The sequence below is a fragment of the Sphaerodactylus townsendi genome, linkage group LG02, assembly GCF_021028975.2.
Source record: "Sphaerodactylus townsendi isolate TG3544 linkage group LG02, MPM_Stown_v2.3, whole genome shotgun sequence".
Lineage (NCBI taxonomy): Eukaryota > Metazoa > Chordata > Lepidosauria > Squamata > Sphaerodactylidae > Sphaerodactylus > Sphaerodactylus townsendi.
The window spans coordinates 23,757,631-23,828,912 of NC_059426.1; positions in this window are offsets into that span (position 1 = coordinate 23,757,631).

Consider the following 71,282-nt stretch of genomic DNA (forward strand, 5'->3'; position numbering starts at 1 on the left):
CACTCGCAAAAATTTAGCTACTGATTAAGTAATACTATTATCTTAGATAGTAGCCACTGAATTAAACTTTGATAAGATCTGTATGATAAAAGTTGCCCTAAACATTTCTGTCCCAATATTTCTGTCCCAATTTCAGCAGAACAACAAGATACGTTTTAGAGCCTCTATATGTTTTTCCTCCCATTCACAACTTCTGTCTGAGTAAGGAACGCCCCCAAAAAGCCCTTTGGTGCCCCTAGATGGGAACACATTCAGCCTGGCTAACATGAATGCTCTTCTGTACTGATGTACCATTAAAGACAAATTGTGGAATGGAATTAGAGGGGAGAAGCCAAAAGAAGCAATTGAGCAAACTAAGCCCTGTCCTGCATACTTCTGAGGTCAAGACATGTTATCGTTGCTTTGATTTCATTCATCTCGTACATCTTGTTGGGTTTAAAACCCAACAGCTACAATCTATTTACAATAGCTTTTTTCTAAGAGGACACAAATCCCACCTCCTGTGCCCCACCCCCAAATTCAGATCACAACCAAAGATCCTGAAAGGTGGGGAGGACCATGGCTATATGGTAGACCACCTGTTGGACATGCAGAAGGTCCCAGGTTCAGTCCTCAACATCTCCAGTTAAGTCTCAGGTCCTACCTGATGAGAAAGAACTCTGCCTGAGACTCTGGACAGCTGAGCTGACGGCACCGACTTATAACGGACCAAGAGTCTGATTCCGTCTCAGGCAACTTTATGTGTCCAAGCAAGTATTCTGCAGAGGAACATGAAGAAAGATGCAGCTGGGTTCCTATAATCTGTGCATTAGGGCATGAATCCTAACCCACACATGCGCAGAAAAATGCATCCCTGACCTTCTATTTGTTTAGATTTAGATTCTAAAACCTTGTAGACGGGGAATCGATCATTATAAGGAAGAACAAAGGTCAATCAGAGCAGAAATGATGGTGCTGAGGAGAAGCCTTTATTCCTTAAGTCCAATATAGATAGATAGTAGACAGAATATAAAAGTGTAATTATTATTAATTCATAGAAGTCAACACAAATATATCCTATTGTTTAAAGAGTTGTATATGGTACACACACACACACACAATGTATGGGGGGTGTCATTTTGGCTTCCTTCCCCCCAAAATGTGGATTCAACTCTGCTCAGTTTTGTTATCCTGCTTGATTTCATGTGTTATACAGTTTTTTTTAATTGAATTCTGGAATCCAGTTTTATTGCATTGTTTGATGTGCATATTATATTGTTCCTATTGCCTTGGGTTGACTAGAGAGCAAACTGGACATTTCTATCAATTCCTCCTCCCCCTTGCCATTTCTCGTGGCTCCCCATCCCCTGGGAACAGCATGGAAGTCCATATGATGGGGAAATTGGATCCAACCCATTGTTTTAGATTGTGCAAGCCATCTCTCTCAAGGGCTCATTCCGCACATGCAGAGTAATGCACTTTCAAACTGCTTTCAGTGCTCTTTGAAGCTGTGCGGAATAGCAAAATCCACTTGCAAAGAGTTGTGAAAGTGGTTTGAAAACGCATTACTTTGCATGTGCAGAAGGGGCCAAGGAGACAGACTATAAATGAAGTAAATAAGAGAGAAAGAAGTCTAGTGTTCCTGCAAACGAAAAATGCACAGCCACATACCAGCATCAGATGAACTGTAGCAAGCCCAAAAAACTAGGCCGTAGACAGGACCATTATTTCCACAGATGGAAGCTGCTCTTGGTAACCCAATTGTCTCCTCATAGAAGAGCCCGTCTCCCTGCTCAACAACACCACTTGCCTGCTGCTGGGATGGAGTGCTTCCCTGAATGCATTACTGCTCTATCTCCCCTTGCCAGAGCTCCACACACAGCCGTTTGTTTGAATGATGCATTGCGTGTTACCACTCCAGCAAAAGCTGTCGCTCATTATGTACAAATTCGCTTTCCAAGGTTGTGTGAGCACATATCATTCATTCACATGCGGTAACTGGGTCAAAACTTTACCTCTAATTAAACAAATAAAAATTAGTATTTACTTGCCTTCCCCCAAGCTTTTACACCTTTGGCAATTTGCCCGCAGCCCCTTTAGCGACAATGTAGATATCAACCACCGGGAATAAAACAGCGTTACAGGATTGCAGTCTTCAGCAGAACTGTATTAAACAGTTAAGAATGAGGAGCAAGGTTTATAGCCTGTGGAAGACGACTCACATAACTCAGATGATCTTGGCACTGCACAGGAGGCAAAAGCAAGAAGTGGTGTTTTTTTCTTATATCAAGCACGTTGATGCAGACATAGTGGTTCCATATATTAGCTATGTTTGAAACATGATCGCCATTCTGTACCATTTCATTTACTTTTCCAGATATTCCATGGGAAAGTGTAATTGTTTTAAAGTCGTTATATATGGTTGTGTTCTACCATGTTAATCAAGGTACTTTAAGGGCTCAGATCAGGTGGGTGGGGGACCCAATTTGGGCCAGAAAGATGACACAGGGGGGTATCTGAAACAACCCTAAGGGGTTCCTATTTAAACCCATTAGGGAAACATGTTTGTGCCTGTATGCTTCCCAAATGGAAAGAAGTGGTTCACTGGGACCATTTCTAATCCCCTAACCCCCTCCCCCCCCCCCGCAAATGCAGATAGATCAGTGGTGGCGAACCTTTGGCACTCCAGATGTTATGGACTACAATTCCCACCAGCTCCCACCAGCTCCAATTGGCCATGCTGGCAGGGGCTGATGGGAATTGTAGTCCATAACATCTGGAGTGCCAAAGGTTCGCCACCACGGAGATAGATCATTTATGGATAAAAAGGAGGAAAGGAGAATGATGTAAGCTACTTTGGTGCCCACTGTGGAGAAAGGTGGAGCATGAACAAAGTAATTAAATATAAATATAGCTGAAGATGGGAGGCAGATATAAGGTGGTTGGTGATGGCTGAGAAGGAGAGAATGAGGCAGGGAAAAGGAGATGACAAATGAGAATTGTCAGGAGGAGGGAGAGAGGATATACTGTAGGGAGGGAGGGAGTGCCCCCCTGTAGGTCCTTGTGGATACCCTGCCATGCAAGTAGGCTTAGCTTAGAACCGTACAACTGGACCATAGTTTTCCAGGTTGAGGCTGACGGGGGGAACTGAAGGTGAGGGCATGATAAAGGTAGGTTGGCGGTTGGTTGAGAAAGAAGGAAGGAAGCAAGAAGAGGGGAGAAGCTATGAGGTATTTCAGGAAACAGAAAGAGAAAGTAGTGCAGGAGGGGAAAGTAAGATGTACACACACCCCACAAGTCCTTGCAGGTACCCTGTTTATTTAATATTAATAGTTCTAACTACGCAGTGGCGTAGGAGGTTAAGAGCTCATGTATCTAATCTGGAGGAACCGGGTTTGATTCCCAGCTCTGCCGCCTGAGCTGTGGAGGCTTATCTGGGGAATTCAGATTAGCCTGGACACTCCCACACACGCCAGCTGGGTGACCTTGGGCTAGTCACAGCTCTTCTGAGCTCTCTCAGCCCCACCCACCTCACAGGGTGTTTGTTGTGAGGGGGGAAGGGCAAGGAGATTGTAAGCCCCTTTGAGTCTCCTGCAGGAGAGAAAGGGGGGATATAAATCCAAACTCCTCTTCTTCTTCTTCTTCTTCTTCTTCTTCTTCTTCTTCTTCTTCTTCTTCTTCTTCTTCTTCTTCTTCTTCTTCTTCTTCTTCTGTAATTATGTGTGTGTGTGTTTGGTAGAGCAGGTGGAGCAGGGCAAAAGAAGTACCCACAAAAGCAGATCTGGCTGTCCGAAATGGTGGAGGAAGATGAAACACCCCCTCTCCTCCCCCTCCTCCTCCTCCTCGCATGCTGTGCCCCTGGGCCAAGCTGAGTCCTGATGCATTTGGGAACATCAGTTTTCTGAGATAATGTCAGTTCCCCAGTTGGGTCAGGAAACCCTGACCTGATTTGTAGAAGATATATCATCTGGTTTGGCCCATAACAGGGCATGAATGCTAACTTCACGTGTGCCCTGTGTACAAACTACTCTCAAGGGCTGTGTATAAGCAAGTTCTCCAGCTAATTCTGTGACATTATTTCTGTCAGCCTGTAATCTAATAAAAAGCCTTGGCATGAACATTGGTTTTCCTAGCAGTCTACAACTGGGCCTGCCCTCTCAGGGAGTCTGTCTCCGCGATAGCGAGCAAATACCCTGCCTTTAAACAAACAACACTTCCATACTGGGAGACTGCAAGGTGAATGCAACATGATAGAAATCCCTGCTAGCCGCCAGTCTTTGGATGTTGCTCGAATTTGCTTATGTCTCGGAGTTCAGTGCTGTTTTTTTCATCCGCTTTACTTAAGAGATAATGAAAGAGAGAGCAAAGACTCAAAGCCTGATCCTCAGCGAGCTACAGTCAGCGCCACACCATTGATGTCAGCGAAGCTGCCGTCAGTTTACACCCAGCTGAGAATTCTTAGCCTTCGGTGTCTTTTATACTTGAAATAGGCTCCCTTTTAATAAAAATCTAATTTAACGACAACAGAGAACGTACCAGAGCATGGCATGGGGGAAGAAAAGAAAGCACAAAAACAAACAGGTTTCTTTCAGTTGGGATTTGAGGTCACTCAGATATTTACATAAGCAAGTCGGGCATCTGACAGAGGAATATTGTGTATTTTGTGAGAATGAGAAGTCTAGGCTGAGGAATTGGCTAGCTCTGGGGATATATGAAACACATGCAGATTTACAGCGCACCGGCCGGAACAGCGAACTAAGGTGAGAAGATGTAGACTCAAATCCCAGCTTTGTCATGAAGTCACCTTGAGAATGTGGACCAGTTAGTACAACTCCATTTTGTCTGCCTCACAGAGGAGAAAAACAGGGGGTCCCTAGAGTAAGACAGGGATAAAAATCTGATGATCAAATTCATTATTTGATTAATTAAATTCTACTAAGGCTGAAGCAAATAAGCCTCAGCTAGGAAATAACACCTCGATCAAGTCCATCCAAGCATAACTGTTTAGGACAGAGCTGGCTGGGTGTGAAGTTCACCGTAAATTGCAATAAACAGAAACTGATTTATATATTATCACAGAGTGGAGTTGGCAACTCTTGGATAGGAAATACGTGGAGACTTTCGATGTGGAGCCTGAGGAGGGCAGGGTTTGAGGAGGGGAAAGTGTTGGATAAATGTAATGTATATTAGCAGTGTAGAACAGAAGAGACTGATTCACAGTTGCTTTTTATATAGACGAGTTTACTGACTATAAGGGAGAAACAAAACATGGAGAAACAAAACAAGAAATGCTATACTTCCCTATTTTACTACACTTGGTTACATTGTGCAGCAGTGGCATAGGAGGTTAAGAGCTCATGTATCTAATCTGGAGGAACCGGGTTTGATTCCCAGCTCTGCCGCCTGAGCTGTGGAGGCTTATCTGGGGAATTCAGATTAGCCTGTACTCTCCCACACACGCCAGCTGGGTGACCTTGGGCTAGTCACAGCTTCTCGGAGCTCTCTCAGCCCCACCTACCTCACAGGGTGTTTGTTGTGAGGGGGGAAGGGCAAGGAGATTGTAAGTCCCTTTGAGTCTCCTGCAGGAGAGAAAGGGGGGATATAAATCCAAACTCCTCCTCCTCCTCCTCTTCTTCTTCTTCTTCTTCTTCTTCTTCTTCTTCTTCTTCTTCTTCTACCTCGTGTGGTCACATCGTGGCTTCTAGTGGCTTCACTGCTCAAAGAAGACAGACTTAACTTTATAATTTCTGGCTATGTGACCACTTGCATGCAAGCAATGTCGGACCGACTGACCAATATTAATTAATAGACTGGCCATAAAACTGTGACCTCAATAACTGGTTTACATACACACAGTTAACCCTTTCATGACTGAGTTTGTGACAGACACCTGCAAAATACCAACAGAAAGACCTTGGCAAGGTATAACGCCACACAGTCCGCCCTCCAAAGCAGACATTTTCTTCAGGGAAACTGATCTTGGTTGTCTGGAGAGCAACTGTAATAGCAGAAGATCTCCAGGTGCTACCTGGAGGTTGGCAACACTGTAGGGAATTGATCTGATGAAATCACATGATTTAATTTTGAGCCATTAAAAGGCCAATGGTTTTAAGAGGGTTCAGAGGTTGCATAGAAGAAAACAGCTGCATAGATAAAACCTCATCTGAATAACCAACCCACACAGGCAGGCAGGCTAATAAATACTGGGTCGTGAGGGGTAAGGCTGTACATGTTTTTTGTGCCACCAGCTGATTCAAAGAACATTCTGGATTGTGAGGCCGTTTGGATGCACACATGTGTTGTGCTCTCTCCAGAACCACTCAGAATTGCCGTCTACCCTCTCTGGCTCTTGAGGTAAAGGTGGCTCAGCAAAGAAATAAATATGGTGCTGTAAAACAGAAAAGGAAATCTTTAAGTTCAGGCATACTGGAGGATGGATGTGGAATGGTGTCATATAGCCAATCTTGTCAGTTCTCAGAAGCTAAGTTGGATCAGTACATGGAAAGGGGACCTCTAATGAAGACTTTGCAGAGGAAGGCAATGGCAAATCACCTCTGCTTAGTCGTTGCCTTGGAAACCCCACTAGGGCCTGCTATTAAGTCAGCTGCAACTTGATGGCACTTTACACAACCTATTGGAGGGTCAGGTGGGATTCTGGAATAGATAGGATGTGAAGGCTGAAATGGAAGACAGAGATTTTTATTGGACTAAAGGGCTTTTTAAAGAACAGGAAATGATGGAGAGGCACAGTTGCCAGTAACCCAAGTGTGAACCAATATATTAACACAGTTGCACAGTGTGTTCCTGTGCATATCTATGATATTGTGAAACCTCATTTCCTTGGGATGCAGAAACTTTATGGATTATTGCTCAGTATGCCAGTTATCAGTAATGTTAATGTCATATATGTTCGGTCATACAAAGAGCTTTCATGTTCGGGCTCTTTGTTACTCTCTTGCTCTGAATTTTGATGCCGTTTGTCTCTTTGATTGTAAAAGGTTGCTGATCATTCTTAGAACACGGCTTGGCAACCAACGCCATGGTTGCGCAAAACCTGTATCAGAAAAAGTCTCAGCCAGAAAGATAAGCAAGATCTAAATTTAATTTAAAGCAATGTAACCAAATTACCTCGATGTTTGTGGGTTTTGTTTTGTTTTTAAAATCAATACTTATTCAAAAAATGCACTGCATTCAATAATGCTTTTCAGTCTCCTGAACAACTTATACAATGACATGAATGCCCACTTGAGACTGTGATTTGTTTTATTTATTACTTATTAGAACATTTGTATGCTGCTCTCCAGTAGGTTTGTCAGCCATCTGCCAGGAACCTCTCGGAGATGTCGGGAGAAGGCCACATGAACACATGTCTTATAGCTGCCTTATACTGAAACAGACTATCAGTCTATCAATGTTAGGATTGTCTAATGTCTAAGACCGACAGAAACTCTCCAGTGTGTCAAGGACTATTAACACACTTGTGGTTGCCCACGCATTGAGTGCACGTTCCCGTTAGGTTGGATTCTCATTATGCACAGTTTCTCCCCTTTGGAACTCACCACACTCTCAGATCAGAGAATCCCTGTGGTTCCAAAAACCTGCAAAAGTATTACTTTCCCGCCTCTTCGCAGGGAAAGCAAAGCAGATCACTGTTTGTTCGGTTTTCTTTGGGTTTTCTCATGACTCCCTGCCTTTACCCGCCCACACAACAGCAGTTTCTCCTGCTCTTTGGGCCACCATTTCAGAACAAACAGAAATACTTTGTTTTGTTTTGTTTTGTTTTAATGCCTAAGGTCTATTGCTCGAGCAACAGACCCTGAAACTGACATGAGATTGACCAGGTCTAGCAAAATAACACTAGACCAGTGGTTCTCAACCTGTGGGTCACGACTCCTTTGGGGGTCGAACGACCCTTTCACAGGGGTCGCCTAAGACTCTCTGCATCAGTGTTCTCCATCTGTAAAATGGATAAATGTTAGGGTTGGGGGTCACCACAACACGAGGAACTGTATTAAAGGGTCACAGCATTAGGAAGGTTGAGAACCACTGCACTAGACCAAAGACAGCAGTTTTTTAAAAGCAGCAGAAAAACCAAGGAAATGGCAAGCAGGCAAAATGGCGGATATGCTCAGTTAGGGAGAGTTCACAGCAGGGTGATCTCTGTGCAAAAAAAAGGGGGGAACCCCATTATGAAACTTACAGCTGAGGAGTAAGTAGCGCATGCAAAAATGGCCAGGGAGGTCTTTCAGATCAGTGTTTCAAAAAAAATTTACTGAAAATATTTGTGTGTTGTGCTTGCGGCGCATTGCACTAATCTGCATTGTGGTAAGGGTTGCTAACCTGAATGTGGGGCCTGGAGATCTCTTAAGAACATAAGGAAAGCCCTGCTGGATCCAGGCAATGGCATCATACAGCCATCAACCAATTACTCTGGAAGACAAACAATGGGGCATAGAAGCGGAGTTTTTTCCCAGATGTTTCATCCTGAGGTTGAGAGGTTTACTGTCTTTGACTGTGGAGTTTTCCTTCAGTCAGTCAGTCAGTCAGTCAGTCAGTCAGTCAGTCAGTCAGTCAGTCAGTACAACCTTTATTGGCATAACAAAATATACATAAATAAAACTCACAAAATAATTTTTTACATTTTTTTTTACATTTCCCTATAAGATGTAGGTAAATAGCTGCCAAATATCTTGCTACTATGTCGATTGCATTGGAGTTCTTATCAGCCAAGAGGGCCTTAGTTTGAATATCTTCGTTATACTTGTTAAGGCCCAATTTTTGTAAATACTCTCTTAGTGGAGCATGTTGGTAAGCAAAATGGTTGCAGTTTAGTCAGAGGTGCGTAAGAGAGTCTGGAGTGTCACAACCAAAGTAACATAACCATTGCTGGAAGGGACTCTTTTGATATCTCCCCATGGTAACGTAGTCACCATGGCTAGTAGCCACTTATAGATCTGTCCTCCAAGAATCTGTCTAATGGCCAACGCTACATCCTCTGGCAGTGAATTCCACATTTTAATCGTTCATTTACTAAAGAAATACATCAGTTATCATCTCCTGGAATTACAACTGATCTCCACACGAGATATCTTTTGATATCTCCCCATGGTAACGTAGTCACCATGGCTAGTAGCCACTTATAGATCTGTCCTCCAAGAATCTGTCTAATGGCCAACGCTACATCCTGTGGCAGTGAATTCCACATTTTAATCGTTCATTGACTAAAGAAATATCATCTCCTGGAATTACAACTGATCTCCACACGACAGAAATTAGTTCCCATGGAGAATTATTGCTTTGTTGGGGGGATTTTATGGCATCATTCACCACCAAGGTCCTTCCCCTACCCAGACCCTGCCAATTACAGGCTCCACTCCCACATTTCCAAGAATTTCTCCACCCATAGCTGGCAGCCTTAAATGCACACAGATGAAGCTGTCTGGTACTGAATCGGACCATTGTTTCATCAAGGTCCATGTTGTCCACTCTGGCTGGCAACAGATCTCCAGAGTTTCAGAGGTCTTTCATTTCCCCTATTGTTTGATTCTTTTAATTGGAGATGCCAGGAACCTTCTGCGTGCAGAACAGAACAGAGGGTCTTCCACTGAGCCACAGGCTCTCCCTGCAGTAGACTGATAGCCTTATGTCCTCTTTTGGGACCTCCCTACACAGTGGCGTAGGAGGTTAAGAGCTCATGTATCTAATCTGGAGGAACCGGGTTTGATTCCCAGCTCTGCCGCCTGAGCTGTGGAGGCTTATCTGGGGAATTGAGATTAGCCTGTACACTCCCACACACGCCAGCTGGGTGACCTTAGGCTAGTCACAGCTTCTCAGAGCTCTCTCAGCCCCACCTACCTCACAGGGTGTTTGTGGTGAGGGGGGAAGGGCAGGGAGATTGTCAGCCCCTTTGAGTCTCCTGCAAGAGAGAAAGGGGTGATATAAATCCAAACTCCTCCTCCTCCTCCTTCTTGAATTGGAATTCCACTCTAGGATGATGCTAATGAATGACATGTTATATGAATTTTCATGCTGCAGAACCTGACGTTGTGCTAGCCGTATCATTCTGTCGTGCCCGCAAAGCCACAATGCACAGTGCTTTGGTGGGCCAGATGGCTGGAATGCTACCCGTTCCTCCGAAACATTCAGCTCTCCAGTTGACTCAGTCATTTCTATATGGCAGGCCACGCAGCTTAATAGGAGTGCCCCCTGTTCTAAAATTGCAATTATTTTCAATAGTGACTTTTGCACTCGCTCGCCATTCATGAAAAACTGATTGAGCCACTTAGACAACCCACATTTATTTATCTCACTTTCCACAGTACGTTCTAGTCTCAACCACTTCACCTCTGAAAATCCATCTGGTCATTCCTCTGTTCATTCTGAAAGTCTGTTTCGCTCCAGCCGTATGCTTTAATCTCACAACATTGTGACCTTCCATAACAGCAGAAAGCCTCTGTCATTCTTTCGTATTTTTTTAAAAAAATTCTGCTCTGTGGCTCTTCAGAGATATATGGTTGGCAAAGAGGACGCTCTCTGAGTGCGGCAACAGAATGGTCTGAAAGGGGGAAAGGGGGCATCTGAACAGTTTGTCCAATCAATGGCAATCTGAAAAATGGTTGTGGTGCGTTGATACGAGATCATAGAAACATGTGTCCCTTTCCACTTTAAGGTTGGAAAGACTGCCACTGAGCCATTTGCTACCTTGGGAATGAAAGCTGGTTTGCACAAGGACACTTCAAAAGAACTGCAACACAAAGAGCTAGGGGCATAAATTGTCCTTATTCAAATCAGAGACAACGGTTTGGAGTCAGCCGGGAGCATTTTGCTAAGACTGCCACTTAACCATCCATCACTAACAGCGGTTATTTTTTTTTGTCCTTGCCAGCAATTCATAAAATACCATATGAATGTGGAAGAGAACTTAACCAGTGCAGCTTTGTCTCAGAAAGCTCTGACCTACACTGCTGTGGCCACCTTCATTTTAGTCACATGAAGCAAGAACAGAGATGTTTGGAGTGGATTTCAGGCCACTTCAGAAGACATTTATTCACGGATCTGTAGCGCTGTCATTCCAGTTTTCTGCCCTGAAAGTCCTCAGAGCATCTCACCACTTGAATTGGTGCAACCAGTGGTGGGATCCAAAAATTTTAGTAACAGGTTCCCATGGTGGTGGGATTCAAACTGTGGCATAGCCAATGGGGCTGGGCAGGGCATGATGGGGGCGTGGCTGGGGATTCCTGAGCGGTGCTGTGGCAAGGATGCAGCTGCTGCGCCGGTCCTTGGGCGGGAAACGAATGCATGCAGGCGCAGGCTGCCACGCACGCCGGTGCACTCCTGCTAGACTGCTTCAAGTTCTGCGCACTACTGCTGAGAGGAGGGGCGTAACTAAGGCAAAAATCATGTGGCAAAATCACCAATTAGTAACCCCCTCTCGGCACACACAAATAATTAGTAACCTACTCTCGGGAACCTGTGAGAACCTGCTGGAGGATCCCACCTCTGGGTGCAACCCAAAATGACTTACGCGTATAATTGCTAATTGCACGTGCCGGAGACACAATGCTTTTCAACAAACCACGCTCACATGTTTATTGGCTGAGTAAGGAAGGTATGAGCAACCACAAGATGGACCCTGGATTCAGGCTGCCTTATTTTCATTCTTTTTATGCCAGTTAATGACAATACAATGGCTATTAAATGATAATACAAATAATTCTGAAGGGTGCTGTGCTAGATAGCTTAATTGCATATGCCATAAAGCAGGGGTGGCCAACTTATGGCACTCCAGATGTTCATGGACTACAGTTCCCATCAACCCCTGCCAGCGTGGTCATTGGCCATGCTGGCAGGGGCTGATGGGAACTGTAGTCCATGAACATCTGGAGCGCCATAAGTTGGCCACCCCTGCCATAAAGCAATCTGACTGACAGGGGGCTCAAAAAGAATTCTGTAGTTGACCCAATGGAGGGGCATTTGTGAATGGCAGTTGAGAAGGAAGAAGGGGAGGGGAGAAGGAGATGAGTGTAGGATCGAGTAGGATCCTGTGATAGGGAAATGAAACTGGTAGTCCTTTCCTGAAAGAAACAGTTCCAAGGAAAAGGGGGTGATCCCTTTTGAGTGTTAAAGAAGGAAAATCAGAACCTGCATGTATGTTCTATGAACTGTAGAAATTTTACATCAAATAAAATGTTTTTCTGCTGGTTTATCTAAGGAGTGACAGCCAAGTGATTTCTCTCAACAGTTACAAACCCCTGTAGGTCAAACAAAAACAACTATATGTTTGCGACAAACTATCCATTGTAAATAGTTATATTATGTTTCTCTCATTTCTGTTCCCTTTTCACCTGTCAAGTTTAAAAACTGAAATACCCCCTGGACAGTTTGACTTGACCATTTCCCTGTTAGAGTGAAATAAAACAGTTTATGTGTTGTGAATTAATATCAGCCTCTCATGTTTCATCTTCAGACATGCACCAATGAAGGGTTTTTCAATTCCTCACCTTTGTAGGGTAAGTCAAAATACATCTATATACATGTTAACATGTGGGGACAGACAGAGAGAGGAGGAGGAAGAAGAAAAAGTCAGAGAAAATTGGTTCATCTACTATAATCTTGTCTGTTCTTACTGGCAGTAATTGTCCAGGAATGCTGGCAGAGAGTGAGTTGCAGGCCTAAACCTGAAGCCATTCAGCCCTGAATTATGGGCCTTCCCCAGAATATACATGAAACTGTGTCTCCACTATGTTGTCTTCACAGTTTGTCCAACTCAGTATTGTCTACTCTGAGTGGCAGGAGCAGCTCCTCCAGAGTCTTAAGCAGAGAAGGGTCTTTCCTAACATCTGGTAGCTGAGATCCTCTAGTCCAGGGGTAGGGAACCTGCGGCTCTCCAGATGTTCAGGAACTACAATTCCCATCAGCCCCTACCAGCATGGCCAATTGGCCAATTGGCCATGCTGACAGAGGCTGATGGGAATTGTAGTTCCTGAACATCTGGAGAGCCGCAGGTTCCCTACCCCTGCTCTAGTCCCATGGTGGCAAACCTTTGGCACTCCAGATGTTATGGACTACAATTCCCATTAGCCAATTGGCCATGCTGGCAGGGGCTGATGGGAATTGTAGTCCATAGCATCTGGAGTGCCAAAGGTTCACCACCACTGCTAGTCTCTGGAGATACCAGGGACTTCCTGCATGTGTTTTACCTTTAAATCACAACCACTCCATAATGGTAAAGTAGAGGATTACTGTCATTATGGGGCTGTTGTGGGGGAATTTGCTTTCGCTTTTGCAGGTGCTGTTTTATCTAGCTGTAGCCTTGGAGTTCTGCGGTTGAGACGAGACTCCAGGCTGGACAATGTGAACTGCTTGCCTCTCTTGTGGGGATGGGGACCTTGCACTTGTATTATCAAGAGTTTGGTGCGGTTCTTGCCAGAACTCTCTTGCTATGTTCCTAACACGTCTTCAATAAAAGCCTTGAACCATTCAAGTTAATTATTGTCTGAACAGAGGGCCTTTCCCCACTTACCTTAAGCCCCACACTACTTAAGGAGAGTAGCGCGGGGTCCCCCTGCACTTCCCACGAGAGGGGTGGCAACAGCGCAGCCGCCCTGACGCTGCCGCTGTCGCGCCCCCTCAGCACGCGGCATCCCTGGCACTCTTGCAAAAGGGCGCCTTTTGATGACCCCGCGCAGAGCATGGGGTCGTGGGGACGCTGGGGCGCGCGCCAGGGATGCCGCGAGCGGCATAGGGGGGATAGGGGAGAGTGGGGAAAGGCCCAGAGAATCTGACAATTACTAGATGGTGAAATAGAGGAATGCTTCCCCAATGGTAAATTAGAGGACTACTTTGGAATAATCCTAAATCTGGAGCTGATAATCCGAAGTAAAAATTTTTTAAAAGGTTCTGAGATAAGCTTTTGAAAAGCTAAATGCAACAACACCTTGACTGTTTTTATATCAAGGCCCCTCACACACAAGTGACAACAAATGGTATTATAATACCCTTATGCATTTACACAATAACACAGCTTAATTTCCTTCAGTTTTATTTCACTAATGACGTTAATGCCTGTTACTGTAGAGTAATTACTGTTCCCACCTGAGAGAGCATAAAATGTGTTTACACACAAACAAGGAAAAATTACCATTGGGGATTATTACTTTATGGCTAGTGATAACTAGATATATATTCATCCTCTAGATAGAAATTTCTTCATTTCCTTTTTTTTAATGCCTCAAACCATTAAGCACACATTCTCTTGTTAATTCACAACTTTCTCCGCCCTGTGCTTGCACTGGTATATCCAAGCCTTCTCATCTCTGTTCATCTCTCTTCTTGTTGAAATCACAGGTTGTCCCTTAATCAGTTTCCTGATTTATTTTAAAAAAAATTATCTTGCCCTTCACCCAAGGATGGTTTTCTCAGCCTCTGTGTTTATCCGCACAGCACCTCTGCTAAATAAATTTGGCTAAGAGAGAATGATCCATCCCCGCACCCAAGGCCCATCCAGGATATTGAGAGGGAATTCAAATCTGGATCTCGGGCATAGCCCAGCACACTAACAACTGCACAACACTGCTCCTGGATCTAACAAATCTCTTCATCTTTATTGTGAAAGCCCTTCATGGCCCTCTCCCCCTCCATCACTCCATCCTCAGCTCATAGCATTTGCTGACGTGACCTTATTGCTTACGTACGTTGTGAAAATTTCCTACTTGTCAGCTCTCTGCCTTTTCTCCTAAATTTCCCCTGGAGATCCCTCCTCTCTCTCCCTTCCTTCAAATTTCTCTCCAAATCCAATTTTTCAGCAAGTTTAACCCTTTAGTTCTCACCAATGACAGAAACGAAACCTATTTGACGTAACTTAATTGAGAGTCTTTTGTATTGTCGAAGGTTTTCGTGGCCAGAATCACTAGGATGCTGTGTGGTTTCTGGGCTGTATGGTGGTGTTGTAGCAGCATTCTCTCCTGATGTTTCGCCTGCATCTGTGGCTGGCATCTTCAGAGGATCTGATGAAACAGAGGATCCAAACAGAGGATCCATCAGATCCTCTGAAGATGCCAGCCACAGATGCAGGCGAAACATCAGGAGAGAATGCTGCTAGAACACGACCATACAGCCCCGAAACCACACAGCACCCCAGTGATTCCAGCCGTGAAAGCCTTCGACAATACAATCACTAGGATGTTGTGGGTTTTCTGGGTTGTACGGCCATGTTCCAGTAATATTTTCTCCAGACCTTTCGCCTGCATTTGTGGCTGGCATCTTCAGAGGATCCTTTTCTTCCTTTCTTCTTCTCCTTCTCTTCCTCTCTGCCTTTCTGTTTAATATTAAATGTAAGATTGTCAAGTGAGGGGTTGGAGTTTTAAAAAATCTCTTGTTGAGCACTTTGCATATTTACAGTACAATACAAATCAGTAAAGTACAACTAATTGATATTTAACAGTGCAATCCTATGCATCCTTGCCTAGGATAAACCTCAACAGATGCAGTGGGAGTTACTTCTGAGTAAAACTGCATTAGGATTGTACTGTAAGTATTGTGAACTCTTTTGTCTGGTCCTGTGCTGCATGCAATGATGTTCTTGGCACACTTGATACAACACCTCCTCAGCACTGCCTGTCCCCTCCTGGCCTTGGGACCGGGGCGCCACCATTTTGTACCATCTTGTGCCATTTTGTACTGAATATGGAATGCTGCTATGTTTTTATAGAGTTTAAGTTATGAGTCTTAATTTATTATGTATTATTGTATTTTGTGTTCTGTTGTATACCACCCAGAGCCCTTCGGGGGTGGGCGGTTCCTAAATCTAATAAATAAATAATAATAAATTAAGAGGAGGAGTTGTGTCACAACGAATTGGGGAACTGAATTTTAATTAATTTTTAAACTATCATTCTCTATATGATCCTCATAGCCACCCTGTGAGATAGGTTATGTTGAGAGACAAAGATCACCTAGTCTGTTTCATGTCCTGGGTTTTGAAAATCCCAACATAGCATTTTAACTGCCTCACTGAACTGGACTCTTTTGTGCCTCTATGACAAGTATAATGTTTAGACAGATTCAGGGAGATCTGGGGTCCATTGTTAGCTATTGGCCATGATGACTGAAGGAAGGAAATTTCTACATGCAGTCATGGAAAACCTCTGAAATCCAATGCTAGGAGGGCATCATCAGGGTAAGGCCTTGGGCCTCTGTGGTCTGTTTCACTTGCCCTTGAGGGCAACTAGTTAGCCCTTGTGTGAAACAGGTTGCTGGACTAAATGGCCCATTGGTCTGATCCAGCAGGGTACTTATGTTCTTAGATAGGGTATCTCAAGTGCTTTTCTCCATCCATGGCAAAAGATGACCACAAGAGACAGTTAACATATATTAAGACCATCACAAGGAGAAGCAGGGAAACATGTCTTTTGGATAATTTGCACTGAAGAGGTATAATCTGCCACTCCAATAAAAGTAGATTGTTCTTTCATTTCAGATATCTTACTAGCTTTATTCACTTGAGGTTGGGGGGTTTTTTTGGTAAGTTTTAGGGGCAAAAATGCATTACTTGTGAAAGAACCCTAATATCTAGATGGAGACCTGTGCAGTGCAATACGAATGGATTTGATAAAGCCTTATTGCTCTCTGCACACCATAGAGAGCAGAACACAGACAGACCAAATGGCAACTTATTAGGCAGAGACACTCTGTCACTTTTTACTTTGCTTCGTTGTCTAGACAAATAACATTTGTCTGTTTCCGGAGGGAGGTAAAATCCAGCTAGTGCACTCCGCTGTCTGGATTCCATCCAAATAATCTGATTCACTTCAGAATAAATTCATCATCACCTAGTTAGACCCAAACAGAACAAGAATGTTAAATCATTTATTTTTCTAACCACACCTCCACAGAGTGACACATGCTTTTCTTTCATAGCTAATGATTTTTTCCAATGATATTATTTGGTAACAAACTTTGGAATGACAGTTCTATCAAAGTTAGATTCAAATCCCAGCAAAGGGAACTTTGACTCTTGAAAACTTACACTGTGGAAATGTAAGACCAACATGGCTACCCGGCTGAAACATCTTTATTAGAATTCAAAGGTGAAATCTTGTTTGGAATGAATTCAGCAGCCACAGCTTAAAAATCTAACATGAGTAATGGTGTTCCTCACCCTTGGCTTACCAAACCCCACTAGATGTGCAGTACAGGAACTATTCAACAGGCTATTCAACAGTGAAGGAAATATCAGACATACTGGATGCAGTCAAAGGAAGCCCAGAAGTTGTCTGAGGGATGCGCTGAGTAATGGGTAAGGATATCAGGTGAACACTCACCCTGGAGACTTCAACCCTTGGCCATAACTGAGAGACTATGAGGGACAGAATTCAGAACAGGGAAATTCACGGTCAAACCAGCCAAGATCTGTGATCAAAATATTTGTGTACTTTTGTTTAATGGCAACTGCGTGAGACGTATCACTTCAGACCAGGGCTAAAGCCCATGGAGGAAACTTTAACTCATTCCACCCACATAGGGTCCCTCAGAGCAGATATTTTTCCCACTGAGGGAAATATACCATTTCAGGTTTAGAAAATAGCCCATGTGAGGTAAAATATCTCTCTCTCTGGCCCTTTCCCCACTTACCTTAAGCCCCGCGCTACTCTCCTCAAGTAGCGCGGGGTCCAGCTGCCCTCCCCACTTCAGGGGCGGCGAGAATGCAGCTTGACTCTCTCTCCACAGCCTCGGCCGGTGGAATTCCTGGCTTAACTTTTGAAATGAAGCACGATAGAGAAGCGTGAGGGCTGGGAATTGCCCGCAGCAACCCTCGGGCAAAGGTGAGTGGGGAAAGGGCCTCTCTCTCTCTCTCTCTCTCTCTCTCTCTCTCTCTCTCTCTCTCTCCACACACACAGACACACACACGTCCACATTGGACTTTGGACTGCTTACTAAATTCCTTATCATTTGGTAGAGATCTAATTTCACAGGTTTCGAGTGTCACATTTTCTTGTTGTGACCATTTGCAAAGGTCACTGGGTGATCGAGGACATACTCTCTTAGACTAACCAACCCCATAGGTTTGTTGTGAAGAAAGGGGTAAGGCCATGTTCAACATCCTGAGTTCCTTGAAGGAAAGCAGGATAAAAATGAATGCAGAGACAAAATTTATTTCAAGGTGTCTGGAAGAAGAAAGACTTTGACATATTCAGACAAGGATGACAACAGAATAATTCTGGTGATCGATGGCCCCTATGTACAGTACAGGGACTCTAGTACACATACGTAGGATTTAGGATGACAGAAAGAGCATCTGCCAGCCACCTTGGTGTCCCTTATGAGGGTGAAAAGATGGGGCACAAATTTTGTAAATGAATAAACAGCAAATACAATAAATCATGGGAAGATCTCTGTTTCCATGTGACATATCTGTCTGTTTTAAGAGTTATTGTGTGCATTTGTTGTGCAGAGTTGGAATCCACCTCAAGAATCCCCTGATTTCACACAATCTTTTTCAGTGGGAGACCTCCCAAGCTCCACCCACTCTGCATACCACCATTTGGCAGGCAAGTGTAAGGGGAATGGCAGGGGAAATTGGATCTATAGTTTTACTGCAGAGTTTTGGTCAAATCCTAGAGCATCACATCAGGGTACTGATGTCACTTCCAGGTGTTCACCAGAAGTGATGTCATTCCCCAGTCTCCACCCTCTCCTTCCCCCAGCAAATCAGAACATCAGTACTATCAGTACTATGCTTTCAGAAACAGACTTTGAGTTTCTGTGGCTGCAGAGTTCTGAGCCGAAATTTATTGAAACAATGGAGATTAGCTATCTGGGTGTCTATGGTTGTCTTTCAAGGTAATAGCTTATACAACCTTTTTTTAGATAAAATTGAATCAGAGCATATGGAACATTTGTGAGACAGGGGGTGGAAGAACATATTGTTACAGTGAAAAAATAAATGTCCATGAGCACAATGAAACAACTTGTCTTTACTAGAACACATATTGATCACCGTACAAGCAGTTATCTTCATGTAATCACTTGAAGTGGGAGGGCACAATTGTATGCAGAAACATTACTGTAAAATAGCCTTTGTCACAATTATAATCCTGTCTGGAAAACAGAGTGCAATAATGTTGATATTAGCACATATATTACCATGAGAGTAGGCAGAAGTTAAATGTTAAGAGCTATGTGCGAAAGCAGTCTGAGAATGCCATTTGACTAGGAGCATTTCATATAATAAAACATAATGCACACCTCTTTTACATGAAATCTCTGATAAAGTCAGATCAAAGGAGGGAATTATACAATAGACCCACTTGAAGGCACAGTTAACATTCATGCATATAGAAATGTTTGGACCAAACAAAATCTGATTTATCAGTCCATGTTTGAGAGTCTGCTGCCAAATCTTGCTGAGCTAATTTGGAGACCAAAAAAAAGATTCTAAAAAAATGTGTTTATCAAGTGAATGCATCAAACTGGACAATCTTATGCAGACAATGTCTGCATGTGTTCAGAATCATAGCTGTTAGTTAACTTGAATTGGCACTGCTATGGAATCAATAGATTGTTTCTTCTGCCGTCCCATCCACAGAATTGTTACTTATTAGAAACCATTATGACCTTCATGTTCTTATGCCCACCAGGAGTCCTCTTTGCCTTCTGAGGGTGGGAACCACCAGGGTGAATCCTCTCCAATAACCACACTGGACTCTTTGGTGGGATAAACATTTTGGCCATAACCATTTTATTAGCCAACCAAAACAGAAGCGTGAGGCGTAGCATGGGTCTTGATCTGGCCTGTCTGCTTCATAGCGAAGCTCCAACGGGCGGATGCCCTGTATTGGACTTCGCTCCGCTGAAAAGGAACCTGCCGGTGATTTCATGACAAAGGCATTGATCCCCATTTGCCGGTTCGGCAGGGCGGTTGCCTCTTGCCACCGTCGGCACTTCCAGATCATTACCCATGCACATGGCGGCTATGACAGAAACATGCAACAACCGAATGAACCCAGGGAGAGGTGGGTGGGCAAATCGCCGGCTGGCCGAAGCACATGGCCAGAACAAAGAAGGGCTTTCCCCTTTAAAGGGTCAATCCGCCCTCCCCTCCCAGTGACGTCAGCCCTTGCCCAACATGGCCCGGGCTTCGCTTCCGCCCTCAGTTAAGCGGAAGCGGTCACCTTGGCTCCACCCATCCCACCCCCAGAAGCAACCGCAGCCGGTGGGTGATTCACAGCTGTCTTTGCAGCTTCAGCTGTGCCGATAGAACATCATGGAGGGCTTTGATTAAAATAGACCTGGGGAATCATTATTTCCAAAAGTAATGCATAGTTTGGTGGCTGAGGGAGGCCAATCTCTGCTTCATTTTCAGGGTCATCCAGGCTACTCTGAGGAAAGTCTAAGGATGACTTAGGGTACCATCCTAAATATATTAAGTAGGGAACAACTCCTACTGATCTCAATAGGACTTTGAGTACCTATGTTTAGGATTGCACTACACAGGATCACCCCTAAGTGGGACTTTTTAGAACTAAGTCCCTTGCATTCATTGGTGCTTGCTCCCAAGGAAGTATTCCAAAGATTGTAGAAGAAGAGTAGATTTTTATATCCCACTTTCTTCTGCTTTATGGAGACTCACATTCCCTTCCTCTCCCCATAATGGGCTCCTTGTGAAGTAGGTGGTGGTGAAAGAATTCTGAGAGAACTGTGTCTAGTCCAAGGTCACCCAGCAGGCTTCATGTGTAAGAGCAGGGAAACAAATTCAGTTCTGCAGATTAGAGTCCTCCACTCTTAACCTCTATACCATGTAGACTTACAGTACTCTCATAAGCAGGTTCACTTAGAATCCAACTCAAGTCTATTCAGAGGCTTTCTCTCAGGAAAGTGTTTTTAGGATCTCACAGTAATAATGCCAGTCCTAAAAAGAATTATGTCCTTCTATATCCATTGAAGTCAACTCTCCTTAGGATGCCATTGTTATACAGTAATTTTAATTCTTGCCTAAGCAACTCACAGCCGCTAGCAGTGAGACAGAATCAGTATGGAACACTACAATGCTGTTATTACACAGTTACTAATCGGAGGGTCTACAGCACTTTCAAGCAAAAATATTTCTTCTTTTGTGCCCCTGAAGCCATCAAAGTACTATGATCCCTGACAACAGAAAATTGGTGCCTTTTCAAATACGCACAATACATTTTATTATGGAATTTTATTCAGAGGAATGCTGCAATCCACCCATTCCATGTACAAGTACAGTGGAACCTCGGTTTTTCTATGGTAATCCATCCCAAAAGAATCGACGAAAACTGAAACCAATGAAAACTGAGGCAAACTTTTCCATAGGAATCAATGTAAATCCAATTAATCCATTCTAGGCACTCCAAAAAACATACCAAAACACATTTTTGGTGAATAAACATAGTGTTTAATGCTGAAAACAGTAACAAACAATAACACTTCAGAGACAGTGAATCAATGTCGCACTAGAAAGCTGTCCGAAGAGGTCTGTTTCTGATGCCTCTTTAAGATTTGTCTGAAATGGGGCAAGACATTGTTATTAAACAAGTTACAGACATGGCCTGCAACAGCTTTGTCTGGGTGATTTTTCTCCACAAACCCCTGCACCTTACTGTAAATCGATGAAAACCGAGGGAAATCGATGAAAACTGAGACAAAATTTTTACTGAAAAAATTGATGAAAACCGAAACCGATGAAAACCGAAGGCAATGAATACCGAGGTTCCACTGTATAGCAAAAAAGAACCGTGAGGAGAAAGCATATTCCTCCTCCCTCTCTTGTGGCCTCTCCTCAGGCTCGCCATTTTCGCACCAGAGATACCCTTTTACTCAGCCACCATTTCCCATTGCTGCTACTGCAGCTGGCTGAGGAAAATGAATGACAGTGGATGACAGCAATGGATGACAGCATGATGACTAGGAAACTCCAGAAACTCCCCACATACCGCCCAGAAACTCCACCTCTGGCTAGCAACCCTATGTCTCCTCTGTCACATATAAACACGAGGTGTTCATTCCTAACTTTACCATCTGTCAGCTGAGGCCTGGAGTTCTCCTAGAGATCTACCACTGAGATCAGTTTCCCTGGAGGGTAGACGCCATTCAGCCTTTCTGAACTTAGGACTGCCAAATCTGATTTGGGAAATTCTTAGAAATTCGGGGGAAGGTTTTGGGGAGGACAGAGACTGAGCAGTAGACAAATTGTCCCCTCCAGGTTGGTAAATTCCTGGTGATATGAAGGAGGAGCCAGGGAGGGTTGATCATGGGGAGGGACATTTCACCTAAGTAGCCACCATCTAAATATCCACTCTCCAAAGAAGCCATTTCCTTCAGGGGAATTGATCTCTATTGTCTGGAGATCTGCCTTAATTCCAGGAAAACTCTGGGCCCCACTTGGACATTGGCACGAGCTCTTCCCAAATTCCATGCTCCCCAGACACTAGCCCCAAATCTACAGGAATTTCCCAGGCTCAAGTTGGCAACCCCAACGTGCCCAAAGGCATTCTTAAGTAAGGCTAAAAAAAACTTGAGGAAGGAGTAGATGACAATTGAGCCATAACATTATGAAAAGGAAAAATGTGAACAAATCCTTCCACTCCCAGTGTAACCTCTATCTGTGAGTTCCGTGGGGCAGTACTTGGAAGGAGTTGCAAAGAAACTAAATTTAAAACAAAATGGTTTACTTTCTTAACAAATAACACTTTTAACTTTTAACATTGAACACATTACAGTCCTGTTAAGTTGCATTTTCAAGTCCTTATATTTACAGTCTACTGATATTGCCAAGTCCAATTCTTCTTTGCAAGAGGGTTGGCTGCTGAAGACTCCAAGGGCTTGATGAACAGGATTCAACATGATGAAGGTTTCCAGGAGAACTCTCAGCCATTACAACCACAAAAACCCTGAAACAATAAACTCCAACATTTACAACATAGCAAAAAATAAACAACTACCTTCCCACTAGTTCCCAACAACATTGCAGTTACCTTAACAAGGTGTTAAGGGCTTATACAAATCAAGGTCGGAGTCTGGTAGCCTTGTCTCCTCCAAACTACATGAGCTCTGCAGCCTCCTGCTGCTTTGAGTCTCCACCCCTTTCTGGGTCAACCCATTCTGAGCATGAGGGTTACACCAGCATCAAATTTTTTTCTCTTCCTATTGCTATTTTTCTCTTCATATTGCTGTTTGTATGTTGGAAAACACAATAGTGTCCTAAAAAGGAAACACAGAACTACAAATAATGTGTCATTTCTGTCACTCTTGCTTATTTTCTTCTGTAAAATGTCACGTGTATTTACAGTGCTCTACCAATAAAATTCATTTGTCTCTATGTAAAAAAGTATAACTCATGTTAACACTCCACCCCTTCTGAAGATCCTCAATTAAGATGTGGCCTACTTTAGTTTCAGTATCTGCCTCCCATCTTCCTGACAATCTAGGGGATGATACTAGTAACGAATCATCTCAAATGACAAAATGTTGGCCGAGTTTTGTGTTTTGGTGCAGAGTGGAAATGCTGTTCTAGGTTGCAGTCAGAAAAGAAAGTCTGGAACGGGCCTGAAAGAGTTCGCTGGCTTGGCGCTGCAGAACGCGCTATCTCGATGCAAATCGGTCTTTAGTGCTGCCTCGTTCCTAAATACCAAGGGTATAAATAATTATTTTTTTGAACATTTACCCTTACATAATTCAATGCTTATAATACTACAATATTGTCTCCACTGAGAGGAAATAAACAGAGTCTTTGTACAGCAAATAATTACTGAGTAATTACATATTTTTATGTTGCAGGGAAGAGAAATGAAACTGTAATGCATTCAGACTTTTCCTCTTCCACCCCGCAACAGTGATCAGTTTCTAGGTAGCTGTTTTTCTCCGTCACCATCTCTGTATCAGCTTAACTGCTCTTGATGTACTTGCTACATGATGTTGACAGGGCATCATTCAGTTTCTCCCAAAGGGTTGATGAAGACTTAGGACCAAATCATTCAGTACCTCATATCTCAGAACTGTGGTTACCATCAAAAAATACGTTTCATTCATCAAGGCAGCCTTACCACATGTAGTTTTTCTGATGATATGTGTGTGCTATTTCCACTCATGAGCTGTTATTTCAAGGCCTTTTATCTTTTAAAAATCTGTTTTATAGCCTGAGGTCTGTTTTATGGATTATCTTTAGGGTGTTCAATGCTGTTTTTTTTTACACCATGGGCTGTTTTTAATGATCTTTTTATTTTTAATATCGATAATTTATTATGTTTTTCACAATTTTATGGTATTCTGTTCGCTTGTCAACTACCTCATACAGGAATCTGAAGAGGTGGCACACACATTTCTAAAATAAAATAAAATAAATATGCTGTTCAGACCTAGGTAGGCTGGAAGCGTTATGGGCCCTATGGGTAGGGAAGGTGGGTTCAATCATCCCCTGACTACACATGAGGTTCTCCACACTTCAGATCTCGTCTGAACCTGTCAAGAAAGTATCCATCTTAAGAAAATCTTCTGGTCTTAGCTAGTTGCAAGTTCAGCCAGGCACAGAGCGTTTTTTTGGCAACCTTCTTATCTTCAAGGAATGCTCTCAGGCCGACTAATTATGAACATAATTAGGTGAAAATGTTTTTTTATTTAGAACAGCTTTTAACATCTAGATTTTAGCAGTCTGGATTTTATAGGAGCATTTTAGTGACCTTTAAATGGTGTATAATATGATTCTAGTGTATTTGATTGTATTGTATACAGTTTTATTGTTCTTGATTTTATTGTTCTTGGTTTTATTGTATTTTATTGCACTTTAATCTGTCTTGAATATAGCTGTAGAAAGGCAGGACACAAATACTTTAAATAAATAAATAAATAAATCATTTCATGCAGTTGAGAAGCTTCTAGCTAGGGGAGAGATTACTCATTCCAGTTGGGAGGGGAGGTGAATTCACTCCAAGCCTGGAAAGTCAGGGCAGCTCCAGGATTGGTTAAGCTCACCAGCCGTCCCGCTTTTGGCGGGACATTCACACCTTGAAAGAACTTGTCTTCCCCAATGTCCCGGGTTTTGGAAGGCTGCCGCACTGCCTTCTGGGGCGCAAGGCAGTGCGGCAGCCTCCCGCGCGGCCACAGGAGCACACTGCCTTCTGGGGCGCTGCCATTTCCCACCCTGTCATAGGGCGTGGAAACAGCAGGGCTTCCAGAAGGCTGCGCGCCCCTGCGTCAATATAAGACGTTAGCCGCAGGAGCGCACTGCCTTCTGGGGCGCTGCCGTTTCCCACCCTGTCACAGGGTGGGAAACGGCAGTGCCCCAGAAGACAAAGCGCTCCTGCGGCTGCGTGAGTGTGTGTGCGCGCGCGCACGGGGGGCCGCGCGCCCGTCCCGGTTCACGAAGGTGACCATCTGGTCACCTTAGGATTGGTTGAAAGGGAGTCACCAGACTATGGCCAGCATTTTCCTCAAAGGGTATCAATGTAGCAAGGCATACCCTTTTTGTCCCACCTTTCCCACCCCCCACCCCACAGCCATCTTTGCTGCTGCCAGAGGGAACTTTGCTCAGACTTTGTAACCTAAGGCCTCAAGGACAACTATGCTGTGTAGGACTTCAGTGAGTATGTAGTGAGTTAGTTTTGTTATTTTCTGTGTACCTGTCATTGCCAAGCTGTTTTTCTGCTTGATCGTAAATATCTTTCTAATTTTCTCAATAATGTTCTATTTTGGTTTTTAAGCAGTGTGAGTTTACTGGCTAAGCCCAGAGTGCTTGCTTATGTTACTGGCTAGGTGTTTGCTGCTACAGAGCCAACTAGTAAGTCTTCTAATATTCAGAACAATTTAAGCAGTACATTCAAACCAAGACCTGCACCCATAGGACAGCAGCTGATCAAATTTCTATTAGAGGATGTATATGCATTCCTACTGAAGAAATTGCTTGCATTTAAAATTACTGGAGTAATTATTGATGGAACTTGTTTACAGATGACAAAGCTACATTACTGCACAGTCACTAAGCTAAATGTTTTCAGTAACTCCATGTCACTTAGATGCCATTCGATAAAGTTAAATGCTTAACAGTTGCACTTAATAAGAAAGGGCATGTGAACACACTGTTCTTTTAGGGTTCTTTTTGGTCTTTGCAAAAAGGACGTTTCTCCCTCCTATTTTCTTTTCAAAGTTTCTCCGTTTCAGTTGATTCCTTCATGGGTGTTTGATGACTGTTTTATTCTGTTTTGACATCTGTTTTACAACTATTTAAGAATAGTCAGACAGAAGGTGATATCAAAGAAAAAAACACAAACCTTATACAACCAGATTGTTTTGATGACTGTCAGATTTCAGTAATGTGATTGGGAGACTGGTGTTTACATTTTTATTATTGATCTACAAAATTTATGTGCAACCTTTCTGCCCTCATCAAGGCTACCAAAGCAGCCAACAGATTAAACTCATGCAAAAGAAAAAGGCATCTGAGAAAAAACATTAAAAACAAAAATACATCACTAAATCAATTAAAACAAAGGTGAAATACTTATATAACTAAACAATTAAAACAAAGGTTAAGTACACATAGGTCAATTATGGACAGGGGAGCTTACCTCTTCTCTGCTCTTCCGTGGCATCAGTGCTCTTACTTTCCATTGGGAAAAGTTGAGAGGAAGAACAGTAGACATCAGTACAAGGAAGTTTGCCATACTAGGGTTCAGTTGCCAGTGCATAGTCAGCCATATAAAATCATATAAACAACAATTAAAACATAGGGCAGAAGAATAGATCACCGAAAGCATACTAGACAAAGCAAAAAAAATCTTCATTTGTTGGCAGAAGATGACAACATAAGGGGACAGCCAGATCTTTCTGAGAGAATTCCACAGTTTTGGTGACATGACCAAAAAGGCCTTCTCCCAGGTTGCCATCCACCTAATGTAAGAAGTTAGGGGCACCCGAAATATGGCTATAATGGTCATAAGGGAGTAGGCCCTCCTTCAGGCATGGTGGTCCCAAGCTATATATGACTTTAAAAGTTAACATCATCATCTTAAATTGTGCCCAGAAACAGATTGGGAGCAGGGGTGTAGCTACAGAAAATGGCGCCCGTGGCAAGCACTGAAATTGCACCCTTGGACTGCACTGCTCCAGCATGACCTCCACAGTAGGGCAGTGGAGATTGGGCCAGCAGGAAGGGGAGCCACCCTATTTGTGTTAACAGGAAGGAAGGAAGGAAGGAAGGAAGGAAGGAAGGAAGGAAGGAAGGAAGGAAGGAAGGAAGGAAGGAAGGAAGGAAGGAAGGAAGGAAGGAAGGAAGGAAGGAAGGAAGGAAGGAAGGAAGGAAGGAAGGAAGAGCAGATCAATCCCCTGGCTGAGGATTCCCCACTCTTCCACCCCAGTGCAACCTCTCTAGACCTTCCATTTTCATCTTTTTCTCCCAACTGCACAGATGGCAAATATATGTATGATGAAGTAGTATGGGGTAGCGTAATTAGCAGCTCTCTCTCCTCCTCTCTAATTTTGAGTGTTTTTGCAGTTTTGCTTGGAGAAAGCTAGGCATTTTTAATTTTTAAATATAAACTAAATAGTACAATTTTGTATGGCAACAAAATTACAAAGGATGATTTTTTTTGCTTTTAAAGCAGTAATAAAATCAGTTTAGAGAGAGAGTAGTATATACTAGATTCTGGTATATTGCTCAGTAGTCTTTATTATTGACAGGCAGATCGAGTATTCACGTGAAGAAGCCAGATCTGGGGAACCTGGCAAGTTGATACACATGTATTACAGTCAAGTCCCCCCTCCCGCTTTCCCAGAGCAGAACATCTGGCAAAAGTTACTTTTGGTGTTACCCGGTACCAAGGTTAATCTATCAGTAGTTAATAACTACAGCGAACCACCTGGCTGGCAGCATGGAGACAAGATAATAAACAATTATTCTTTGCCAGCACTGGCGCAGTAGGCATTTCAGCTGGTGAGGAGACACTTTAGAACCACCCTTGAGCACGATAAGAGAACTGCATCATCCGCATATAATAAGATTGGGATCTGGGCTTTACCATTGGCCTTTATGCTAGGGAGATGTTCAGAAATTCCCTAGTAGGAAAGAATATGAGCTTGCAATGCAAACGATGTAGAAACTGTTGGTAACATACTTTTATATTGCCCTTTTTTACAACACAATTAGACATTCCTTGTTGACCCCTTTTTTGGCCAGCAAAGAAGTATTTACGGACCAACAGAAAATCTGCCTGTTACTAAATAACGAGTCTTGCATTGTAACTGAAAAGGTCGCAAGGGACTTGTGTTTTGCTATGAAACAACATTCCCAATTAAACACAAGAGCCTGATATGCTTACTTACCGAACAACTGATTCTTGAACAACTTGGTCCAAGCCATGCTGAGACAATATTGTATTTCAGATTATATAGTTTTATTAGTTTTGTTACAGTTACTATATTATGTATTGTCTTGAATAACAAGTTTTTTTTTTTACAATGCCAATAAAAGGTATTTGGATTTCATTGAGAAACATTACATTTAGGGTATTAGGAGGTTATATGAAATTTCTTTCTGTGAAGAACTCTATTTACAAGGCTCCAATTGGTATTATGGTTACCAGGTGATGCAGCCCTATGTAACGCATATCTCCTAGGAGTGGGGGTGACATTCATTTTCTCCCAGTTTAGGATATGAGGACTCTCTCCTGTATTGGTACTGGATACACTTCATTGCTTGACTGATCTGGAGAAATCCAGTTGACTGGAGCCTAAATAATACTGGCAACTTAATATGGAAAAGAGCCACCATGTTAGAATATTCAAGGCAACCTTTTGCCGTGAGACTTATTCACAATGAAACACCAAGGATGAAGTCTTATCCAACTGCCCTTGGTTTTTCCACCTCAGGGACCAAGGCCAGTCAAGTGGGGATAGTTCATCAGTATGACACATATTTCCCTCAGGATGCAGGAATATGTGATTGAATTTCCATTTTCTCTATTTTGCGGTTCTGGAGACCAAAGCCAAAGAGTGAGAAACCCCACTTGGGAGTCTGTCAGAAGCAGCCAGCAGTTTTGATTGAAGATGCAAAAATCGTTTTATCAGGCATCCACTACTTTTGCCTACTGGGGAAAAGCAGCTGCTGTTCAATTCAGTAATGTACCATCTTGAGGAGTTGCGGACTGTCCTGCCATGGGTGGAGAACAGGATCCTTCTCTTCCTCTTCCTTTTCTGAGGCCCCTTCCGCACATGCAGAATAATGCACTTTCAATCCACTTTCACAATTGTTTGCAAATGGATTTTGGATGGGGATTTGGCAAGTGCCAGTCATACAATCCAGTAATGAAGGAGTTAATTGTTGCATGCTAATTAGTTAGTGAGGTCAGAAGTCAGTGGCCAGGTAATTGATACCTATTGGTTGGGTGGGCTACATGCAGGTCTGCACGTAGGCTTTAGATATATGTTCTTTGTGTTGCACTCTGCACGTGGTCAGTTCAGTTGGTCTGTTGCTCAGTAGTAGCCATGTAATAGTCTAAGCAGCAAGCTGGCTGTTGCTGCTAGCTAGTAAGAAAGATGTTTTTCTTCCAAGTTACCCTTTTCAGTAAAGCAACTGGTCTCTGCCTCATTATTGCATTAACTCTGCTAATTAAGTATTTGTCCACACAACAATTTTGCTATTCCACACAGCAAAGTGCGTTGAAAGTGCATTATTCTGCATGAGCAGAAGGGACCGAAGAGTTCCTGCTCCTCCTGCAAGGCCCGCTCCCCCACTTGTGTCTGCCTGTAGCAGCTACTGGCAGCAGTAAGCGTTTATCTAGTATTCCAAAACTGATGGCGAGGCATTCAGACATACAATACATGTTCCCTCGCTATGAGAGCAATGTGTACTAGACCTTGAAATCGCAATTCTTAGGGAGAGGCATTAAGTACTTCCATCTCTGTGCTGTTTTCTGAGTCACTAGTTTTAAAGGCCTGGAAAAAGAGAATATGTGAGATCCCCCTCATTTAAAAACCCCGTGCCTCCTTAATATTTTCATCCTTGTCTTTTGCCAACACCCAAGTTTTGAATAATTATGATTGCCATGGGCTGGCAGCTGCAACAAGAGATCAGATCTGACCTCACTGTGGCATTATTTACTGAGCCCAGATTTATTTGAATCACACTTCTAATTCGAAGCCAAACTTGCCGCTGAGGATGTTGGCAAATGTGAAAAAAAGGAAGAGTTATCACGATTAAATGTTGAGCTATTCTCTTTTCCAGTTACAATATTTCACCGTCTTGTAGGAGAAGCCCTGTAACCTAATAGATAATTATTCACAATTAACCACATGATCAATGGGCAAAAGAAAATGCATCTTCCCACCCCCTGATTATATTAATGAAACTGGTCTTCATTAATGGTAGCCTATCAAACAACAGCTGCCTTATTAAACTAACTCGTATCAGCTCATTCACACAATTAACAAAGACCAGCAGGAGAGTGATTACATTTGAAGTTTCAACATGACCTTTCACTTTTCATACTTCTTCTGCTCCTTTCATACCGTATAGATGCACTCCCACACAGAGAGGAATCCATGTGGCTTATTAGTGCTGTGCAGTTCATAGGAAGAATTGCTGTTTTTATGTCTCTCTTTGTATGAGGGTGTTGTCCATTGATGATATTACTTGTTGTTTCTTCAGCCATTCTTATTTCCTGCCACTGTCACAGGAAAGGTTTAGGGACTGGGGGATATTGCTCTGCTCATAGACTGCAGGTTTACCACCTGAACACATACATTAACCCAAGAAACAAATCTATCTTTCTACTTTGTATCTCACCTTTCCCACAAAGAGCTCAGGGTGTTCCTAGTCCGCTACCCACTTAGCTGCACTGGCTCTCAAGAATTATGCTAAGCTTTGCATTCTTGCCTGTTTTCATAAAATAAGCACTCTGAGCATGAGATAGTGTAACCCCTGTGTCAGAATGGGATGACCCAGAAAGGGGTGGAGTGGGGGTGGGGGGGGGGGGGGGTGGGGGGGGGGGGGGGTGGGGGGGGGGGGGGGTGGGGGGGGGGGGGGGTGGGGGGGGGGGGGGGTGGGGGGGGGGGGGGGTGGGGGGGGGGGGGGGTGGGGGGGGGGGGGGGTGGGGGGGGGGGGGGGTGGGGGGGGGGGGGGGTGGGGGGGGGGGGGGGTGGGGGGGGGGGGGGGTGGGGGGGGGGGGGGGTGGGGGGGGGGGGGGGTGGGGGGGGGGGGGGGTGGGGGGGGGGGGGGGTGGGGGGGGGGGGGGGTGGGGGGGGGGGGGGGTGGGGGGGGGGGGGGGTGGGGGGGGGGGGGGGTGGGGGGGGGGGGGGGTGGGGGGGGGGGGGGGTGGGGGGGGGGGGGGGTGGGGGGGGGGGGGGGTGGGGGGGGGGGGGGGTGGGGGGGGGGGGGGGTGGGGGGGGGGGGGGGTGGGGGGGGGGGGGGGTGGGGGGGGGGGGGGGTGGGGGGGGGGGGGGGTGGGGGGGGGGGGGGGTGGGGGGGGGGGGGGGTGGGGGGGGGGGGGGGTGGGGGGGGGGGGGGGTGGGGGGGGGGGGGGGTGGGGGGGGGGGGGGGTGGGGGGGGGGGGGGGTGGGGGGGGGGGGGGGTGGGGGGGGGGGGGGGTGGGGGGGGGGGGGGGTGGGGGGGGGGGGGGGTGGGGGGGGGGGGGGGTGGGGGGGGGGGGGGGTGGGGGGGGGGGGGGGTGGGGGGGGGGGGGGGTGGGGGGGGGGGGGGGTGGGGGGGGGGGGGGGTGGGGGGGGGGGGGGGTGGGGGGGGGGGGGGGTGGGGGGGGGGGGGGGTGGGGGGGGGGGGGGGTGGGGGGGGGGGGGGGTGGGGGGGGGGGGGGGTGGGGGGGGGGGGGGGTGGGGGGGGGGGGGGGTGGGGGGGGGGGGGGGTGGGGGGGGGGGGGGGTGGGGGGGGGGGGGGGTGGGGGGGGGGGGGGGTGGGGGGGGGGGGGGGTGGGGGGGGGGGGGGGTGGGGGGGGGGGGGGGTGGGGGGGGGGGGGGGTGGGGGGGGGGGGGGGTGGGGGGGGGGGGGGGTGGGGGGGGGGGGGGGTGGGGGGGGGGGGGGGTGGGGGGGGGGGGGGGTGGGGGGGGGGGGGGGTGGGGGGGGGGGGGGGTGGGGGGGGGGGGGGGTGGGGGGGGGGGGGGGTGGGGGGGGGGGGGGGTGGGGGGGGGGGGGGGTGGGGGGGGGGGGGGGTGGGGGGGGGGGGGGGTGGGGGGGGGGGGGGGTGGGGGGGGGGGGGGGTGGGGGGGGGGGGGGGTGGGGGGGGGGGGGGGTGGGGGGGGGGGGGGGTGGGGGGGGGGGGGGGTGGGGGGGGGGGGGGGTGGGGGGGGGGGGGGGTGGGGGGGGGGGGGGGTGGGGGGGGGGGGGGGTGGGGGGGGGGGGGGGTGGGGGGGGGGGGGGGTGGGGGGGGGGGGGGGTGGGGGGGGGGGGGGGTGGGGGGGGGGGGGGGTGGGGGGGGGGGGGGGTGGGGGGGGGGGGGGGTGGGGGGGGGGGGGGGTGGGGGGGGGGGGGGGTGGGGGGGGGGGGGGGTGGGGGGGGGGGGGGGTGGGGGGGGGGGGGGGTGGGGGGGGGGGGGGGTGGGGGGGGGGGGGGGTGGGGGGGGGGGGGGGTGGGGGGGGGGGGGGGTGGGGGGGGGGGGGGGTGGGGGGGGGGGGGGGTGGGGGGGGGGGGGGGTGGGGGGGGGGGGGGGTGGGGGGGGGGGGGGGTGGGGGGGGGGGGGGGTGGGGGGGGGGGGGGGTGGGGGGGGGGGGGGGTGGGGGGGGGGGGGGGTGGGGGGGGGGGGGGGTGGGGGGGGGGGGGGGTGGGGGGGGGGGGGGGTGGGGGGGGGGGGGGGTGGGGGGGGGGGGGGGTGGGGGGGGGGGGGGGTGGGGGGGGGGGGGGGTGGGGGGGGGGGGGGGTGGGGGGGGGGGGGGGTGGGGGGGGGGGGGGGTGGGGGGGGGGGGGGGTGGGGGGGGGGGGGGGTGGGGGGGGGGGGGGGTGGGGGGGGGGGGGGGTGGGGGGGGGGGGGGGTGGGGGGGGGGGGGGGTGGGGGGGGGGGGGGGTGGGGGGGGGGGGGGGTGGGGGGGGGGGGGGGTGGGGGGGGGGGGGGGTGGGGGGGGGGGGGGGTGGGGGGGGGGGGGGGTGGGGGGGGGGGGGGGTGGGGGGGGGGGGGGGTGGGGGGGGGGGGGGGTGGGGGGGGGGGGGGGTGGGGGGGGGGGGGGGTGGGGGGGGGGGGGGGTGGGGGGGGGGGGGGGTGGGGGGGGGGGGGGGTGGGGGGGGGGGGGGGTGGGGGGGGGGGGGGGTGGGGGGGGGGGGGGGTGGGGGGGGGGGGGGGTGGGGGGGGGGGGGGGTGGGGGGGGGGGGGGGTGGGGGGGGGGGGGGGTGGGGGGGGGGGGGGGTGGGGGGGGGGGGGGGTGGGGGGGGGGGGGGGTGGGGGGGGGGGGGGGTGGGGGGGGGGGGGGGTGGGGGGGGGGGGGGGTGGGGGGGGGGGGGGGTGGGGGGGGGGGGGGGTGGGGGGGGGGGGGGGTGGGGGGGGGGGGGGGTGGGGGGGGGGGGGGGTGGGGGGGGGGGGGGGTGGGGGGGGGGGGGGGTGGGGGGGGGGGGGGGTGGGGGGGGGGGGGGGTGGGGGGGGGGGGGGGTGGGGGGGGGGGGGGGTGGGGGGGGGGGGGGGTGGGGGGGGGGGGGGGTGGGGGGGGGGGGGGGTGGGGGGGGGGGGGGGTGGGGGGGGGGGGGGGTGGGGGGGGGGGGGGGTGGGGGGGGGGGGGGGTGGGGGGGGGGGGGGGTGGGGGGGGGGGGGGGTGGGGGGGGGGGGGGGTGGGGGGGGGGGGGGGTGGGGGGGGGGGGGGGTGGGGGGGGGGGGGGGTGGGGGGGGGGGGGGGTGGGGGGGGGGGGGGGTGGGGGGGGGGGGGGGTGGGGGGGGGGGGGGGTGGGGGGGGGGGGGGGTGGGGGGGGGGGGGGGTGGGGGGGGGGGGGGGTGGGGGGGGGGGGGGGTGGGGGGGGGGGGGGGTGGGGGGGGGGGGGGGTGGGGGGGGGGGGGGGTGGGGGGGGGGGGGGGTGGGGGGGGGGGGGGGTGGGGGGGGGGGGGGGTGGGGGGGGGGGGGGGTGGGGGGGGGGGGGGGTGGGGGGGGGGGGGGGTGGGGGGGGGGGGGGGTGGGGGGGGGGGGGGGTGGGGGGGGGGGGGGGTGGGGGGGGGGGGGGGTGGGGGGGGGGGGGGGTGGGGGGGGGGGGGGGTGGGGGGGGGGGGGGGTGGGGGGGGGGGGGGGTGGGGGGGGGGGGGGGTGGGGGGGGGGGGGGGTGGGGGGGGGGGGGGGTGGGGGGGGGGGGGGGTGGGGGGGGGGGGGGGTGGGGGGGGGGGGGGGTGGGGGGGGGGGGGGGTGGGGGGGGGGGGGGGTGGGGGGGGGGGGGGGTGGGGGGGGGGGGGGGTGGGGGGGGGGGGGGGTGGGGGGGGGGGGGGGTGGGGGGGGGGGGGGGTGGGGGGGGGGGGGGGTGGGGGGGGGGGGGGGTGGGGGGGGGGGGGGGTGGGGGGGGGGGGGGGTGGGGGGGGGGGGGGGTGGGGGGGGGGGGGGGTGGGGGGGGGGGGGGGTGGGGGGGGGGGGGGGTGGGGGGGGGGGGGGGTGGGGGGGGGGGGGGGTGGGGGGGGGGGGGGGTGGGGGGGGGGGGGGGTGGGGGGGGGGGGGGGTGGGGGGGGGGGGGGGTGGGGGGGGGGGGGGGTGGGGGGGGGGGGGGGTGGGGGGGGGGGGGGGTGGGGGGGGGGGGGGGTGGGGGGGGGGGGGGGTGGGGGGGGGGGGGGGTGGGGGGGGGGGGGGGTGGGGGGGGGGGGGGGTGGGGGGGGGGGGGGGTGGGGGGGGGGGGGGGTGGGGGGGGGGGGGGGTGGGGGGGGGGGGGGGTGGGGGGGGGGGGGGGTGGGGGGGGGGGGGGGTGGGGGGGGGGGGGGGTGGGGGGGGGGGGGGGTGGGGGGGGGGGGGGGTGGGGGGGGGGGGGGGTGGGGGGGGGGGGGGGTGGGGGGGGGGGGGGGTGGGGGGGGGGGGGGGTGGGGGGGGGGGGGGGTGGGGGGGGGGGGGGGTGGGGGGGGGGGGGGGTGGGGGGGGGGGGGGGTGGGGGGGGGGGGGGGTGGGGGGGGGGGGGGGTGGGGGGGGGGGGGGGTGGGGGGGGGGGGGGGTGGGGGGGGGGGGGGGTGGGGGGGGGGGGGGGTGGGGGGGGGGGGGGGTGGGGGGGGGGGGGGGTGGGGGGGGGGGGGGGTGGGGGGGGGGGGGGGTGGGGGGGGGGGGGGGTGGGGGGGGGGGGGGGTGGGGGGGGGGGGGGGTGGGGGGGGGGGGGGGTGGGGGGGGGGGGGGGTGGGGGGGGGGGGGGGTGGGGGGGGGGGGGGGTGGGGGGGGGGGGGGGTGGGGGGGGGGGGGGGTGGGGGGGGGGGGGGGTGGGGGGGGGGGGGGGTGGGGGGGGGGGGGGGTGGGGGGGGGGGGGGGTGGGGGGGGGGGGGGGTGGGGGGGGGGGGGGGTGGGGGGGGGGGGGGGTGGGGGGGGGGGGGGGTGGGGGGGGGGGGGGGTGGGGGGGGGGGGGGGTGGGGGGGGGGGGGGGTGGGGGGGGGGGGGGGTGGGGGGGGGGGGGGGTGGGGGGGGGGGGGGGTGGGGGGGGGGGGGGGTGGGGGGGGGGGGGGGTGGGGGGGGGGGGGGGTGGGGGGGGGGGGGGGTGGGGGGGGGGGGGGGTGGGGGGGGGGGGGGGTGGGGGGGGGGGGGGGTGGGGGGGGGGGGGGGTGGGGGGGGGGGGGGGTGGGGGGGGGGGGGGGTGGGGGGGGGGGGGGGTGGGGGGGGGGGGGGGTGGGGGGGGGGGGGGGTGGGGGGGGGGGGGGGTGGGGGGGGGGGGGGGTGGGGGGGGGGGGGGGTGGGGGGGGGGGGGGGTGGGGGGGGGGGGGGGTGGGGGGGGGGGGGGGTGGGGGGGGGGGGGGGTGGGGGGGGGGGGGGGTGGGGGGGGGGGGGGGTGGGGGGGGGGGGGGGTGGGGGGGGGGGGGGGTGGGGGGGGGGGGGGGTGGGGGGGGGGGGGGGTGGGGGGGGGGGGGGGTGGGGGGGGGGGGGGGTGGGGGGGGGGGGGGGTGGGGGGGGGGGGGGGTGGGGGGGGGGGGGGGTGGGGGGGGGGGGGGGTGGGGGGGGGGGGGGGTGGGGGGGGGGGGGGGTGGGGGGGGGGGGGGGTGGGGGGGGGGGGGGGTGGGGGGGGGGGGGGGTGGGGGGGGGGGGGGGTGGGGGGGGGGGGGGGTGGGGGGGGGGGGGGGTGGGGGGGGGGGGGGGTGGGGGGGGGGGGGGGTGGGGGGGGGGGGGGGTGGGGGGGGGGGGGGGTGGGGGGGGGGGGGGGTGGGGGGGGGGGGGGGTGGGGGGGGGGGGGGGTGGGGGGGGGGGGGGGTGGGGGGGGGGGGGGGTGGGGGGGGGGGGGGGTGGGGGGGGGGGGGGGTGGGGGGGGGGGGGGGTGGGGGGGGGGGGGGGTGGGGGGGGGGGGGGGTGGGGGGGGGGGGGGGTGGGGGGGGGGGGGGGTGGGGGGGGGGGGGGGTGGGGGGGGGGGGGGGTGGGGGGGGGGGGGGGTGGGGGGGGGGGGGGGTGGGGGGGGGGGGGGGTGGGGGGGGGGGGGGGTGGGGGGGGGGGGGGGTGGGGGGGGGGGGGGGTGGGGGGGGGGGGGGGTGGGGGGGGGGGGGGGTGGGGGGGGGGGGGGGTGGGGGGGGGGGGGGGTGGGGGGGGGGGGGGGTGGGGGGGGGGGGGGGTGGGGGGGGGGGGGGGTGGGGGGGGGGGGGGGTGGGGGGGGGGGGGGGTGGGGGGGGGGGGGGGTGGGGGGGGGGGGGGGTGGGGGGGGGGGGGGGTGGGGGGGGGGGGGGGTGGGGGGGGGGGGGGGTGGGGGGGGGGGGGGGTGGGGGGGGGGGGGGGTGGGGGGGGGGGGGGGTGGGGGGGGGGGGGGGTGGGGGGGGGGGGGGGTGGGGGGGGGGGGGGGTGGGGGGGGGGGGGGGTGGGGGGGGGGGGGGGTGGGGGGGGGGGGGGGTGGGGGGGGGGGGGGGTGGGGGGGGGGGGGGGTGGGGGGGGGGGGGGGTGGGGGGGGGGGGGGGTGGGGGGGGGGGGGGGTGGGGGGGGGGGGGGGTGGGGGGGGGGGGGGGTGGGGGGGGGGGGGGGTGGGGGGGGGGGGGGGTGGGGGGGGGGGGGGGTGGGGGGGGGGGGGGGTGGGGGGGGGGGGGGGTGGGGGGGGGGGGGGGTGGGGGGGGGGGGGGGTGGGGGGGGGGGGGGGTGGGGGGGGGGGGGGGTGGGGGGGGGGGGGGGTGGGGGGGGGGGGGGGTGGGGGGGGGGGGGGGTGGGGGGGGGGGGGGGTGGGGGGGGGGGGGGGTGGGGGGGGGGGGGGGTGGGGGGGGGGGGGGGTGGGGGGGGGGGGGGGTGGGGGGGGGGGGGGGTGGGGGGGGGGGGGGGTGGGGGGGGGGGGGGGTGGGGGGGGGGGGGGGTGGGGGGGGGGGGGGGTGGGGGGGGGGGGGGGTGGGGGGGGGGGGGGGTGGGGGGGGGGGGGGGTGGGGGGGGGGGGGGGTGGGGGGGGGGGGGGGTGGGGGGGGGGGGGGGTGGGGGGGGGGGGGGGTGGGGGGGGGGGGGGGTGGGGGGGGGGGGGGGTGGGGGGGGGGGGGGGTGGGGGGGGGGGGGGGTGGGGGGGGGGGGGGGTGGGGGGGGGGGGGGGTGGGGGGGGGGGGGGGTGGGGGGGGGGGGGGGTGGGGGGGGGGGGGGGTGGGGGGGGGGGGGGGTGGGGGGGGGGGGGGGTGGGGGGGGGGGGGGGTGGGGGGGGGGGGGGGTGGGGGGGGGGGGGGGTGGGGGGGGGGGGGGGTGGGGGGGGGGGGGGGTGGGGGGGGGGGGGGGTGGGGGGGGGGGGGGGTGGGGGGGGGGGGGGGTGGGGGGGGGGGGGGGTGGGGGGGGGGGGGGGTGGGGGGGGGGGGGGGTGGGGGGGGGGGGGGGTGGGGGGGGGGGGGGGTGGGGGGGGGGGGGGGTGGGGGGGGGGGGGGGTGGGGGGGGGGGGGGGTGGGGGGGGGGGGGGGTGGGGGGGGGGGGGGGTGGGGGGGGGGGGGGGTGGGGGGGGGGGGGGGTGGGGGGGGGGGGGGGTGGGGGGGGGGGGGGGTGGGGGGGGGGGGGGGTGGGGGGGGGGGGGGGTGGGGGGGGGGGGGGGTGGGGGGGGGGGGGGGTGGGGGGGGGGGGGGGTGGGGGGGGGGGGGGGTGGGGGGGGGGGGGGGTGGGGGGGGGGGGGGGTGGGGGGGGGGGGGGGTGGGGGGGGGGGGGGGTGGGGGGGGGGGGGGGTGGGGGGGGGGGGGGGTGGGGGGGGGGGGGGGTGGGGGGGGGGGGGGGTGGGGGGGGGGGGGGGTGGGGGGGGGGGGGGGTGGGGGGGGGGGGGGGTGGGGGGGGGGGGGGGTGGGGGGGGGGGGGGGTGGGGGGGGGGGGGGGTGGGGGGGGGGGGGGGTGGGGGGGGGGGGGGGTGGGGGGGGGGGGGGGTGGGGGGGGGGGGGGGTGGGGGGGGGGGGGGGTGGGGGGGGGGGGGGGTGGGGGGGGGGGGGGGTGGGGGGGGGGGGGGGTGGGGGGGGGGGGGGGTGGGGGGGGGGGGGGGTGGGGGGGGGGGGGGGTGGGGGGGGGGGGGGGTGGGGGGGGGGGGGGGTGGGGGGGGGGGGGGGTGGGGGGGGGGGGGGGTGGGGGGGGGGGGGGGTGGGGGGGGGGGGGGGTGGGGGGGGGGGGGGGTGGGGGGGGGGGGGGGTGGGGGGGGGGGGGGGTGGGGGGGGGGGGGGGTGGGGGGGGGGGGGGGTGGGGGGGGGGGGGGGTGGGGGGGGGGGGGGGTGGGGGGGGGGGGGGGTGGGGGGGGGGGGGGGTGGGGGGGGGGGGGGGTGGGGGGGGGGGGGGGTGGGGGGGGGGGGGGGTGGGGGGGGGGGGGGGTGGGGGGGGGGGGGGGTGGGGGGGGGGGGGGGTGGGGGGGGGGGGGGGTGGGGGGGGGGGGGGGTGGGGGGGGGGGGGGGTGGGGGGGGGGGGGGGTGGGGGGGGGGGGGGGTGGGGGGGGGGGGGGGTGGGGGGGGGGGGGGGTGGGGGGGGGGGGGGGTGGGGGGGGGGGGGGGTGGGGGGGGGGGGGGGTGGGGGGGGGGGGGGGTGGGGGGGGGGGGGGGTGGGGGGGGGGGGGGGTGGGGGGGGGGGGGGGTGGGGGGGGGGGGGGGTGGGGGGGGGGGGGGGTGGGGGGGGGGGGGGGTGGGGGGGGGGGGGGGTGGGGGGGGGGGGGGGTGGGGGGGGGGGGGGGTGGGGGGGGGGGGGGGTGGGGGGGGGGGGGGGTGGGGGGGGGGGGGGGTGGGGGGGGGGGGGGGTGGGGGGGGGGGGGGGTGGGGGGGGGGGGGGGTGGGGGGGGGGGGGGGTGGGGGGGGGGGGGGGTGGGGGGGGGGGGGGGTGGGGGGGGGGGGGGGTGGGGGGGGGGGGGGGTGGGGGGGGGGGGGGGTGGGGGGGGGGGGGGGTGGGGGGGGGGGGGGGTGGGGGGGGGGGGGGGTGGGGGGGGGGGGGGGTGGGGGGGGGGGGGGGTGGGGGGGGGGGGGGGTGGGGGGGGGGGGGGGTGGGGGGGGGGGGGGGTGGGGGGGGGGGGGGGTGGGGGGGGGGGGGGGTGGGGGGGGGGGGGGGTGGGGGGGGGGGGGGGTGGGGGGGGGGGGGGGTGGGGGGGGGGGGGGGTGGGGGGGGGGGGGGGTGGGGGGGGGGGGGGGTGGGGGGGGGGGGGGGTGGGGGGGGGGGGGGGTGGGGGGGGGGGGGGGTGGGGGGGGGGGGGGGTGGGGGGGGGGGGGGGTGGGGGGGGGGGGGGGTGGGGGGGGGGGGGGGTGGGGGGGGGGGGGGGTGGGGGGGGGGGGGGGTGGGGGGGGGGGGGGGTGGGGGGGGGGGGGGGTGGGGGGGGGGGGGGGTGGGGGGGGGGGGGGGTGGGGGGGGGGGGGGGTGGGGGGGGGGGGGGGTGGGGGGGGGGGGGGGTGGGGGGGGGGGGGGGTGGGGGGGGGGGGGGGTGGGGGGGGGGGGGGGTGGGGGGGGGGGGGGGTGGGGGGGGGGGGGGGTGGGGGGGGGGGGGGGTGGGGGGGGGGGGGGGTGGGGGGGGGGGGGGGTGGGGGGGGGGGGGGGTGGGGGGGGGGGGGGGTGGGGGGGGGGGGGGGTGGGGGGGGGGGGGGGTGGGGGGGGGGGGGGGTGGGGGGGGGGGGGGGTGGGGGGGGGGGGGGGTGGGGGGGGGGGGGGGTGGGGGGGGGGGGGGGTGGGGGGGGGGGGGGGTGGGGGGGGGGGGGGGTGGGGGGGGGGGGGGGTGGGGGGGGGGGGGGGTGGGGGGGGGGGGGGGTGGGGGGGGGGGGGGGTGGGGGGGGGGGGGGGTGGGGGGGGGGGGGGGTGGGGGGGGGGGGGGGTGGGGGGGGGGGGGGGTGGGGGGGGGGGGGGGTGGGGGGGGGGGGGGGTGGGGGGGGGGGGGGGTGGGGGGGGGGGGGGGTGGGGGGGGGGGGGGGTGGGGGGGGGGGGGGGTGGGGGGGGGGGGGGGTGGGGGGGGGGGGGGGTGGGGGGGGGGGGGGGTGGGGGGGGGGGGGGGTGGGGGGGGGGGGGGGTGGGGGGGGGGGGGGGTGGGGGGGGGGGGGGGTGGGGGGGGGGGGGGGTGGGGGGGGGGGGGGGTGGGGGGGGGGGGGGGTGGGGGGGGGGGGGGGTGGGGGGGGGGGGGGGTGGGGGGGGGGGGGGGTGGGGGGGGGGGGGGGTGGGGGGGGGGGGGGGTGGGGGGGGGGGGGGGTGGGGGGGGGGGGGGGTGGGGGGGGGGGGGGGTGGGGGGGGGGGGGGGTGGGGGGGGGGGGGGGTGGGGGGGGGGGGGGGTGGGGGGGGGGGGGGGTGGGGGGGGGGGGGGGTGGGGGGGGGGGGGGGTGGGGGGGGGGGGGGGTGGGGGGGGGGGGGGGTGGGGGGGGGGGGGGGTGGGGGGGGGGGGGGGTGGGGGGGGGGGGGGGTGGGGGGGGGGGGGGGTGGGGGGGGGGGGGGGTGGGGGGGGGGGGGGGTGGGGGGGGGGGGGGGTGGGGGGGGGGGGGGGTGGGGGGGGGGGGGGGTGGGGGGGGGGGGGGGTGGGGGGGGGGGGGGGTGGGGGGGGGGGGGGGTGGGGGGGGGGGGGGGTGGGGGGGGGGGGGGGTGGGGGGGGGGGGGGGTGGGGGGGGGGGGGGGTGGGGGGGGGGGGGGGTGGGGGGGGGGGGGGGTGGGGGGGGGGGGGGGTGGGGGGGGGGGGGGGTGGGGGGGGGGGGGGGTGGGGGGGGGGGGGGGTGGGGGGGGGGGGGGGTGGGGGGGGGGGGGGGTGGGGGGGGGGGGGGGTGGGGGGGGGGGGGGGTGGGGGGGGGGGGGGGTGGGGGGGGGGGGGGGTGGGGGGGGGGGGGGGTGGGGGGGGGGGGGGGTGGGGGGGGGGGGGGGTGGGGGGGGGGGGGGGTGGGGGGGGGGGGGGGTGGGGGGGGGGGGGGGTGGGGGGGGGGGGGGGTGGGGGGGGGGGGGGGTGGGGGGGGGGGGGGGTGGGGGGGGGGGGGGGTGGGGGGGGGGGGGGGTGGGGGGGGGGGGGGGTGGGGGGGGGGGGGGGTGGGGGGGGGGGGGGGTGGGGGGGGGGGGGGGTGGGGGGGGGGGGGGGTGGGGGGGGGGGGGGGTGGGGGGGGGGGGGGGTGGGGGGGGGGGGGGGTGGGGGGGGGGGGGGGTGGGGGGGGGGGGGGGTGGGGGGGGGGGGGGGTGGGGGGGGGGGGGGGTGGGGGGGGGGGGGGGTGGGGGGGGGGGGGGGTGGGGGGGGGGGGGGGTGGGGGGGGGGGGGGGTGGGGGGGGGGGGGGGTGGGGGGGGGGGGGGGTGGGGGGGGGGGGGGGTGGGGGGGGGGGGGGGTGGGGGGGGGGGGGGGTGGGGGGGGGGGGGGGTGGGGGGGGGGGGGGGTGGGGGGGGGGGGGGGTGGGGGGGGGGGGGGGTGGGGGGGGGGGGGGGTGGGGGGGGGGGGGGGTGGGGGGGGGGGGGGGTGGGGGGGGGGGGGGGTGGGGGGGGGGGGGGGTGGGGGGGGGGGGGGGTGGGGGGGGGGGGGGGTGGGGGGGGGGGGGGGTGGGGGGGGGGGGGGGTGGGGGGGGGGGGGGGTGGGGGGGGGGGGGGGTGGGGGGGGGGGGGGGTGGGGGGGGGGGGGGGTGGGGGGGGGGGGGGGTGGGGGGGGGGGGGGGTGGGGGGGGGGGGGGGTGGGGGGGGGGGGGGGTGGGGGGGGGGGGGGGTGGGGGGGGGGGGGGGTGGGGGGGGGGGGGGGTGGGGGGGGGGGGGGGTGGGGGGGGGGGGGGGTGGGGGGGGGGGGGGGTGGGGGGGGGGGGGGGTGGGGGGGGGGGGGGGTGGGGGGGGGGGGGGGTGGGGGGGGGGGGGGGTGGGGGGGGGGGGGGGTGGGGGGGGGGGGGGGTGGGGGGGGGGGGGGGTGGGGGGGGGGGGGGGTGGGGGGGGGGGGGGGTGGGGGGGGGGGGGGGTGGGGGGGGGGGGGGGTGGGGGGGGGGGGGGGTGGGGGGGGGGGGGGGTGGGGGGGGGGGGGGGTGGGGGGGGGGGGGGGTGGGGGGGGGGGGGGGTGGGGGGGGGGGGGGGTGGGGGGGGGGGGGGGTGGGGGGGGGGGGGGGTGGGGGGGGGGGGGGGTGGGGGGGGGGGGGGGTGGGGGGGGGGGGGGGTGGGGGGGGGGGGGGGTGGGGGGGGGGGGGGGTGGGGGGGGGGGGGGGTGGGGGGGGGGGGGGGTGGGGGGGGGGGGGGGTGGGGGGGGGGGGGGGTGGGGGGGGGGGGGGGTGGGGGGGGGGGGGGGTGGGGGGGGGGGGGGGTGGGGGGGGGGGGGGGTGGGGGGGGGGGGGGGTGGGGGGGGGGGGGGGTGGGGGGGGGGGGGGGTGGGGGGGGGGGGGGGTGGGGGGGGGGGGGGGTGGGGGGGGGGGGGGGTGGGGGGGGGGGGGGGTGGGGGGGGGGGGGGGTGGGGGGGGGGGGGGGTGGGGGGGGGGGGGGGTGGGGGGGGGGGGGGGTGGGGGGGGGGGGGGGTGGGGGGGGGGGGGGGTGGGGGGGGGGGGGGGTGGGGGGGGGGGGGGGTGGGGGGGGGGGGGGGTGGGGGGGGGGGGGGGTGGGGGGGGGGGGGGGTGGGGGGGGGGGGGGGTGGGGGGGGGGGGGGGTGGGGGGGGGGGGGGGTGGGGGGGGGGGGGGGTGGGGGGGGGGGGGGGTGGGGGGGGGGGGGGGTGGGGGGGGGGGGGGGTGGGGGGGGGGGGGGGTGGGGGGGGGGGGGGGTGGGGGGGGGGGGGGGTGGGGGGGGGGGGGGGTGGGGGGGGGGGGGGGTGGGGGGGGGGGGGGGTGGGGGGGGGGGGGGGTGGGGGGGGGGGGGGGTGGGGGGGGGGGGGGGTGGGGGGGGGGGGGGGTGGGGGGGGGGGGGGGTGGGGGGGGGGGGGGGTGGGGGGGGGGGGGGGTGGGGGGGGGGGGGGGTGGGGGGGGGGGGGGGTGGGGGGGGGGGGGGGTGGGGGGGGGGGGGGGTGGGGGGGGGGGGGGGTGGGGGGGGGGGGGGGTGGGGGGGGGGGGGGGTGGGGGGGGGGGGGGGTGGGGGGGGGGGGGGGTGGGGGGGGGGGGGGGTGGGGGGGGGGGGGGGTGGGGGGGGGGGGGGGTGGGGGGGGGGGGGGGTGGGGGGGGGGGGGGGTGGGGGGGGGGGGGGGTGGGGGGGGGGGGGGGTGGGGGGGGGGGGGGGTGGGGGGGGGGGGGGGTGGGGGGGGGGGGGGGTGGGGGGGGGGGGGGGTGGGGGGGGGGGGGGGTGGGGGGGGGGGGGGGTGGGGGGGGGGGGGGGTGGGGGGGGGGGGGGGTGGGGGGGGGGGGGGGTGGGGGGGGGGGGGGGTGGGGGGGGGGGGGGGTGGGGGGGGGGGGGGGTGGGGGGGGGGGGGGGTGGGGGGGGGGGGGGGTGGGGGGGGGGGGGGGTGGGGGGGGGGGGGGGTGGGGGGGGGGGGGGGTGGGGGGGGGGGGGGGTGGGGGGGGGGGGGGGTGGGGGGGGGGGGGGGTGGGGGGGGGGGGGGGTGGGGGGGGGGGGGGGTGGGGGGGGGGGGGGGTGGGGGGGGGGGGGGGTGGGGGGGGGGGGGGGTGGGGGGGGGGGGGGGTGGGGGGGGGGGGGGGTGGGGGGGGGGGGGGGTGGGGGGGGGGGGGGGTGGGGGGGGGGGGGGGTGGGGGGGGGGGGGGGTGGGGGGGGGGGGGGGTGGGGGGGGGGGGGGGTGGGGGGGGGGGGGGGTGGGGGGGGGGGGGGGTGGGGGGGGGGGGGGGTGGGGGGGGGGGGGGGTGGGGGGGGGGGGGGGTGGGGGGGGGGGGGGGTGGGGGGGGGGGGGGGTGGGGGGGGGGGGGGGTGGGGGGGGGGGGGGGTGGGGGGGGGGGGGGGTGGGGGGGGGGGGGGGTGGGGGGGGGGGGGGGTGGGGGGGGGGGGGGGTGGGGGGGGGGGGGGGTGGGGGGGGGGGGGGGTGGGGGGGGGGGGGGGTGGGGGGGGGGGGGGGTGGGGGGGGGGGGGGGTGGGGGGGGGGGGGGGTGGGGGGGGGGGGGGGTGGGGGGGGGGGGGGGTGGGGGGGGGGGGGGGTGGGGGGGGGGGGGGGTGGGGGGGGGGGGGGGTGGGGGGGGGGGGGGGTGGGGGGGGGGGGGGGTGGGGGGGGGGGGGGGTGGGGGGGGGGGGGGGTGGGGGGGGGGGGGGGTGGGGGGGGGGGGGGGTGGGGGGGGGGGGGGGTGGGGGGGGGGGGGGGTGGGGGGGGGGGGGGGTGGGGGGGGGGGGGGGTGGGGGGGGGGGGGGGTGGGGGGGGGGGGGGGTGGGGGGGGGGGGGGGTGGGGGGGGGGGGGGGTGGGGGGGGGGGGGGGTGGGGGGGGGGGGGGGTGGGGGGGGGGGGGGGTGGGGGGGGGGGGGGGTGGGGGGGGGGGGGGGTGGGGGGGGGGGGGGGTGGGGGGGGGGGGGGGTGGGGGGGGGGGGGGGTGGGGGGGGGGGGGGGTGGGGGGGGGGGGGGGTGGGGGGGGGGGGGGGTGGGGGGGGGGGGGGGTGGGGGGGGGGGGGGGTGGGGGGGGGGGGGGGTGGGGGGGGGGGGGGGTGGGGGGGGGGGGGGGTGGGGGGGGGGGGGGGTGGGGGGGGGGGGGGGTGGGGGGGGGGGGGGGTGGGGGGGGGGGGGGGTGGGGGGGGGGGGGGGTGGGGGGGGGGGGGGGTGGGGGGGGGGGGGGGTGGGGGGGGGGGGGGGTGGGGGGGGGGGGGGGTGGGGGGGGGGGGGGGTGGGGGGGGGGGGGGGTGGGGGGGGGGGGGGGTGGGGGGGGGGGGGGGTGGGGGGGGGGGGGGGTGGGGGGGGGGGGGGGTGGGGGGGGGGGGGGGTGGGGGGGGGGGGGGGTGGGGGGGGGGGGGGGTGGGGGGGGGGGGGGGTGGGGGGGGGGGGGGGTGGGGGGGGGGGGGGGTGGGGGGGGGGGGGGGTGGGGGGGGGGGGGGGTGGGGGGGGGGGGGGGTGGGGGGGGGGGGGGGTGGGGGGGGGGGGGGGTGGGGGGGGGGGGGGGTGGGGGGGGGGGGGGGTGGGGGGGGGGGGGGGTGGGGGGGGGGGGGGGTGGGGGGGGGGGGGGGTGGGGGGGGGGGGGGGTGGGGGGGGGGGGGGGTGGGGGGGGGGGGGGGTGGGGGGGGGGGGGGGTGGGGGGGGGGGGGGGTGGGGGGGGGGGGGGGTGGGGGGGGGGGGGGGTGGGGGGGGGGGGGGGTGGGGGGGGGGGGGGGTGGGGGGGGGGGGGGGTGGGGGGGGGGGGGGGTGGGGGGGGGGGGGGGTGGGGGGGGGGGGGGGTGGGGGGGGGGGGGGGTGGGGGGGGGGGGGGGTGGGGGGGGGGGGGGGTGGGGGGGGGGGGGGGTGGGGGGGGGGGGGGGTGGGGGGGGGGGGGGGTGGGGGGGGGGGGGGGTGGGGGGGGGGGGGGGTGGGGGGGGGGGGGGGTGGGGGGGGGGGGGGGTGGGGGGGGGGGGGGGTGGGGGGGGGGGGGGGTGGGGGGGGGGGGGGGTGGGGGGGGGGGGGGGTGCAGCTGTACGCATGCCCGAAACACTCAGCTGTGATTGGCTGAACGGGAGACTCCTGGCACCAGAGATTCCGCACTTTACTGGAATCGAGCTGAGTTCAAGCGTGGTTCCCTGAAAAAGTAGTAGTTCCCAACTGGAGTCAGAAATTTGACCGTTACACGGGGTGAAGCTGGTACAAAACCACGTCAATCCTAGTGGTTGTGCGGAGCACTTAGGTCGAATGCAGCTCGAACTTAGGTCGATAACGCAAGTGCGGAATCAACCCTAGAGAACAGGATGCTTGCCACGGAAGCATGCATACCACTGTGGTGCTAGTTTTCTGTTTGTGGGACCAAGCTGCAGGGTGATTAGAGGTTCCAGGGAGCACAGCCTTGGCTCAGCATTAATAGGATTTCAGCATGCTAAGCACTGGGATCATGACGTTCATCTGGAGCTACATGGCCAGAGGTAGAAGTAGGTTAGCCAGCTCCAGGTTGGCAAATATTTGGCAATTTGTGGAACGGAGCTGAGGAGGACAGTGTTTGGGGTGGGGAGGGACCTCTGTTGGGTACAGTGGCATGAAGTCTACCTTCCAAAGCAACCATTTTCCCAGGTAAACTGATCTCTGCTGCCTGGAGATCAGTTGTAATTCCAGGAGCTCTCCAGCCATTACCTGGAAGATGACAACCATACATAGGAGATTATAGTCACCTACTCCATGGAGATTGCAGAAACAACTTTCCAGTGTCTTTTTACCCCCATCTTGTCTCTAGGAATACAGAAAACAGGAATCTAATGTATGTTTTCTCCACAGCCACAATTTTGTGTCCACACACATCACACTACCTGCCGGTTAGCTAGCTTCCAATGATCCTGTTTCCAATCTAAGGTTTTGAAACGGACACTTATGTTTTTTAAGAGGGTACAGCCATTTCTGCTGATTTTCTTTTCCCACTGTAGACATCCTATTTGTTGGTTCCCTTCTCACCTCAGAACAAACACCCTGTGAGGTGGGTGGGGCTGAGAGAGCTCCAAAGAACTGCGACTAGCCCAAGGTCACCCAGCTGCCATGTGTTGGAGTGCACAGGCCAATCTGAATTCCCCAGATAAGCCTCCACAGCTCAAGCAGCAGAGCGGGGAATTAAACCCAGTTCTTCCAGAATAGAGTACACAAGGATGTAGGTAAGGGGTTTTTTTCTTGGGTTCAACCCCCCCATTACATGCCCGAAGCTCCGCCCCCGTTTGTGTTTTTTTTGTAATTTTTTAGTGTTTTTTCAGTTTTTGGCCTGAAGGGTGCTATTTTTAGGCTAGCAGCACCAACATTTCAGGAAGTTGTTGGGAGACTCTCCTGATAGTACCACCCAGGTTTGGTGAGGTTTGGTTCGGGGGGCCCAAAGTTATGGACTCCCAAAGGGAGTCCCATCCCCCATTGTTTCCAATTTTGACGGTTCATAACTTTGAGGGTTCATAACTTTGGACCCCCTGAACCAAACCTGGGTGGTATCATCAGGAGAACCTCCTAAAGATCCCCTGAAATTTTGGTGCTGCTAGCTTAACAATTGCCTCCTGACAGCGGGCACTTCCGCAAATTTCCCCAGATTCCCCTTTTAAATTGACCCCCTCGGCATAGATTTAAAGGGAGAATTTGAGGTCCCCAGTTTAAACATTGAAAGTGATGCTGTTTCAGGATGGGGGATAATCCACTCCAAAACAGCATCACTTTCAATGTTGTTTTAACTGGGGACCCCAGATTCTGCCTTTAAGGTGGATTTAAAAGGATAATCTGGGCCCCATAGTTTAAATACCATTGAAAATTATGCTGTTTGGGGATAGAATTCCAGCATCACAGCAGCCACCCATGGAGGGGGTGCACAAAACTACGCCTCTGCCTGGTGGGGAGGGCAAAAGGGGCTGCTGGCTGGGAGCCCAGCCAGTGGGGGCGGGGCGGGGCGGGTGGGGCAGGGGAGTCTGCCTTCCCTTGCCTCAGAGAGCTGCTTTTATAAGCATTGAGGGCAGGGGCGGGGCTTGGGGAGACATGGCTATGCCCCAGGGGTGGGTGGGGGTGTGGCCCCACCCCCGACCCCCCATAAAAAATCTATACCTATGTCACTGGTACACCTGCTTTTAACCACTATGCCACTGCTAAAAAAGAACAAAATAAATTCCTCACCTAAAGGAAACTAGAAATCTGGACAAACCCTTCCTTTGGACTTTGATCACTTGATTTGAGAACTAGGAACTCAAAGAGTTTGGTCTGACAGCTGTTGTGCGAGCGGGTACTGAATTACATGTGTACATTTTCCAAATGCAAACAAGCTTACAGCTATCACTGTGCTGGCAAAAAGCGAGAAATACCTCATTTTACATTACAGAAAATGGTTACTGTTCTGCTCAAATAAGGTACAATCATGGAACAAATTGCAGCCTACAGCACAGGCAAATGAATACATTTCATCACATGCCAGTGTAGTACCGGTGTTTTCAGTTGTCACCATTTAGAGCACACAGTGAGCGTCCTCCAACTGCTCGATGTCTGAAACAGGGGGATCGGGCTTTTTATCGTGTCTGTGTGGCACCGCACAAACCTGTGATTACAGATAAATGGCAGCCTGGCGCAGGAGGGCCAAAGACATAAGCAGCTGCATGACTGGATTTAATTTGAGGTTTTGTTTGTGTTCGACCTCTGCTCCCAGTTCAGGTTTATGTCTTCCTTCATCAGAAAATCTATAGTCATTTCCAATGCAGGTATGTTCACTAATTGCTTAATTGTGATCTTAGATCCGAACTCCTGTTTCGTTGTCGTTCAAAACAGCTGTCCCCTTTCCAATCTTTTTGAAAGATTCATTGGGACATTTTTATAAGCCCAGAGACCCCCGACAACTATCTGACGGGACTGAAGGGAATTTTAATCAGCGTGGCAAAAGTCAGCTTGGCGTTTCAGTGAAAGTTGTATCTTTTACAATCCCTAGAACAGATGCGTGATTAACTTCACTACACGATTAACTTCACTACAAACTGCTTTGTGGTTCTCCTGAATGCCATTAAGTACATAAAGGAGAATGAGGCAGAAGGTTAGCCCTTTCCGCGCAAACCTCTTAAAACATTTTGAGGCAGGAAATAAAATGTTTCTTTCGTGGAGTTCCACATCGTTTTTATCCCTTTACATCCCAAAAACATTTTATTTCTACCCTCAACACATTTTGAATGAATCCAGAAAAAAACCCTGTTGCAAGTAAAACCACACAAGTTTCATGTCATAAACATAACAAATCTCATTCCCAAACTATTTCTTATAAAACCACTACTCACACATTTCACGTACATTTGGTACACTTTTTGAAAATTGTTTAACATAGTCTTCGTATTGTTTAGCCAAAAATTTGCAGCAGATCTGCTGGGAGTACATAAGTAGGTTCCTCCACATGATTGGATGGCAACTCTGGGCTGAGAAATTCCTGGAGCTGAGAAATTCCTGGAGATTTGGTGATAGAACCCAGGGAGTGCAGGGTTTTGGGAGGGGAAATACCTCAGTGAGATATAATGCCATAGTGTCTACCCTCCGAAGAAGAAGAAGAAGAAGAAGAAGAAGAAGAAGAAGAAGAAGAAGAAGAAGAAGAAGAAGAAGAAGAAGAAGAAGAGGAGGAGGAGGAGGAGGAGTTTGGATTTATATCCCCCCTTTCTCTCCTGTAGGAGACTCAAGGGGGCTTACAATCTCCTTGCCCTTCCCCCCTCACAACAAACACCCTGTGAGGTGGGTAGGGCTGAGAGAGCTCCGAAGAACTGTGACTAGCCCAAGGTCACCCAGATGGCGTTTGTGGGAGTGCACAGGCTAATCTGAATTCCCCAGACAAGCCTCCACAACTCAAACAGCAGAGCTGGAAATCAAACCCGGTTCCTCCAGATTAGAGTACACCTGCTCTTAGCCACTGCGCCACTGCAGCAATTTTCTCCAGGGCAACTGGTCGCTGTAGTCTTGAGATCAGTGGTAATTCTGGGAGATCTCCAGGCCTCACCTGGATGTTGGCAGCTTTACTGGGAACATGTATAGGACTCATTGCTACCGTTGAGCTGAATGAGCAAGCATTGTAAGCAGTGCCAGAACATGTAATTTCATACCCTCAGCCCATGGGCAGTGTGAGCAGTTTTTACATGTTTGCAAATTTGCTCCCTACTACCTGTATGCAGTAAACATGTAAAAAGCACATCTTGAGATTAGGGTTTCCAGGAGTAGGGGATCGCTTGCTACCCCCAGGAGTAGGGGATCACGTGCTTTGAGACCCCTCCCTTCAGTGCCATTCAGCTGATCAGGGGGACTTACTAGCAGCAAACTGAAACCTAGACCTTTGTCACCAGCAATGCATTGATGTCACTTCCAGTACTCGCTGGAAATGAATTTATCATATTGCCGCCCGATCTGCCAGCTGTCACTTTCAGTTTCTCCACAACTCGCGTCAGCCATTTTCTGCTCCAGGGATTCACTGTGCCACCTGCCATTAGCTGAGTTGTTCCCAGGTCTGTTTCCTCTGCTGGCATTGCAAGTGGCCACTATTTCAGTTTGTACAGTACACAAATAAACTTACGGTAGTTTATTTACTGCCAATGATGTCATTTTTCCCCAATTTTTTCGATGAAGTGTCTTTGAAGTGATGAAAACACGATATGAGAATCCTGCAGAGTGAACGGGAAATCTCTTCAACATGTCTTGGGGAAAAGATAGCTACCATATATACTCATGTATAAGTCGAATTTTTCAGCACATTTTTAATGCTGAAAAAGCTCCCCTCGCCTTATATGCGGGTCATTAAAAAAAAATTGTGTTTTTACTTTGCTGGCCAGAAGGGGGCGCAGTTTTTATGCTAGAGGCACCAAGATTTCAGGGTACCCTCAGAAGACTCTCCTGATAATACCAGACAAGTTTGGTAAAGTTTGGGTCTGGGGATCCAAAGTTATTGACCCCCAAAGGGGATGCCCCATCCCCCATTGTTTATAATGGAAGCTAATAGTAGATTTTCCATTTCTGATAATATCCCTCTTAAAATCTAAGTTGGATTACATTTGGACATACAGATGATGATAAGGAATCCAGTTTTGAAGGATTTTAACTCTTGTGTTTTAGCTTGGTTGCTGGTTGAGCTAAGGTTTTTGTACTTTTAAAGTTATTGTTGATACCATATTGTTCTTGTTGACCCTCCTTTCCACTTACAGAGCCAGTTTACTGTTTTTCTTTGAAATAAATATTCAAAAACATTTAACCTACTGATGCCTCAATTGATTCTGCATTTCCCACCCTCGACTTATACGCGAGTCAATAAGTTTTCCCAGTTTTTTTGTGGTAAAATTAGGTGCCTCGATTTATATGCGGGTCGACTTATACACGGGTATATACGGTAGTTTCGCGTTTTCAGAATATGTTGTGTTGAGCAGAAATAAAACGTTCTGAGGACATTTGGGGGGGGGAAGCTGTGCGAAAATCCCCCCTCCCCAATGCTTTTTTTCACATCCTCAGGATGTTTTATTTATGCTGTGCAGAAAATACCATTGTTATGCAAATGTGTGTGTGTGTGTGTGTGTGTGTGTGTAAAGTGCCTTCAAGTGGCAACCAAGGCAAATGGCAAATGAACAAGAGGTTTTTAAAGCAACTGAGCAGCACAGTTGATTTGCCATTTGCCTTCCTCTACAGAGACTTCCTTGCAGGTCTCCCTTCCGAGTTCTGACCCTGCTTAGCTTCTGAGATCTGGCCTGCACCTTGCTGCCTTTTTCCTCTGTGCAAATAAGAGGAGACATTTTCTCAGAGACAAAAGCTTGCTTACTTTTGAAATGATAAAAAGCAGAAAGGATACTAAGTGAATCGGCTAAACCTCTTCATGAGGTTAACACGGCTGCTCTGTCAGAAGAATTGCAAACCCTGAGCAAGGTGCTCAGTTTCGAAGTCATTGACAGAGAGAGATATTTTTCCACTGGAAAAATAGCATTTCTTGACCCTTATTCTCTTGCAGTAAATTGCCATTTAACTTCATTTCCATGCAGTGTTTAGATTAGCAGGGTAACTATTAATGTTATATTATTATGGCTAGGGAACTGAAGGGCCTTAACATATTCTCCTCTCCTGCTTATTCACATTTTCACTGAAGCGATATAATTTTCAGACAAGAAAGACTTCTTTTTAAAGAGCTTACCAGAGCTTCAGGGAATCACAGAGACATCGGGAAAAAGAATAATCCTGTATAAATAAACAAAAAGGATAATTCAGAAGTATTTAATAGGATCCATTCTTTCTTACCCAGAGTTATTTTAAAATGAAACCCACTTGCCAATCAAAACAAACTGCTTAGTAAGTATCGTGAGAGGGTGAGAGTTACTACCCCAAAAGCATTCATGTGTAATTGTGCAGAAATACAAAATGAAATTATATTATTAACTTAATAACATCTTTAACAACAACAAAAAACCACTTGTAGCAGATTTGTTAAGACTGTCTAGTAGGTTTGGGGTTATAGCAGATTTTATCAGATAATTCCAACGTGTACTCTTTGTTTATTTATGTGCAGCAGTTTGTAAGCCAAATGGGCTTGTCAGGAGAATAAATGTGGAACTTTGCAGCTGCGTCCAAAAAAGTACAATAAAATTAGAAGCAGGTCTCGCTTCAAAATGTTTGAGAATCAGTTCACCAGCAGGAACTTTGAGTAAGTAGTGCAGGTCTGGTGCTTGGAATCTGTAGCTCTAAGGCCCGTTCTGCACGGGCCAATAAACACAGGTGTAGGATGGTAAAAACACGTTTTTGGGGGGAGGGGGACTTCACACTGATCCCACCCCTAAAACAATTCTGCCCCGTGTTATTTTCCCCAAACCAGGTTTTTTCAGAATTGTACTATTAGCGAGTCTTTTCAAAAATCCCGGGTTGCAGCCACTCGCAAGTGAACAGCCGGACAGGAGACGCTTTATTTCCTTTTTGTTTAATTTCGTAGCTTGCATCTGTGTAGCTACGCAGGTGCAGACGGTCATATAGTGCATATAGTCATTTGTGCATGCCTGCGTAGCTACGCATCAGTGGGAAGTAAATTAAAAAAATAGAGGCGTCTCAGTGCGAAGGCACAACAGCAACCCGGATTGCTTCCATGGGCTCCAATCGCTGTCTGCATGGATGCACGTGAACATGAAAACAGGAAAATCGGTTCCTCTATCCGAACTCTATACCTTTGCTGTGTGGAAGACGCCTAACATTAGGAATGAGGTGGAAAGCTGTCACTGATTTTTGGAAAAATCCTTAGGTGCAACAGATCAGCGCATTAGATGGGGCAGTGCCCCTTATTTGAGGGTCTGTGGCTCAGTGGCAGGGCATCTCCTTTGCACGCAGAAGGTCCCCAGTTCAATTTGTGACATAAGGATGCCAGCTTCCAGGCAGGACTTGAGGATCCCCTGAAATAATAGCTGATCTCAAAACTGCATAGGTCAGTTCCCCTGGAGAAGATACCGTAGATGCCTTGGAATGTGGACTCTATGGCATTTTGCCCCACTAAGATCCCAGTCCTCCCATGCGCTTTCCCCAAATCTCCAGGATTTTCCCGATATACTCTACTGAGCATCTCCAGAATAATATACTCGGGGGGGGGGGGATGTGAAAGACCTCACCCTGAGACCCTGCAGAACTGCTGCTAATCACAGTAAGAAATACTGACTCTGACAAACTAATTATTTAACTTGATGGAACGCAGTTTTCCTACTGGCTTCACTCTGGCTGCTGCAGCCCTATATTATTTATTTATTTATTATTTAGATTTTTATACCGCCCCATCCCCGAGGGGCTCTGGGTGGTGTACAACATCAAATCTCAATGCAATCAAACAAAGGAGCACAGATTTACAAATTGCACTGCCTCCATCAATTTTAAATACAGTTGCTATAACCTTTAAAAAACAGCGATAAAAATGATAAGAGGTGTGGGGCCAGAGCCGCCTCTCTGGTCCTACACAGCTGGGTTAGTTTTAAGAAAAACTAAGTTAGAAATAAAAGCAAAAGGCATCTGACATTTAGAAAAACAAACAAACAGTTTACTTAGCAGAATATAGCAAGTTACAGAATGTGAACACTCCCCAGTGCCCTCGAGTGATAGACACTGAATTCAGAACGTTACAGAATATAAATTCTCCTTCAGAGGGAGAGGCACTGCATTTAGAAGGTTACAGAATACAGATAAGTTACAAAAGGTGACCTTCCCCAACCCCCGAGGGAAAGGCACAAACTTTAGAACCAGGAGGTGACCTTCTCCCGAAGGAGAGGCACGCCCTTGGTGCTCTCAAGCGAGAGCCCCGCCCCCTTTCGGGTGGCTCTCAAGTGAGAGTCACCCCCAGTAGAGGAAGAGTCTTAATTCTTATAGATACAAAGACGTCACACAGTCCATCCCCTTACTCTACGTATTATGATCCATATGTGTTCAAACTCCATTGGTCAGATCTGTCTCCTTGTCACAAATAAAGACAGCCTATATTTCTACGTATTTCTACATTCCAATGCTGCCTAGCGCATGCCCTCTCTGTCTGCCCAAACGCTGCATGCTGTCAGTTTATGGCCTCTACGCATATACAAAGGATAGTAATAAAAGCTAGCTCACTGTCTTCAAGAAAAACCTGTTCTCTGAGTTTGACTCTCAGAGAGAGATGCCTTAAGGCATTGTAGGCTTAAGCTATGCAGCATTCCATTGGATCATAAAACCTCTCTGTTCAATTCCCCAGCATGAAATGTTAAAACATGATTCTAACAATTATACAATGATTCTAAGACAATAGAATTATAGTGAAATACAAATACATGTAAATATGAATCACTCATTTATCATTTGTGTTCATTTATCTATATAGAAGAACACTTGTTCCCATTTAACTAATCACATTGGTTTAGCTAGTTCTAACCCAAAAACCTAACCAAGAAAACAAGGTAATAAAATTGCATCTTGTCTTCTGTCACATAGGCCCTCAGTGCCAAGATGTCAGAGATGTTATCTTGCTGGCCTGCATATTCACTGACAACCTGGTGACATTCCTTTGACCTTTGAAACATGCAGGCTTCTGCTGGTCACTATACACAGAGAAGCTCCATTTTGATTCTTTGCAATCTCTGGTTCATTTGGATTAATCCTCCTTGATTAAACAATTTAATACACATTCTGGCCCATCTCCACAGAGGCATCCAACAAAAACCCATATTTAAAATCCTCCCCAAGAGGGAGGGACGGCGAGTCCCATTAAACAAAGGGGACCCAGATGTAAAAGAGCTAGAAGGGGAGGGGCACCTTCAGGTGCTGGTCCCTCTGAAGGCCCGGCAGAACAACTCTGTCTTACAGGCCCTGCGGAACTCACCAAGATCCCACAGGGCCCGGACAGCTGGAGGAAGAGGCTGTAAAGGCCCTGGCCCGCGTGGAGCCCAGCCGCATCATTGAGGGGCCAGGGGCCATCAGTAGATTGGCCTCAACCAAGCGGAGAGGCCGTACAGGGACATATGGGTTAATGCAGTCTCGAAGATACGAGGGTCCCAGGCCTCGTAAGGCCTTAAATAAAGATCAGCACCAACACCTTGAAGATGATTCGGAACTCCACTGGGAGCCAATGCAGCTGGCGCAACACAGGTTGAATATGATCTCAAACGGCGCTGCCTGTGAGCAGATGCGCCGCCGCATGTTGGACCAGTTTTAATCTCTGGATCAAACGCAAGGGAATGCCCGCGTAGAGCGAGTTACAATAGTCTAACCTGGAGGTGACGGTTGCATGGATCACAGTGGCGAGGTCTGCTTGGGAGAGGAAGGGAACCAGCCACCGGGCCTGAGGAAGTTGGAAAAACGCAACGAAGATGGAAAAACGCAATATTACTGGCATGAAAGACCTGCACCAGCAAAGTATATCACTTGTGGTATAGGTCAGTACCAAACTGTAGCCAATAAGGATCTGGAAACACAGGGCATTGACTTCATTGTTCAGTCTCACAACCTGCCTCTTTGTCTGTTACTTCCGGCATTGTGGTAGAGAGAGTATTTTGAGCAAGTATTTACCATTATAAATGTTAAACCCTGCTCAGTCAGGCTAGCTGGATCTCATCAGATCTCAAAAGCTAAGCAAGGCTGGTTCTGGTTAGTACTTGTATGGGAAGTGTCGGGTTGGTAAGCATCAGCAGGCAATGACAAATTTCCTTTGTACGTCTCTCACCCTGAAAACCCCGTGAGGGATCGTCTTAAGCTGTCTGCCGAAAATAAAAAGAGGAGAGAAGAAGCAAGTGTGAAATACAAGGAATAAAACTGGAGAACTGGGAGTAATAGCCCCAAATACTCTGCCATCTGCTTTCTCTCGGTGTTTCTCCTACAGAACGTGCCTTCAAGCTGCAGTAATGCACACAACAAAATAATACCGAAGCACTAATAAACATTATTGCTAATTCATGAAGGAGAAGCTGGCTGGGTGAAGTCATCCTTGGGCATCGTGCCAAATGGACAACCCTGCTTTAGAGGACTTTATATTTGCCCACAGCTACAGAGTGCTTGGTTTCCTGTCAGGAGAAAGCTTAGAAGAAAGCAACGTGAGAGGAAATGTCTCTCCCAGAAGTATTATTTTATCCTATTTAGACCATCTAAAACCATACGCTCATGATTACATTATTTTTTTTTAAAAAAGGAAGATTGATTGCTCTACAACAATAAATTATATAGGTCTGACATAAAAGATTATCAAAGATTTCCACTATCTAGTTCATTCTCCCCAGAGACAGGAGATCCAGAATGGAACACTCTTCTAGGGGAGTGGGTGTTCAAACAAAGGCTGACAGGAATGATTTAGCTCTATGTTATTAGGGCTACCAGGTCTCGCCTTTTTGCAAGAGACCCTCCCCCCCAGCAGAAGTCCCCAATCCTTGATGCCTCTCAGTAGGGCAGCAGGGTGTGTGTGTGGGGGGTGGGGGGAGGGAGGGAGGGAGGGGGTAGAAAACAAAAAAATCACAATTGACTAAATATCCAGCTGACCTTGATCAGGGCAGGGTCTTTGTGGCTCAGGCCCCAGTGTGGTGGAACTCTCTTGTCTAATGAGATCACAGCCCTGCCACAGGGTTTTTGAGATGGAAATGTTCTGCCAGGCCTATTGTTGAGAATAGCAACAGTGATACAGATAAGCTGGCCTCCCTTCCCTTTCACACCTTTCCCTTCCCCCCCCCCCCACATGCTTCTTAGTTCAGTCTTCTTTTCTCCTTTTTAATTTTCCTCCCTTCCATATTTATCAAAGTTAACAGGGAAATGTTGTTGTTGTTCCAAGAAAACCAGTCTGTTCCCATTTTCAGTGGCTGCTGGAGAGGGTCATTGAAACGAAACCGATCAGCACACCACTTGGCAACAATCTGCAAATATTTCACGGCTTACCCTTTAGCTGGCTAGCATGCTGATTGATCTCCCTAGTATTAAAAAATAATAAAGCAGCTACTTTCTAGACTCATGAGGGTGCCAACTCCAGGTTGGAAAATTCCCTGAGAGTGCAGTAGTTCTTTCTCTCCTTTTGTCTGCTCCGTGCTTCAGATGTTTGTGCGTCAGGAAAAGAGAATGTAGAACCCCATTGTGTGGTGGTTCCAACCACTCTGCTCAGCTGCTCCAACAGAACCACTCAAAATGGAGGAAATTTCATGAGCTGTTTCCGCACGGGCGGAATACAGCGTCCCAGGGACACTAAAAACAGAGTCCCTGGGGAGGGGTTCGCACGGCCGCCGCCACTGCATTGCAGCGGCAGTGGCCTCACAACCCCCAAGTGGCGCAAAGCCTCGCAACCCGCAAGCAGAGCTCAGGGAGCGAGGTTTTTCAGAAACAGCAGCTTCCAACCACTGCCGTGCGAATGGCAACGACTGGAAGGCGCCATTCCCCCCTTTCCCGAACACCTTACCATCTCTCCGACCTCCCGGCGCGTCGCCCAGGCCAGAGGACACACCCCCTGCCCTGTGACTCCAGAGCTGTCGCACAGGGCAGGGGGGCGTGTCCCCTGGCCTGGGCGATGTGCCGGAAGGTCGGAGGGACGGTAGGGCATTTGGGGGATGGCGCAGCCTCTGCGCAGGCTGCGCCGTCTTCCCCGCCCCTACCGAGACTGTCCATGCGAACGGTCCCGGGGGGGGGGGTCCATCAGCATCATTTACGCTGACACCCCCCCGCAGCGTGGCCGTACAGAAATGGCCTTAGACTGGAACAAGGCTTCAAACTTGGCTGAGCAGCAGGTGGATACATCCCATTTTTTGGTAGAAATAGCATGAATACTCATTCAAACTACAGCAATTGTAACACAGGCTTTACACCCTATCCTGATATCAGGTGCATAGCTGCTATGGGGACATCCAGGGCAGCTTGTCCCGGGCGCCGCCATTGCAGTCACATGGAGAGGTGGGGGCAGAGGTGTGGCAGGGGCAGGGGCAGGGAGGCCGCACACGGGCAGTTCATGCCCTGGGCGCAGTTCCCCCTCTTTTCATCACTGCCTGACATACAAAATGGCCTTATTTTAAAAAAAAAAAACAAATCTTTCAAGTGAAAGGAAAGAACCAGCTTCTTGTCCTCCAGACTGTCAAGCAACTCGTAGGCAATTTATTGTTAAAGAAGAAATATCATGACTCTGGGAATAACAGAAGATGTTTTTTTTTCTTAATACTCACAGTGGCTCCACTATTAGTGCCTTGTGTGAGAAAACTTGCATTGCACAGATCTCTGCTTTTGGCACAACAGCAAAATTCTACAAGCTTCAGTGCCTGGACTCTTAGCATTTCAAGAACAGACATGGATTAAGAAACTAAATCTCAGGGAATTGAAATTTATCGCAGAAAGGCCTCCTTGAGATTTCTACCATCTTATTATTTCATCTCCACAGTGAATTACATTCAAAAGAGGGATACAACACAGTTGCTACCAAAGACAAAACATTTAGAATTTGAGTATTGACTTAGTAGACTAATTAGAATATGCAGACGGAGAGGTTCAAACAGAGGGATTCTCTGTTTTTGACTTCGGTACTTCAGCAAGAGTTAGTGAACTTTTAATTGACGAATTATCTCAAATTACTAAGCAGGTGGCTAAATTCTGCGTAATAGTTTGGAAATTTTGCCACAATTTGTTGGAACAGAACTGAAGATTTTAAAATGTTTTAAAATTAAATGATCATATTGCTTCTAAATTAAATTAGATGTACTAGATTAGACTGACCAGCCGTCCCACTTTTGGCGGGACCGTCACGCCTTTGGACAATTTGTCCTGCATCCCGCGGGTTCTACCAATTGTCCCAATTTTGGGGAGGCTGCTGCACTGCCTTGGGGCTTTCACAAGGCAGCAAGCGGCAGCTCTCCGCAGCCTTGGTGTCAGGAGCCATTGTAACCTTCTGGGAACTTAGGTTTGCCGTCGCTTCTGTCACAGGGCGGCAAAACTGCAAGCCCCAGAAGCTCATCATCTCGCAGGCATATGAGCTGCCTCCCGTCTCCAGATTACTTAAGGTGACCAATCTCACAATCTTATACTAGATATAATTTTGTGATCAAATATCCAAAATGTAAATCTGTTTGTTTTACATAACTTCTAATTATTGATCTCCAACTGTAAATAAAATTTCGATCGGCTTTGGTACTTGGGTACGGATACTCAAGTTGGTTGAAAATAACATAAACACATTAAAATTGCTTTTTTCTCCTTCAGTGCATCCTTGCTCTGCCAATTAGGCCCTGTTGGTTGTCCCTCTTCCTAGAGCATAGGTGTCAGACTCGCAGCCCTCCAGATGTTATGGACTACAGTTCCCATCATCCCCTGCCAGCATCATGCCACGAGTTTGACACCTGTGCCCTATAGCATTTCTTATATTGCTTGATATTGTAGATTTTCACTTTTTTCACAGATTTTCACCACATCTAATTGCAAGAACACGAAATGCTTTAGATTAACCCTGACGTCATCTACAGTGGAACCTCAATGAAAACCGAAACCGATGAAAACCGAGGCAAACTTTTCCATAGGAATCAATGTAAATTCAATTTATCAGTTCTAGGCACTCCAAAAAACATTGTTATGCAGAAGAAAGCAATGGCAAAACACCTCTATTAGTCACCTGCCATGAAAACCGTACTGGGTTTGCCACAAGTCAGCTGCAACTTGATGGCACCTTTTGCACATTATGGAAGACAGACTTTCAGTAGGCCTACCTGGTGAAACAGGATGCAAAGGGCTTTTGGTGCAACCTCTTCTTCTTAAAAAAATTGTCTGACCCTACATTGAAGTTCATAAACCTTTCTGAATCTCACAGAGACCTACACCTAGCAATGATGAAATATAGAGAGAAGCAAGTGTTTACGAGCGGGAGGCAGAGACAAGAAACAGTAATAAATTAGCTTTAAATGACCATTAAATTACTAACAAATGGACAGGTGGTATTTATTTTCCTCCATTGCGACGCTGAGCATGTAAACCAGAGTCCTCAGTAGAGAAATGCTCTATCAGGGACTACGATTTCACTGACCACAAAGCCAAAGGAAGCAGGCATCTAAACCATTAGCAGAGGTTTCAATATATGTATATTTGATGGTTGAGAGGTCCAATTTTTAAATATTTTATTGCTCACAAGCTGCACTTTGCTATTATTGTCCTTCATTCCTATGTTATTAGTAGTATTTACTTATGTGAAGTTTCCGAAATAGCAAACCAAAAACAAACAAACCCAGAAGTTGAGTAAAACTCTTAAAATAGTTGTTTTTCAAGCCTACGACTATTCTGGTACCACTTGACCAATATTTTATTAATGATCACTATTATTCATTGTTTTTCTGTTATTTAACCATCAGTGAATCCTGTATCTTGTAAAGACACATTTCTTTGCCTGAAGAACTAAAAATCTATTTTAAGCCTCCTAGTTCAGGAAACTGAAAGGCAATGGAATAAAAATGTCTATAGAAAGTTTGGCGGGGGGGGGGGAGGAGGGGGAAGTGAGCTGAAATGGGAAGGAAGTAGGACATTAAAGCAAAATAATAGGGGAAAGATGTTTAGCAGAAAGGTAGGGAAGAAGAAGAAGAAGAAGAAGAAGAAGAAGAAGAAGAAGAAGAAGAAGAAGAAGAAGAAGAAGAAGAAGAAGAAGAAGAAGAAGAAGAAGAAGGAGGAGGAGGAGGAGGAGGAGGAGGAGGAGGAGGAGTTTGGACTTATATTCCCCCCCCCCCTTTCTCTCCTGTAGGAGACTAAAAGGGGCTTACAACCTCCTTGCCCTTCCCCACTCACAACAAACACCCTGTGAGGTGGGTGGGGCTGAGAGAGCTCAGAAAAACTTTGACTAGCTCAAGGACACCCAGCTGGCATGTGTGGGAGTGTACAGGCTAATCTGAATTCCCCAGATAAGCCTCCACAGCTCAAGCGGCAGAGCTGGGAATCAAACCCAGTTCCTCCAGATTAGAATGCACCTGCTCTTAACCACTACGCCACTGCTGCTCCAGTGCATGAATAAATGCAAAAACTGAAATTCTTCTGTTGCAATAAATTCAGGCAAAGTGTATAAAATTATTTTAAAAGGGCCATGCCATTAGTAGTCACAGAATTGTTTTTACTCCCATTTTAAAAAATCTTGATTATAACTTTTTAAAAAAAAGATAGGGAAAAGGGTATAGAATACAAGTTTTAGCCAAAACAGTACAGTAGACTCCTCCAATTGTGTCGAAAGTCACTTATAAGGAAAAAGTAAGTCTGCAATCTAGAAACACCTCCCTGGGATTAAACTAGGGTTACCAACTGCCAGATGACACCTGGAGATTTCCCATCATCACAAGTGGTCTCCACGCAATCAAGATCTGTTCCTCTGGAGCAAATGGATGCTTTTCCCTCCTAAGGCTCCATCCCCCAAATCTCCATGTTTTTCCCAATCCAGAGCAGGCAACCATAGATTAGGCCCCCTTAAAAGGAGAGTTGCTTTTAAATAGACCTGCATAAGATTGCTTCCTTTAGGCCCCTTCCGCACATGCAGAATAATGCACTTTCAATCCACTTTCAATGCACTTTGCAGTTCACTTTCAATGCACTTTGCAGCTGGATTTAACTGTGTGGAATAGCAAAACTCACTTGCAAACAATTGTGATAAGTGGATGGAAAGTGCATCATTCTACATGTGTGGAAGGGGCCTTAACCTCACAACTCTAGAAGGACTTGAATCCTCTTTCTAGGAAAAAGACATATTTAGGGTATGTCAGTGTTGATGTGGGATACTTGCAGATTTATTGTTTATTTATATCATTTATAACCTGCCTTTCTCACTTGGACTCAGGGAGGATTACACTGATCTCCCTTCCATGAAGACTCTAGGGAGTGACTTGTTCCTCCCAATAGATGAGGTGGCGTAAGTGCTGAGGAATACCAGAAGGTAGACATTCTTGTGATACACCCTTCATAAGTATCTGACTATTTTCTGCAACTACTTCTTCAGGAGCAAACCAGAACCTCCTTGAAAAACCATATGCCAAAACATCTTAGTTTCTCTCCCTAACAAGTTCTCTTCTCCTTCCCCTAGAATGAACCAGCCAGAGGTGTAGCTAGGGGAAATGGAGCCCGGTATGGACGGCCTCCCCACGACCAAAGGCCGCCCTCCCCCACTACTACCAAAGAACAAATTTTTGCACCATGTCATCTAAAAGTCACAATCACATTATAGAACATGCCCCAACTCACAAATCTGGGCTCCCACGTTGAAACAACATTGAAAGTGATGCTGTTTGAGGGGGTGGGGGAATCCACCCTGAAACAGCTTCACTTTTTAATGTTGTTTAGACTAAAGAGCCCAGATTCTTCTTTTAAATCCACCTTAAAGGGAGAATCTGGGCCCTCTTGTTTAAACAACATTGAAAGTGATGCTGTTTCAGGGAGGATTCCCCCCCCCCCCAAAAAAACAGCATCACTTTCAATATTGTTTGGTAGGACCTCAGAGAGCCCAGATTTTCCTTTAAATCCACCTTCCAAAGGAGAATCTGACCCCTAGTTTAAACAGCAACATTGAGAAAATGATGCTGTTTTTTCAGGGTGGATTCCCCAAAAAAAAAAAAAACAGCATCACTTTCAATGTTGACCAGGTTGTTGTGTAGTTTTCCAGGCTGTGTGGTCCACCCGTAAAGGTCTGGTAGATCTTGTTCCTGAATATTGACTCAAATGCATGCTGTTTCAGGGTGGCATCTTCAAAAAAAAAACAGCACTACTTTACAGCATAAATAGAAGCTTGTTGGGATCAGTATGATCTTACCCTATTATACATCGATTTGTATGGAATTAACTATCACAGGAATGCAGGTAAATCTGTTATACACTGTGTCCAGACTTCTCTTATTACAGACTTCTCTCTATGATACACCTTTGAAGATGCCAGCCACAGATGCAGGCGAAACATTAGGAACATGATTTACCAGACCACGGCCACACAGCTGGAAAACCCACAACAACCAGTTGAATCCATCTGTGAAAGCCTTCAACAATACTTTCAATGTTTTTTAATCTAGGGAGCCCAGATTCTCCCTTTAAATCCACTCAGAAGGGACCAAAAGGGACCAGAATCTGGGGACAATTTGAGGGTGCCAGTTAGGGGAGCAATGTTTATGTTAGAAGTACCAAAATTTCAGGCTACTTTCAGGATATTATCCTGATGATACCACACAGGTTGAGTGAAGTTTCGTTTAGGGGGTCCAAAGTTATGGACCCTCAAAGGGAAGCCCCATCTACTACTACCTTCCATTGGAAACAATACGGGATGGGGAACCCCCTTTGGAGGTCCATAACCTTGGACCCCCTAAACCAAACGTCACCAAACCTGGCTAGTATCAGCAAGAGACTATCCTGATGATACCCCCCAGGTTTAGTGAAGTTTGGTTCTGGGGGTCCAAAGTTATGGATCCGCAAAGGGAAGCCACATCTACTATTAGCCCTCCATTGGAAACAATGGGGGATGGGGGCACCCCCTTTGGGGGTCCATAACTTTGGATCCCCTTAACCAAACTTCACCAAACCTGGATGATATCACCAGGAGTGTTACCTGATGATAACCTGAAATTTTGGTGCTGCTAGTCTAAAAAGTGCGCTCCCTGCCAGCCAACAAAGTAAAAACAGTAAAATATTTTTTAAAAAAACATTTTTGAGTTTTGGCGCCCCCTGCAGGCGTGCTCCCGGTGCAACGCACACACACCGCCCCCTGGTGGCTACACCACTGGAACCAGCCCTTTCTGATGGGAAGCAACCAGTGGTGGGATTCAGCAGGTACGCACCACTTCGGCAGAACCAACTGTTAAAACAATGCTTGCAAACAACCGGTTGTTAAATTATTTGAATCCCACCACTGGAAGCAACCCTCTCAGAACCTCCTCAGCAAAGCCCCCATTCCACGCTCTAAAGCATAAGCATAAGCATTTTATTGTCATTGTGCATGCACAACTGAATTTACAACCAGCGGTATAAACCAGCGGTATCCAATAATGTTGTCTGGGGAAATTGTAGTCCATGAACATCTGGAGGCCACAGTTGGACATCCTTGTTCTAAACAGTTATATTTCTAAACAAATACCCACTATACAAGGAAAAGCTGGATCCAAGTAGTTTAATAATAAATAAAATGTTTCAGGTAAGAAACATGTATAATTAAGGTGTCCAGGGACAGGGCTGCTTCCCATCACTCTGAAGTCTTGCCCACCCCACCCCACCCCCCATTGCCCAGGATGCCCTGCAACTAGCAACCCTTTCCCCAAACTTAATAGCAAACCCTGGAACCTCCCGAAAGCCAGAAGGCAGGAGAAGCTGCAGGGAACAGGCTGGTCTACCAGGGTAGCAGGAGCACGCCTCAGCTGTTCCACAGAGAAGAATGAGGCTGGCACAACCCCAACCCAGTTACAATCAAGAGGCCTCAGCACTGTCACAGAGTGGGGTGGGGCCAGCACACCCCAAGCCAGGCTATAATCAGGGAGGAGGGCGCAGAGCCCTGAGGGGCCAATCCCGAACCAGCAGGCCTTAACAGGCAGCTCACCAATCACTAGTAGGCTGGAATAGGGAGCCCCAGGCAGGGATGAAAGGGACACAGGGGAGAAGGCTGGAGGGAAGGCTAGGAAGGAGAGGGTTGAGGAGTGTACAAGAATGTTGTACACTGTTTGCCATTAAAATCTGCCTGCTGGAAACTGCTACCCTCCGTGTGCTGTGTGAGCGGTTCACCCAGGTGCTAGCCTACCTTGCAAGCATGGCAAGGAGGGGAAATGCCCACAGAAGGCCTGGGATTAGTGTTCCCCTGATCTCTCCTCACTATAGCAAAGGATGATGGGGTAGGGTTGCCACATACCAGCTGGGAAACCCTTGAAGATTTGGGGATGGAGCCTGGGGAGGACAGAGACCTCAGTGCGGTACAGCGTCACAGGTTCAAGCCTCCAAAGCCTCCATTTTATTCAGGGGAAATGATCTCTCTAGACTGGAGATGAGCAGGATTCACCGCTTCGGTTCCAGCTACTGGAAATATAAGCCTCTCCCCACTCCTAATTAAAGGATCCCCACTCCTAATTAAAGGATCACCGTCATATTTTCATTAAGAACAAGACGGCCCACTTAGCCTTTTTGACTTCTAGAGGGGGTGAATAAAGCTATGCTTAGTGAGTTGTATTTCCCACCTCCTCCATCTTCCAAAACTCCATCTTCCATCAAGAAGGACAGTTTTGGAGCAAGTGTTTCTCACATCACTCTACATTGTTCCCAAACGAGATTATAGCTGTGTGTGCCTACACCCCTCAGAATGAGAATCTCTTGCTTTCTGTTTCTTCCTCTCTTTTGTTCCTGTCTGTCTTCCCTCTCTTACTGTCAGAAGAACAACTGTCCTCACAAGTCCTTGGAGAGAATCTGAACGGCTTTGTACTGTAGAGCGCTTTTTTTAAAAAAAGGTGACAGACTGGGAAACAGCTATTAACATTACAGCATGCCACAGCTATTATTTTGACAAAAGAGAAAAAAACCCAACAAAATGAAGAACATTCCCCATTAGTGCTTGAATTGCAACATGGGCATATTATATCCTTCTGCTGTCAAAGAAGCCATGTGCCTTGTACAATATCACTGACTTAAGCATAACATTACTTCACAACATCTGTTTAATTCATGTGACATTAAAAATAAGGATTAAAGGCAATAATGGAAGACCTGCAGTACATATTTTTTAGAAGAAAAAGAAGAAGAAGAAGAAGAAGAAGAAGAAGAAGAAGAAGAAGAAGAAGAAGAAGAAGAAGAAGAAGAAGAAGAAGAAGAAGAAGAAGAAAAAGAAGAAGAAGAAGAAGAAGAGGAGGAGGAGGAGGAGGAGGAGGAGGAGGAGGCGGCGGCAGCTGGATTCATATCCCCCCTTTCTCTCCTGTAGGAGACTCAAAGGGGCTTACAATCTCCTTGCCCTTCCCCCCTCACAACAAACACCCTGTGAGATAGGTGGGGCTGAGAGAGCTCCGAAAAGCTGTGACTAGCCCAAGGTCACCCAACTGGCGTGTGTGGGAGTGCACAGGCTAATCTGAATTTCCCAGACAAGCCTCCACAGCTCAGGCGGCAGAGCGGGGAATCAAACCCGGTTCCTCCAGATTAGAATGCACCTGCTCTTAACCACTACGCCACTGCTTGGATCTTTACTTGGATCATTATCCATTCTCAAAGGAAAACTCACATCAGCCACTAGCCAGGGCTCTCCATTGGGCCATGGGAGGCTCTGGAGTCACCTTGCTCATTCCCATTTTGTTTGTGGGATTACAGACTGCCGCCAAATCGCTTCTTGGGTGGAACGATGCACTGACAAACACTCAGGAGGCCGTCTTCCAAAGCTGTGCTGCCCAAACCCTGTTGCCAAACTACTTTTCTCAGCCTTCCCTCCAACACAAGAGACCAAAGTTCCATGCGGGGCAGCCCCATCCAAACGGCAGGGCATCTGGCCGAAGTGCCTCCGCTGCACCACCCCACCATTCCCAAGAGGGCTTTTCTGCAGCATGGGAAGCCGAAAGGGGGAGGGGACTTGCCCCAGAAAGACCTCCAGGGGGCTCCCATGCACTTTTGCCACCAAAAAGGTGGTGTAAGTTCAGAAGCCGGACACCAGAGTGCCCAGCGACAAAGAGGGGGTGGAAGCGGACCATCATCAGCTCCTCCCTGGCCATGCCCCCAGACTGCATCCATGACACCAACAGTGGCAGCAAGGGTACAGGGATGCTGGCATGGCATCCAGCGCTATGTTCCACCACTGGGGAGGGCAACAGCACCCCCCTGCCAACTTCTTCTGGGCAAGTGCCCTGGAGAGGGCAGATCCACCTGATGGGGCTTTGGATGGGGCTGTTAGCTGCCTCCAAACTGGACTATTGCAATGTGTTTCAGTTGGAGCTGCCTTTGAAGAGTGTTTGGAGGCTGCAGCTAGAACAGAACACTGTGGCTAGGCTGAGGGTCAGGACCAGCTATTGGGAGCAACTGTCCCTAATACTACAGCAATTACACTGGCTACCAATCCACTCCCAAACCCAGCTCAAGGGGATGGTTTTGACCAGTAAAGCCTTACATGGCTTGGGACGGGTTGTCTGAAGAACTGTCCTTTCTCTGGGACTGTTTCTCCCTGGGACTTAAGATCCCAGGGAGAGGCCCTCCTGACTGTCCCATTCATCAAAGAAGCTCATTTGATGGTTACATGAAAAAGGGCCTTTTCAGGGGTAGCCCCACAATTATGGAACAACCTCCTCAGAGAGGTGGTGCTGGCCCCCTCTTTTGATTGGAGGCAGGTGAACATGATTTTGTTTAAGATGGTGTTTGGTTAGGTTTAGTAGCTGCCCTGAGTCGGGATTTTAAGTGTTGGTTTTATATTTTTAATCTATTTTGTTCCATATTTACTTATTTATTTGTTTTTATGTTTATACCCCGCCCTACCTGCAAAGGGCTCTGGGCGGCTTACTGTAAGGAATTCCATAGAAGCAGAAATAAAAGGCTCTTTGGTGAAAAAAGACCGTTTATTCAGACATCTTAGAAAGCTCAAGTACACGCAGTGGCAGGAATGACACTTCCCGCCAGAAGCACAGGTTATAACTCTATTCATCCCATCCCCCTCCCTGCTTCCCATGGGAACGGAGACCTCATCTCCCGCAGAGAGGATAAAGTCTCCTCACGATGAAGCTGGCCCATCATTCGGCTGTGGAATGTACTCAGGGCTGCCCCCCCCTTACCATCAACACCATTGAAACCTTTACACTCTGCCTCCCTTAAAGAAGACCCTCCCGGGTTTATGCGAAAGGAAAGCAGAAATAAGGGAGGGGGCGCCAATATTTTCGGAATAAACCCATTGATTATACCCAGAGGAATATCCCACCCAAGAGACTAAATATTGCAAGCCGCTTACGATTAAAGCGAGTCCAGGATGGCGCCACCGGTGAGTGCTTGTGGCCATCAATAATAGTTGGTGGGGGTCTCTCCGCTGAATTTGCCAGGCATCGAAGCGGGAGCCTCCTTGAGTAAACTGGAATGGAAGACAGGATGAATGTTACTAAGAGAGTTAGGCAAATCCAATCGGGCAGTGACATCATTAATTACTTTAGTAATCTGAAAAGGTCCCACGAATCTTTTGCCTAGTTTGGTAAATTTATGCACGCCTTCTGAGATTTTTGGTAGACAAATACAACGCAAGCCGCCTACTACTCCAGAGGAAAATCCGAAAGGTGCTTATCCGCTTGCAGTTTTGGGAGTCCTTAGCCTGTTGTGGGCGGTCTGGGACCGATTTCCATCCCTCGCTAGGGATGAAATCCATTGTTGAAACTCTGGAGGATCCAAAGCTGTAGCGGTAGTTGTGGCAACGCGGAACGAAGCCGCTGACATATTACCTCAAAGGGGGTTTTTTTTGTACTGCTATGAACCGCATTGTTATAGGCGTACTCCTCGCGAACGAATGAGCTCGCACCAATTGTCTTGGTGGTAGTTGGCGTAACAACGTAAATACTGCTCTAGGTTTCTGTTCGCTCTTCCCACTCACCGCCACTTTGAACGGTAGGGCGCATCGCCGGGCGGCCCCCCCAACAACCCCAAAAAACTTTCCAGAACTTTGAAATGAATTAAAGTCATGGGTCGGAGACCACCTTAACGGGCGGAGTGTAGATCGCAGCAAACATGTTGAATGAACAGCCGCGGCTAACTTAGGAAGCGGAGGGATGGAAGCACATGGAATAAAATGGGCTTGTTTAGAAAATAAGTCCACCACCACCCATAAGACCGTGTTGCCATGACTTTCGGGCAAATCTGTAATAAAATCCATGGAGATGACTTCCCAAGGGCTGGAGGCCACCGAGAGGTTTCAACAGCCCATAGGGCTTTCCCGGAATGGTTTTGGCTTCTGCACAAACGAGCAGCCTTTAATATACCAATGTCCTTGGCGACGGGCGGCAAATGCAGAGTTTTCTAGAAAGCCAAAATGTCCAGCCGAAGCGGCATCGTGGCAGGCTTCAAGAACCTGCTTGGCGGAGGGGGGGGGATGCATCGCATCAACACTCTCCGCCAAACTCCATTTTCCAAACGCAATTGGGAGTCACTTTCTCCGCTGGAGTGCTCGCAGCCCCGCCCTCGAAGTTCCCCAAGAGGAAAGGAGAGACGAGACTAGGAACGGGCGGTGACGGAGGGAGTGGACGCTTTGAGATCGGTGACAGCCAGTCCTAACTGGGGAGAGAACAGTGCGCGTGGAATCTCGTAAGCCGGCTCCACCCTCGGTAAGCGAGAGCCAGCCAGTTTATTGGTTTTCCCGGAAAATGGACTGTGAAAGAGAAACTGTGAAAAGAAATCGCCCAACGGAGTTGTTTTATGACATCTTGAGGGGGGTGGAAAGAGCGCCAGGCTTTGTGATCCGACTAAACCTGAAAGGGGTGTTTAGCCCCCTCCAGCCAGTGGCGCCAAGTGGAGAGTGCTACTTTGATGGCTGCAGTCTCTTTATCCCCTACAGTCCAGTTGAGTTCAGCCCCAGAGAATTTCTTTGATAAATAAGCACACGGAACCAGCCTACCATCTTTATTTTTTCTGCAACAGGGCTGCTCCCGCTTTGTCCGAGGCATCAATGGAACCACAAACGGAGATCTGGGTCAGGGTGCTTTAGGATAGGTTCGGTGGTAAAAGCAGACTTTAAGAGCTGAAAGGCTGTTTGACATTCTTCAGACCAGGAAAGGGGGCCCCGGTTTGGCCGGACAGTGGATCTTTACCCTTAGTGCGTAAGAGGTCTGTGAGAGGGAGAGTCAGCTCAGCGAATTGGGGTATAAAGTCACGATAGAAATTAGCGTTCCAGAAAAGATTGGAGTTCTTTATGTGTTGGTGGGGGCAGGCCATTGAAGGACCGCGTCAATTTTAGCAGGATCCATTTTAAGCCCTCGGCCAGATCCGTAACCCAAATAGTCAATGGAGGTCTGGTGGAAACAGCATTTGAGAGTTTGGCAAAGAGAGTTGTTGAGCAAGCCGCTTTCAATACTTCCTAACCAATGCGCTTCATGCCCTTTCTATGGTTTGTGAATAAATTAAAACGTCATCTAAGTATACCACAACTCCCTTGTACAATAAATCATGGAGAACTTCGTTGATGAGGGGCCATAAAGCCTGGGCCCCACTTAACCCTAATGGCATTATTAAGTATTCAAACTGTCCAAACTTTGTGTTAAACGCAGTCAAGTGTTCATAGCCTTCAGCAATTCTGACTCTGTAGTAAGCTTCTCTCAAGTCTAATTTAGTAAAGATGCTCTTTGCCCAGTGCATCTAAAAGGTCCTTGATCAAAGGCAAAAGGATATTTATTGGACAGGGAGACTGCATTGAGACTCCTCGATAATCCGTGCAAAGCCAGAAAGACCCATCTTTCTTTTTTTACAAAACAAACGGGAGAAGCGTGTGTGTTTGGTAGCCTGGCCAGATGAACCTTCACGAGGTTCTTGTCCAGGAAGGCACGCAGTTCCTTCTCCTCATTGGGGACTCATCACGGTAGATTCTACCTTTGGGCAGTTAGCTCTGGCTGTATAACGATTTTGCAGTCAGTGTCCCTATGGGGTGGCAACTGATCGCATTCTGCTCCTGAAAAACTCTGGCTAGATCTTGGCATATGCCGTGGGATGTCAATAGAATCGGAGCAATCGCTGATGAAGCCAGGGAGGGTGTGTCAGAGAAGTTGAGTTCTCCAATCCATGTGTTCACCGCAGGGAGGGTCAGTGAATTCTAAGATCCGTTCTTTCCAAATGAACTTTGGTTCATGTAACAATAACCATGGCATGCCCAGAACTATGGAGTGTTTGGCCACTGGCGCCAAAATAAAACTAATTTTCTCCCAATGGTCAAGAACGGAGGAGAACCGGGTTGTGTTTTGAACTGGCCGTCCTTC